Below are 72,089 nucleotides of genomic sequence, written 5' to 3'. Positions count from 1 at the left end.
AATTGAAGTGGAAGCTGATGATAGTGATCATGAAGCTTCGGATCAAGTTACTACAAACCTCGTAGGTCGACAAGGTCACGTAATACTCCGGAGTGGTATGGTAACCCAGTCTTGGAGGTCATGTTGTTGGACAACAATGAACCTACGAACTATGGAGAAGCAATGGTGGGCCCAGATTCCGACAAATGGCTCGAGACCATGAAATCCGAGAGAGGATCCATAAATGAAAACAAAGTGTATACTTTGGAAGAACTACTTGATGGTCGTAAGACTGTTAAGTATAGATGGATCTTTAAAAGGAAGACAGACGATGATGGTGAAAAGTCACCATTAAGAAAGCTCGACTTGTCGCAAAGATGTTTCCGACAAGTTCAAAGACATGACTATCATGAGACTTTCTCACTCGTGGCAATGCTAAAAGTCTGTTGGAATTATGTTAGCAGTTGTTGCATTATTTACGAAATCTTGCGGACGGGATGTCAAAACATTGTTTCATCAATGGCTTCCTTGAAGAAAGGTTGTATGTGATACAACCAGAAGGTTTTGTCGATCCTAAGGATACTAAAAAGTATGCAAGCTCCAGCGATCCTTCTATGGACTGGAGCAAGCATCTCAGAGTAGGAATATACGCTTTGATGATATGATCAAAGATTTTGGGTTTATACAAGGTTTGTGAGAGACTTGTATTTCCAAAGAAGTGAGTGGGAGCACTATAGAATTTTTGGTTAGAATATGTGATTGACATATTGTTGATCGGAAATAATGTAGAATTTCTAGAAAGCATAAAAGGTTGTTTGAAAGGAGTTTTTCAAAGGAAACCTGGATAGAGCTACTTGAACATTGAGCATAAAGATCTATAGAGATAGATCAAAATGCTTAATAGAACTTCCAATGAAATGCATGCCTTGACAAGTTTTTGAAGAAGCTCAAAATAGATCAGCAAAGATGGAGTTCTTAGATGTGTTGTATGGTGTGAATTTGAGTAAGACTCAAAGACCGACCACGGCAGAAGAAAGAGAAAGGACGAAGGACGTCCCCTATGCATTAGCCGTAGGCTCTATAGTATGCTATGTTGTGTACCGCACCTGATGTGTGCCTTGCCATGAAACTGTCAAGGGGTACAAAAGTGATCCAGGAATGGATTACTGGACAGCAGTCAAAAATTATCCTTAGTAACTAGTGGACTAAGGAATTTTCTCGATTATAGAGGTGATAAAAGAGTTCGTCGTAAAGGGTTATGTCGATGCAAGCTTTGACACTAATCCGGATGACGGATTCGTACAGTGGAGCATTCATTTGGAATAGTTCCAAATGGCGCGTGGTAGAAGCATCTATAGGATGACATAGAGATTTGTAAAGCACGCACGGATCTGAAAGGTTCAGACCCGTTGACTAAAAACCTCTCTCACAAGCAAGACATCTTCGAACCCCAGAACTATATGGGTGTTAGATTCATTACAATTACATAGTGATGTGAACTAGATTATTGACTCTAGTGAAAGTGGGAGACTATTGGAAATATGCCCTAGAGGCAATAATAAATTGGTTATTATTATATTTCCTTGTTCATGAAAATCGTTTATTATCCATGCTAGAATTGTATTGATTGGAAACTCAAATACATGTGTGGATACATAGAAAACATCACTTGACTAGCTCATTGATCAAAGATGGTCAAGGTTTCCTGGCCAAAAAGAAGTGTTGTCACTTGATAATTGGATCACATCATTAGGAGAATGATGTGATGGACAAGACCCAAACTATAAATTTAGCATAAGATCGTGTTAGTTTATTGCTATTGTTTTCTGCATGTCAAGTATACATTCCTATGACCATGAGATCATGTAACTCACTGACACCGGAGGAATGCCTTGTGTGTATCAAACATCGCAATGTTACTGGGTGACTATAAAGGTGCTCTACACGTATCTCTGAAGGTGTCCGTTGAGTTAGCATGGATCAAGACTGGGATTTGTCACTCCGTGTGACAGAGAGGTATCTCGGGGCCCACTTGGTAATACAACATCACAAACAAGCCTTGCAAGCAATGAGACTAAAGAGTTAGCCAGATGATCTGGTATTATGGAACGAGTAAAGAGACTTGCCGGTAACGAGATTGAAATAGATATGTCGATACCGACGATCAGATCTCGGACATGTAACATACCGAAGGACAAAGGGAATGATATACGGGATTGTGTGAATCCTTGACATAGAGATTCAACCGATAAGATATTCATAGAATATGTAGGATCCAATATGGACGTCCAGGTCCCGCTATTTGATATCGATCAGATAGTGTCTTGGTCATGTCTACATAGTTCTCGAACCCGTAGGGTCTGCACACTTAAGGTTCTGTGACGTTTTGCTATAGTTGAGTTATGGGTGTTGGTGACCGAAGGTTGTTCGGAGTCTTGGATGAGATCCTGGACTTCACAGGGAGCTCCGGAATGGTCCTGAGGTAAAGATTGATATATAGGAAGTCATGTTTTGGTCACCGGAAAAGTTTCGGGCTCATCCGCAGTGTACAGGGAGTGTCGGGAGGGTACCGGGGGACCACCGGGAGACAACCCAAGAGCCTTGTGGGCTGTGAGAAGAGGTGGAACAGCCCCTGGTGGGCTGGCCAAATCCTCTCTCAAAGGCCCATGCGGCTAAGAGAAGAGATAAAAGGTAAAAGACCTTTAAAAGGAAGGGAAGGTGGACTCTTCCTTGGTTCGGTCGACACCTTCTCCTTGGAGTAGGGGCCAATGCTGCCTCCTCTCCTCTCCCCCTATATATACTAGAGATTTTTGAGGATTTTGGACACAACAATCAGCCACGTGATTCCCTCTCTCTAGATTCGTTTCTCCTCTAGTCTAGTTTCAACGGTGCTTAGGCGAAGCCCTGCTGGACTAGCTCCACCACCATCGCCATCACGTCATCGCGCTACCAGAAAACTCATCTACCTCTCTGCCCCCTCTTGCTGGATCAAGAAGGCGGAGATCATCATCGAGCTGTACATGTGCTGAATGCGGAGGTGCCGTCCGTTCGGTGCTAGATCGGGACGGATCGTGGGACGGTGGTGATTTGGATCACGAAGACGTTCCACTACATCAATCGCGTTTCTTAACGCTTCCCGCTTAGCGATCTACAAGGGTATGTGGATCTGATCTCCCTCTCGTAGATGATCATCACCATGATAGGTATTTGTGTGTGTAGGAATATTTATGTTTCCCATGCAACGTTCCTGAACAAGAACTATGTGGCGCTTTGGCTCATCGTATGATGTATTCGCTTCCTTATCTTTTCTTCTTCTCGGTTTGGCAGACATGTCCTTCACATAGAAAACCTACGCCACATCATTCGCTACGACGAGTGGTTTGTCTGTGTACCCAAGATCGTTTAGATCCACTGTTGTCATTCCATACCATGGGTCTACCTGTACCCCGCCTCCCGACAGATTGACCCATTTGCACCGAAAAAAGGGACCTTAAAATCATGTCCATAGTCAAGTTCCCATATGTCCACTATGTAACCATAATATGTGTCCTTCCCCCTCTTGGTTGTTGCATCAAAGAGGACACCATTGTTTTGGTTGGTGCTCTTTTGATCTTGGGCGATCGTGTAAAATGTATTCCCATTTATCTCGTACCTTTTGTAAGTCAATACAGTCAAAGATGGTCCCCTGGCCAAAGAGTACAGCTCATCTTTAACAGAGTTGTCAACCATGAGATGTGTTTGCAACCAACTGCTGAAAGTCCTGATGTGTTCACATGTAATACAGTTGTCACACTCCTCCGGGTGTTTAGAGCGTAGAATATTCTTGTTTTCATTGACATACGGGGTCACCAAGGTAGAATTCTGTAGAACTATGTAGTGTGCTTGAGCCCAAGAATGCTCGTCCATACATATTATTGAATCTGCTCCTAGCGTGCCTTTTCCAGTCAGTCTCCCCTCATACCGTGATTGAGGAACACCAATCTTCTTAAGGTCAGGAATGAAGTCAACACAAAACCCATTGACCTCCTATGTTTGATGACGCATGGAGATGCTTCCTTCTGGCCTAGCACGGTCACAAACATATTTCTTTAAGACTCGCATGAACCTCACAAGGGGAACATATTGTGTACAAATACATGACCCAGAATGCTAATCTCGTTGACTAGATGAACTAGGACGTGCGTCATGATATTGAAGAAGGATGGTGGGAACACAAGCTCGAAACTGACAAGACATTGCACCAAATCACTCTTTAACCTTGGTATGATTTCTGGATCGATTACCTTGTGAGAGATTGCATTGAGGAATGAACATAGCTTCACAATGGCTAATCGAATATTTTCTTGTAGAAGCCCCCCTCAATGCAACCAGAAGCAGTTGCGTCATAATCATGTGGTAGTCATGAGACTTTAGGTTCTAGAACTTTTTGTCTGCCATATTTATTATTCCCTTTATATTGGATGAGAAGCCAGGTGGAACCTTCATACTGAGCAGGCATGCAAAGAAGATTTCCTTCCCTTCTTTGGTAAGAGCGTAGCTAGCACGACCTCCATACTGCTTTGAATGCATGCCATATTTTTCGTGCACACGTTGTTGGTCCTCTCGTGCCTCGGGTGTATCTTTTGTCTTCCCATACACGCCTAAGAAGCCTAGCAGGTTCATGCAAACATTCTTTGTCATGTGCATCACGTCAATTGTAGAGCGGGCCTCTAGTTCTTTCCAATAGGGTAGGCCCCAAAATATAGATTTCCTCTTCCACATGGGTGCTCGTCCCTGAGCGTCATTCGGAACAGATTGTCCGCTAGGACCCTTTCCAAAGATTACTTGTAAATCATTGACCATATAAAGTATGTGATCACCCGTACGGAGGGCGGGCTTCTTCCGGTGATCTGCCTCACCTTTGAAATGCTTGCCTTTCTTTTGACATTGATGGTTGGTCGGAAGAAATCGACGATGTCCCAGGTACACATTCTTCCTGCATTTGTCCAAATGTATACTTTCGGTGTCATCTAAACAGTGCATGCATGCATGGTATCCCTTGTTTGTCTGTCCTGAAAGGTTATTGAGAGCAGGCCAATAATTGATGGTTACAAACAGCAACGCATGTAGGTCAAATTCCTGCTGTTTGTGCTCATCCCACACACGTACACCTTTTCCATTCCACAGTTGTAAAAGTTCTTCAACTAATGGCCTTAGGTACACATCAATTTCGTTGCCAGATTGCTTAGGGCCTTGGATGAGCACTGGCATCAAAATGAACTTCCGCTTCATGCACAACCAAGGAGGAAGGTTATAGATACATAGAGTCACGGGCCAGGTGCTATTATTGTTTCTCTACTCCCCAAAAGGATTAATGCCATCTACATTTAACCAAATCATACGTTCCTTACAACACTAGCAAAGTTCCCCCACATCCTCTCGAGTTTTCTCCACTCCGACCCATCAGCGGGTGCTCTCAACTTCCCGTCTTTCTTACGGTCTTCCTTGTGCCATCGCATCAACTTGGCATGCTCTTTGTTTCTAAACAAACGTTTCAACCGTGGCATTATAGGAGCATACCACATCATCTTTGCAGGAACCCTCTTCCTGGGGCACTCGCCCTCAACATCACCAGGGTCATCTCGTCTGATCTTATACCGCAATGCACCGCATACTGGGCATGCGTTCAAATCCTCGTACTCACAGCGGTAGAGGATGTAGTCATTAGGGCTTGCTTGTATCTTCTGCACCTCCAATCCTAGAGGGCAGAGAACCTTCCTTTATTCGTATGTACTATCAGGCAATTCATTATCCTTTGGAAGCTTCGTCTTCATTATTTTCAGTAGCTTCCCAAATCCATTGTCAGATAAACCATTCTCTTCCTTCCATTGCAGCAATTCCAGTGTGGTACCGAGCTTTGTGTTGTCATCTTCGCAATTTGGGTACAACCTTTTTTGTGATCCTCTAACATGCCCTCGAACTTGAACTTCTCCCGTTCACTTTCACATTCTCTTTGTGTATCGACAATGACCAGGCGAAGATCATCATCGGGCACATCGTCTGGTGTCTCTTGATCTTCAGCTTCCCCCATTGCAGTATGACCATATTCAGGGAACATAGGATCCTGATAGTTGTCATCATCCTCTTCTTCTTCATTGTATTCCCTCATAACCCCTCTTTCTCCGTGCTTGGTCCAAACATAATAGTGGGGCATGAAACCCTTCTCAAGAAGGTGGACGTGAAGGGTTTCCGCGGAAGAGTAATCCTTTGTATTCGCACAGTTAACATATCGACAGTACATAAAACCATTCTGCTTGGTTGTCTCAGCCACACTGAGAAAATTATGCATGCCCATAATGTACTCCAAAGTGCGTCGGTCACCGTACATCCATTAGCGGTTCATCTGTACGTATTATGAAATTAAGTATATCAAAAACCATTGCAGAACATCATGAATAGAGAAATGACCAAATTGATACAAGTTCATCATCACATTAAAACCAAAGTACAGTAGTGATCAAATGTTATGACTGCAAAAATAAATACATAAAGTACATATATAGTTCTCATAAAACAACATACAACTATGTAAAACGTTTAAATGCAACAACAAATGTGATCAAAATCGCAACTAAGGTAACAATTGACCCAACAACATAATGATACCAAGCCTCTTTATCAATGGCATATTTTCTAACATTCCTAATCTTCAAGCGCAATGCATCCATCTTCAAGCGCATTGCAACCATCTTCAACCGCATTGCATCAATCTTGATCTTGTGATCATCAACGACATCGGCAACATGCAACTCCAATTTCATATTCTTCTCCTAAATTATTTTCAATTTTGTCTTCAAGTAATTATTTTCTTTTTCAACTGAATTTAACCTCTCGACAAGAGGGTCGATTGGAATTTCTGGTTCACATACCTCCTAGCTAAAACATCCATGTCACGTTTGTCGGCATAATTTTCATAAACACTAAGTGAAAAAATTAGTTATAAAATAAAATATACCACGTCTGAATCATAGGCCGGACGAGGGCCGACGTGAGCACATACCAAAACCATCGCACTATATAATAACAAATAATAATAAAAGTAAGAAAGTTATACAAGTATTTATCTAAATCATACAAGATTTTTTTTTCTTTTAAAAAGAAGATAAGAACAAGAGGCTCACCACGGTGGTGCCGGATACGAGATTGGCGGGGGCGATCGACGACGGTGAGGATGGGGACGGGACGACACCCTACACATGTGCAGACTCTACGAAGTTAATTTGATCTCAAATTGTGCATCTAAATCAAAAAGAACTCCCACATACACTCCTACACTAAAACCCACAAACCACTCTACTTTTAGAGCATTTGAAATGAGCTAAACAATCAGTGAGAGATGAAAGGATGAGGTAGCTAACCTTTTAGAGCACTTGTGTAGTTGGTGCATGTTGGGGATCGTAGTAAATTCAAAATTTTCCTACGTCGTACAAGGATCTATCTATGGAGAAACCAGCAACGAGAGAGGTTGTAGAGCATCTTCATACCTTTGAAGATCGCTAAGAGGAAGTGTTACTATGAACGCGGTTGATGGAGTCCTACTCACAGCGATTTAAATCGCGGTGGATTCCGATCTATGTGCCGAACTACGGCACCTCCGTGTTTAACACACGTGCAGCCCGGTGACGTCTCCCACACCTTGATCCAGCAAGAAGGAGGGAGAGGTTGAGGGAGAGATCTCCGGCAGCATGATGGCGTGGTGGCGGTGGAGCTACGTGGTTCTCCGACAAAGCTTCGCTAAGCTATGGGGAGGACGAGGAGAGAGAGGGATAGGGTTGCGCCGAGAGAGAGAGTTTTCGTGTCTCAAATCAGCCCCAACACCTTGGGTATTTATAGGAGGGAGGGAGATAGAGTGCGCATCCCTAGGGTTCCCTCCCTAGGGGTGGTGGCAGCCCTAGATGGCCACGGAGGGCGGCGGCCAGGGTGGAGAGGAGGGTTGCGCCCTAGGTGGGCCTTGGGCCCCTCCTGCGCCTAGGGTGTGCCCCCTTCACCTCTCCTTGCGCCTTGGACTGAGAGGGGAGGGTGCACCAGCCCACTTTGGGCTGGTCCCCTTCCACCTTTTGTCCCATGACGCCTTTGGGGCTGGTGGCCCCTCCCAGTGGACCCCCAGAACCCTTCCGGTGGTCCCGGTATGTTACCGGTGACGCGTGAAACATTTCCGGTGTCCAAAACCTCTCATCCTATATATCAATCTTTACCTCCGGACTATTACGGAGCTCCTCGTGACATCCAGGATCTCATCCGGGACCTCGAACAATGTTCGGTAACCACGTACACAATTTCCCTATAACCCTCGTGTCATCGAACCTTAAGTGTGTAGAACCTACGGGTTTGGGAAACATGCAGACATGACCGAGACATCTCTCCAGCCAATAACCAACAGCGGGGTTTGGATATCCATGTTGGTTCCCACATGTTCCACGATGATCTCATCGGATGAACCACGATGTCAAGGATTCAGTCAATCCCGCACGCAATTCCCTTTGTCTATCGGTATGATACTTGCCCGAGATTCGATCGTTGGTATCCCTATACCTTGTTCAATCTCGTTACCAGCAAGTCTCTTTACTCGTTCCGTAACACATCATCCCGTGCCTAACCCCTTAGTCACACTGATCTCAATATGATGATGGATTACCAAGTGGGCCCAGAGATACCTCTCTGTCACACGGAGTGACAAATCCTGGTCTCGATTCGTACAACTCAACAGACACTTTCGGAGATACCCGTAGTGCACCTTTATAATCACCCAATTACGTTGTGACGTTTGGTACACCCAAAGAACTCCTACGGTATCCGGGAGTTGCACAATCTCACGGTCTAAGGAAATGATACTTGACATTAGAAAAGCTTTAGCAGACGAACAACACGATCTAGTGCTATGCTTAGGATTGGGTCTTGTCCATCACATCATTCCCCAATGATGTGATCCCGTTATCAATGACATCCAAGGTCCATGATCAAGAAACCATGATCATCTATTGATCAACGAGCTAGCCAACTAGAGGCTCCCTAGGGACACATTGTGATCTGTATATTCACACATGTATTACGGTTTCTGGTTAATACAATTATAGCATGAATAATAGACAATTATCATGAACTAGAAATATAATAATAACAAATTTATTATTGCCTCTAGGGCATATTTCCAATAGTGCACCGCCAAACCTAGACAAATCTTGAGGAAAATGGAGCTTGGAGGTCGATCTTGGAGAGGAAAACGCTTAAGTGTGGCTCAGGCACTTCATCAAACACCTCATGTGCATGCATAGAATAGTGGCAAGAGCAGGGAATGCACACCTCTCATAGGGCCAAAAAGCAGAGGAGAGGGTGGAGGGGCGAGGGTATATATAGGCATCTCTTCGGTCCTGGTTGGTGGCCAAAACTGGGACAGAAGACTGACCATTATTCCCGGGTCCAGCCACCAACTGGGACTAACGATACTTCCTCAGGAGCGAGGACCATTGTTCCCGGTTCATGTATGGAACCGGGACGAAAGGGGTCAGACGGACCGGGACCTGGCCTGACCGGCGCCCTGCCCTCACGAACCGGGACTGATGCTCCCGTTAGTCCTGGTTCGTAACAGAACTGGGATTAAAGCCCTTTCATCGGCTGGACCAAAGCCCTGTTTTCTACTAGTGTGGGTTTGGTTCGGGTTCGCCGGCTGTTGTTTTGGTCCAAACAGGCGCTAAATGATGAGTTGGGGCGAGACTGGGCCAATTTTGCACCGCCGGCACTAAAAAAATCACCCGAGGGTGCTTGTTGCGGGGGCGAATGGAGATGCCTTACGACTACATCTTCATGAAAACCGACAACATATGGTTTCGCGGCCCGGACATGCATGTCGAGGGCTCCCCTGAGTCATGCCTCGTGCTCACAAGCGCCATCACCCATCGGGGTTTATCAAGTTGGTCACTTGTAATTTATATGTGCATCCGTGGATTGAGGGAACTTGTGTGTGTTCATGTACTAGCCGTTGTTGTGTCTAGAGATCTGTGTTGTTCTTGTTCCCTAGCATCGGGGGTTGCTTCTTTAAGTCGTTTATAGCTAGGAACAAATTGACGATCGTTCCATTCTTGCACTGTGGTGCGATGCGTGAGCATCCGCACCATATGTTCCTGGGCAAGCGTGGCCATGGTGAAGGGGTAGTCCATTGCAAGGGGTGCATGGCTTGCATGGATAGTACGTATTCCAAGTCCTGCCGCATGATGCATCCATCGTCGCTCTTGTGGAATAACTTTGTGAGAGTCAGAGACGCTTGACGTCGGAACAGCTAGACAATGATAGTGGCGAAAGTGTGTTCTCGTGTGAATTCATCACGTGCCAGACGACAAACTCGACGATGTCTCATGCTTCTTCTGTATGAGCATGACCGTCGCAACGACATTAGAGAAGTTGCATACACCTTTGTCGTGGTTCCATCCTCCCCCTCTATTATGCACCACCGCGTTGAACCGTCTAGAGAAAAAAGCATTAGTCATAGGAGCGGAGAGATTTCGGACTCTGAATGCGGGCCCTATGTCCATGTTGGCAAAACCAACTCTTGAAACCGCTTATAGCAAGGAGAGGGGTGATTTGTCTGGTTTTAGAAACATGAGGGGGGTTCAATACCTGGTTTTGTAGTTCAAGGGGTTAAGTAGCTGATTCCTGAAACTCCATGGGATTATGTAGACTTCTTTCGAATGTGTTCGGATTATGGACGCGCCAATTATGATCCCAAGTTAAGGTGACCTTGGATGAACAATAAAAATGGAAAATAAATTCAAAATTTTATGTCTTTTATGTGTCAAACACTCACAAATGCTTACAAAATTTTGTTTTTTTGCCTTGTTTCCACGAATGTCATGCACTGATGAAACCTTACTAACAAAACAACAACAACAACAAAGCCTTTAGTCCCAAACAAGTTGGGGTAGGTTAGAGGTGAAATCCATAAGATCTCGCGACCAACTCATGGTTCTCGCACATGGATAGCAACTTTCCACGCACCCATGTCCATGGCTAGTTCTTTGGTGATGCTCTAATCCTTTAGATCTCTCTTTACGGACTCTTCCCATATCAAGTTCGGTCTACCCTGGCCTCTCTTGACATTATGAGCATGCTTTAGCCGTCCGCTATGCACTGGGGCTTATGACGGCCTGCACTAAATATGCCCAAACCATCTCAGACGATGTTGGACAAGCTTCTCTTCAATTCGCACTACCCCAATTCTATCTCGTATATCATCATTCCTGATTCGGTCCTTCCTTGTGTGGCCACACATCCATCTCAACATGTGCATCTCTGCCACACCTAACTGTTGCACATGTCGTCTTTTAGTTGGCCCATAATCACCGCCATACAACATTGTGGGTCGAACCGCCGTCCTACAGAACTTGCCTTTTAGATTGTGTGGCACTCTCTTGTCACACAGAATGCCAAAATCTTGGTGCCACTTCATCCATCCGGTTTTAATTCAATGGTTCACATCTTCGTCGATATCCCTATCCTTCTGCAACAATGACCCCAAATACCGAAAGGTGTCCTTCTGAGGCACCACCTGCCCATCAAGGCTAACACCCCCTCGTCCTCATGCCTAGTAGTACTGAAAGCGCACCTCATGTACTTAGTCTTAGTTCTTTGACTAAGTCTAAAACCTTTCGATTCCAAGGTTTGCCTCCATAACTCCAACTTCTTGTTGACCCCATACGACTATCATCGACTAGCACCACATCGTCCGCAAAGATCATACACCATGGGCTATCTCCTTGTATATCCCTTGTGACCTTACAAATCACTAAGGCCAAAAGATAAGGGCTCAAAGCTGACCCTTGATGCAGTCCTATCTTAATCAGGAAGTCATCAGTGTCGCCATCACTTGTTCGAACACTTGTCACAACATTATCGTGCATGTCCTTGATGAGGGTAATGTACTTTTGCTAGGACTTTGTGTTTCTCCAAGGCCCGCCACATAACATTATGTGGTATCTTATCATAGGCCTTTGCCAAGTTAATGAACACCATATGCAAGTCATTCTTTTGCTCCCTATATCTCTCCATAAGTTGTCGTATCAAGAAAGTGGCTTCCATGGTCGACCTCCCAGACATGAAACGAAACTGATTTTGGGTCACGCTTATCATTCTTCTGAAGCGGTGCTCAATGACTCTCTTCCATAGCTTTATTGTATGGCTCATCAATTTAATTCCACGATAATTAGTACAACTCTGAACATCCCCTCTTTTCTTGAAGATTGGTACTAATATACTCCGTCTCCATTCTTCTGGCATCTTGTTTGCCCAAAAATGAGGTTGAAAATTTTGGTTAGCTATACTATCGCTATGTCCCCGAGGCCTCTCCACACCTCAATGGGATATAATCACGGCCCATCGCCTTGCCTCCTTTCATCCTCTTCAAAGCCTCCTTGACCTCCGACTCCTAGATTCGCCGCACAAAACGCCTGCTAGTATCATCAAATGAGTCGTCCAGATCAATTTGTAGAGCTCCCACTCTCCCCACTGAACAGCTTGTCAAAGTACTCCTGCCATCTATGCTTAATATCCTTGTTCTTCACCAGGAGTTGCTCTGCTCCATCCTTGATGATCTTGGTTTGATCAACATCCCTCGTCTTCCTCTCTCGGATCTTGGCCATCTAGATGCCCCTTTCGTCTTCCTTCGTGTCTAACCGTTGGTAGAGGTCCTCATACGCCCGACCCCTTGGTTCACTCACAACTCGCTTTGCGACATTCTTTGCCATCATGTAATTCTCTATGTTGTCTACACTCCTATCCAGATATAGGCGTGTGAAACAATCTTTCTTCTCCTTGATTGCCTTCTGGACATCATCGTTCCACCACCAGATATCTTTAGCTTCTCTTCTACTTCCCCTGGACACTCGAAACTCATGTGAGGCCACCTTACGAATGCAAGTGGCCATGTTCATCCACATGTTGTTTCCATCACCTCCTTCCTCCCAAGGGCCCTCCTTAATGACCCTCTCCTTGAACGACTGAGCTACCTCCCCCCATGAGCTTCCACCACTTCGTTCTAGCGACTTTGGCACCCTTATCCTATTGGACACGAATCCGAAAGCAGAAGTCAGCAACCACAAGCTTATGCTGAGGGACAACACTCTCTTCGGTTATCACCTTACAAGCTAGGCATGCACCACTAGTAGAAAATGGCCCATTTGTCCTAGTTCTAGAGGCCCATTAGCCCCGGTTCTGGAACTTGGACTAAAGGGTCGGGACTAAAGCCCAAAACCTTTAGTCCCGGTTCCTTTACCAACTGGGACAGAAGGGCCTCCACGTGGCCTCTGTGGGGAGCCCAGGCATGAGGGCCTATAGTCCCGGTTGGTAATACCAACCAGGACCAGGAGGTGTTTTTTTTTAATGGGGGGTGTATTGTGGGTTTTGGAGGGTTAATTTAGGGGTTTCATATTGTGTTAGCTAGCTGATAGAGAGAAGTGTCCTCTCTTTCTCCGTGATGTAGAAGTAACGACTTTAGCAAGTTATCCTCGGTCTCTTAGGTATTGTGGCGTACTGACCATTCATTTACGACATCTCGGCTAATGAACCCAACGTCGAAGATTCATCCACACATGAATCTAATCCGCTTTCCTTCCCCCAATGATATAATAACCAATCATGATCATAATAAAAAATCATCATGATAATCATGATCAACATCATCATCATATTAATATAAAAACTCTTGCATCACTATAGCTAATAATCATCATAGTCATTACCACCAACACTATTTAAGCATCATTTTCGTCAATGAGACATCATATAACAAAAGTTGGTCACTAGTCATAATCACAACTCCTCCTCCTCATCATCATCAACTATAACACATTGTAGCACATAATAACGCATTGTACCTAGGACCTACTCCTCTCTCATAGGACCTACTCCACCCTCTCTTAGGTAGAATATCATAAAACAAGATAGGCCATGACTCTCCATTATGGAGAATGCAGACCATCTTGTCTCCCATTCTTGGCCTACGCACAATGTTGCTTCCAAGTAGCTCTCTACGATTGACCATACATTTCTTCCAATCTTTGATTGTCATTTCATTGGTTTTAGAAATCTGGTATGGATAGGAGTGATGTAGATACCTAGGCTGACCTGGCCGTGTTGGTCGTATGCACATAACATCAACGCGACCTCTTGGAAACATCAGATGAGGCACACAATCTTGCGAGATTTTCTGTTGAAAAACATACTATTAACTTTGTAGCTAGCAATGTAGTTTAGTTTTACAAGAATTTATGCAAAAGATGCATGGATGTCGTAATAGTAGAAAATCTTACCATGCAATCTCCATGCATGTTACCGTAGTTCACCACGTGCACTAGTGGCACGTATTGACCATAATGTGGGGGAGTTTGTTGATAGGTATTGTAATTCTCAAGATCATTGATAAATACGACAAGATGATGTTTCTCCTTACAAGTTAATTCTGCTTCATCATTGTAGTAATAGGTTCTCTCTATCATCTTTCGTACATTTTTTGAAGAACGAAAATAAACTATCAATGGAAATAAGTTGTCAACTATTTTTAAATGAACAATATAAGTTACTTAATAAATATGGTTGAGAAACTCACATGATGGTAGAACTGGAGGCGTTTGCACATCGACCGAAATGTCGATATTACCTTCAATTTCATCTTCCGGACGAATATCAAAGGTGATAAGCATATTAGGCTCAAATGCATAAGCCTTGCATAGTTCTACCCAAGTTTTGCATTCAAAAAAAGGAGTAGGTGTGTGCATTGTACAACTTTACGGCAAAAGTATAACCATGCTCGATCCTCAAGTGAACTATCTTTACCTCCATAGTTTTTTCAATACTGAAACCAATCTTATCCAAGACATAAATTCCTGCATGGCAGGGGATACGCTAGTAGAATAGTAAAAAAAAATAAGTTGAAGCAAAAGAAATCATGCTTAATTACGAAAAAAGACTTATCGTTGTGACTTGCTGTATCCACTTCGAAGTCCTCATCCAGCATGATGCTGAAGCGCCTATCATCAACTAGGTGAGGCGTGTCGCACAGGCCGCGCTCGTCTTGGCAGTATTCACACATAACGAATTTCCTTTCGTCGTCAGACATTTCCTTCCTAAAACTGATTAACACACATATCACTATTACTCAATATGCAACGGGTTGACTTTAGGTCTATCGAGTCTTTCCTTCCTAAACTCTCATCTCATGTATATGGTGGGCACTCCCTCTGATATTTCGACCGTCGGTGATGGTCGCTACTCCTCCTTTCCCTAGTGCATTACAAATATCTAGCACAAGGAAAAGAAGGAGAAGCGACCCCCACGACAATAGTCGGGATTCTTCCTGTATCTAGCACACAAGGAAAAGAAGGAGAAGCGACCCCCACGACACCTAAAGTCAACCCGTTCCATACATCAAATAAATAACATATAACTCATCATCATCTTACTCAGACAAGGAGCAACGAGAAACTGAAACATAACCGATATTATCACTAATACATCTCGAATATTATCAAAAAATATCACTAACAAAAACCCAGTTGACGTCTCACGGTGCAGGCGGTGGCAACCCAAAGATAAGGAACCATCACCGGATCATAGCTCGGGTGATGTCCCTGGAGAACCTGCCAGGTATTGGAGAACCTGCCATCCAACGCAGCCATGCAGCGACACACGTGCTCGTCCTCCTCCCTGACACGGCGACGTACCACCTACGTGGGGTCCAGCTCCCTCGGCATCGTAATGGCCCACGCGACTTTCACCAAAGAAGCTCCGGGTCAACGATGAGACCCGGATTCCTCACCAAGGTGCGCCCCCTGGAAGGTAGCACCTACCAGTGCCAGCTCGACGGAGCCCATTCCCGGACATGGCGTCTATCAAGCAGGCTCTCGCTCACCACTCAACGACGAGGATGCAGGCCGGGCATCGTCGACGTCGAGACAAATTCCTCTGAGAAAATTTCCTTATTGTTTAATGTTTTACTTTCTAGTTAGCATGTATACACTAATCATCTCATTTGAATTTAGCTAGCGCCCACTACCTATTTTTCTCAACATGCAAGTATGACACCAAATATACAATAATAAAACACAATATATATATTTTGCAAATATTTCTGCAACAACATACGGGGCTTGAGCAAAAAATTTGCAAATATACAAGAATCATATACTAGCAAGAACCCTAGGCATGGGGATGTCTCACCAGAGGTTTGGGTCGGTGTCGGGGTCGAGGTCATCGACGAGCTCGGGGCGGGGGCAGCGACGACGACAGGCTCGAGGCGGGGGCGGTGACGGAGACGGGCTTGGGGGCGGCGACGACGATGGGCTCGGGGCGGGGGTGGCGACAGCGACGGGCTCGGGGTGGCGACGATGACGGGCTCGGGGGACAGGGACGATGACGGGCTCGGGGGCGACGATGACGACGGGCTCGGGGACGACGGTGACGACGAGGAGGAATGGATCGGCGATGGTGGCGCGGGGAAAATGGGAGAGGTTGTGGAAAATTCGATAACTCCCGCCTTATATGCGAAAACATGTTGTCCCAGTTGGATCCACAAACCGGGACTAAAGGTCAATTTTCAGCAGCCTAACGGGCGGGAAGAAGTGACCTTTAGTCCCGGGTTGTGCCGCAAACCGACACTAAAGGGAGTCTTTAGCCCCAGTTTGTTCCACCAACCAACACGAAAGGATGTCTTTGGTCCAGGGTGGTGCCACAAACCGACACAAATGACCTGTGCCTGCCACGGCCAAGGTGCTTAGTGAAGAACCACCGAAAACAAGATATATTCTTCACATGATTCGGTGAAACCCTAGTGCCGCCAACCCTATATAATCTCCTCCCCACGCACGCCGCCAGCTTTCCCCCGCCCACAGCCTCCAAACCCTCCCCAAACCCGAAACCCACCAGCGGCGGCACAGCGCGAGGAGAGGAGAAGGAAGACGGTGAAGTTCCTGAAGCCGGGCAAGGCGGTGATCCTGCTGCAGGGCAGGTACGCCGGGAAGAAGGCAGTGATCGTGCGCGTGTTCGAGGAGGGCACTCGCGACCGCCCCTACGGGCACTGCCTGGTCGCCGGCCTTGCCAAATACCCGAAGAAGGTGATCCGCAAGGACTTGGGCAAGAAGACGGCCAAGAAGTCCCGCGTCAAGGTCTTCCTCAAGCTCGTCAACTTCACCCACCTCATGCCCACCCGCTACACCCTCGACGTCGACCTCAAGGAGGTGGTCTCAGGCGCCCCCGACTCCCTCACCACCAAGGACAAGAAGCTCACCGCCGCCAAGTCCGCCAAGGCCAAGCTCGAGGAGAGGTTCAAGACCGGCAAGAACATGTGGTCCTTCACGAAGCTCCGCATGATTCGACATGATTCAAGAAATGCTAACAAGATCTATTCTTCACATGATTCGACATGATTCCACATGATTCCACATGTTTCGACATGATTCAAGAAATTCCAACAAGATCTATTCTTCACATGATTCAACATGATTCAAGAAATGCCAACAAGATCTATTCTTCACATGATTCAAGAAATGCCAACAAGATCTAATCTTCACATGATCCGACATGATTCAAGAAATGCCAACAAGATCTATTCTTCACATGATTCCACATGATTCAAGAAATTCCAACAAGATCTATTCTTCACATGATTCAACATGATTCCATATGATTCGACATGATTCAAGAAATTCCAACAAGATCTATTCTTCACATGATTCGACATGATTCAAGAAATGCCAACAAGATCTATTATTCACATGATTCGACATGATTCTACATGATTCGGCATGATTCAAGAAATTCCAACAAGATCTATTCTTCACATGATTCGACACATGAAACATAACATCTCATATAGATCCACACTAAAACAGAGTCTTCATGGGCAGTACCAAAACATGACATCTTAAGCACTTATCTGACCTCCACACTTTTGTGTGTTCAAAATGAACCATTCAAGGCCACATCAACAAATTTTAACACTTTCTGACTTCATTTGGTATTTTTCATGCTTTTACTGATTTTTTGGAGCTAAATGGCCCAGAAATTGAAAAGCACTAGAAATGAACTCTTAATAGGTTGAAAGTTGGCATGGTATCATCATTTCACCCACATAGCATGTGCTAAAAAGTTGAGAGGGTTGCCGCAAAAACTGGATGCACTTCGTGTACAAATCAGACAATCTCTTTCGACGTATGAGGGTTTCATACGAAAACTCATCTGTTACAAAAGGTATTTCATTTTTTCGAACTTATTTGAAATCCAGACTTTTTGTGTGTTCAAAATGAACCATTCAAGGCCACATCATCAATTCTCAACACTTTCTGACTTCATTTGGTATTTTTCATGCTTTTACTGATTTTTTGGAGCTAAATGACCTAGAAATTGAAAAGCACTACAAATGAACTCTTAATAGGTTGAAATTTGGCATGGTATCATCATTTCACCCACATAGCATGTGCTAAAAAGTTGAGAGGGTTGCCACAAAAACTGGATGCACTTCGTGTGCAAATCGGACAACCTCTTTCGAAGTATGAGGGTTTCATACAAAAATTCATCTGTTACAAAAGGCATTTCATTTTTTCAAACTTATTTGATCTCCAGAATTTTTGTGTGTTCAAAATGAACCATTCAAGGCCACATCATCAACTCTCAACACTTTGTGACTTCATTTGGTATTTTTCATGCTTTTACTCAATTTTTGGAGCTAAATGACCCAGAAATTGAAAAGCACTACAAATGAACTCTTAATAGGTTGAAAGTTGGCATGGTATCATCATTTCACCCACATAGCATGTGCTGAAAAGTTGAGATGGTTGCCGCAAAAATTGGTTGCACTTCGTGTACAAACCGGACAATCTCTTTTGAAGTATGAGGGTTTCATACGAAAACTCATTTGTTACAAAGGCATTTCATTTTTTCGAACTTATTTGAACTCCAGAATTTTTGTGTGTTCAAAAGGAACCATTCAAGGCCACATCATCAATTTTCAACACTTCTGACTTCATTTGGTATTTTTCATGCTTTTACTGATTTTTTGGAGCTAAATGACCCAGAAATTGAAAAGCACTACAAATTAACTCTTAGTAGGTTGAAAGTTGGCATGGTATCATCATTTCACCCACATAGCATGTGCTAAAAAGTTGATAAAACTGGATGCACTTCGTGTACAAACCGGGCAATCTCTTTCGAAGTATGAGGGTTTCGTACGAAAACTCATTTGTTACAAAAGGCATTTCATTTTTTCAAACTTATTTCATTTTTTCCACATGGGTGCGTGTATTAAAAACCATTACAACATATCATGAATAGAGAAATGACCAAATTAATAGAAATTCATCATCACATTAAAGCCAAAGTACTGTAGTGACCAAAATAAATACATAACGCTTTTACATAGTTCTCATTATTTAACAACATATAGCTCTCTAGAGCCTCTAATTACAACATACATTGAAACTACTAAATTTAAATGAAACAACAAATGCGATCATAACCGCAACTAAGGTACAAATTGATCCAACGGCATAATGATATCAGGCCTCAGTATGAATGGCATATTTTCTAATGTTTCTAATCTTCAAGCGCATTGCATTCATGTTGATCTTGTGATCGTCACGCACATCAGCAACATCCAACTCCAATATCATCTTCTCCTCTTCAACTCTTTGTAATTTTTCTTTCAAGTTACTGTTTTCTTTTTCAACCAAATTTAACTTCTCGGCAAGAATTTGTATGTCGGTTCGAATTTCTGGTTCACATACCTCCTAGATAAAAAATATATGTCACGTTGGTCGGCACAATTTTCATAAACACTAAATAAAACAAGTAGTTATAAAAGATAATATATACCACATCTGAATCATAGACAGGACGAGGGCCGACGGAGGCGGATACCAAAACCATTGCACTATATAATAACAAACAATAATAGAAGTAAGAAAACTACACAAGTATATATCTAAATCGTACAAGTAAGAACTTTTTTATTTTAGAAAGAAGATAAGAAGAAGAGACTAACAACGGTGGTGCCGACGCCGAGATGGGAGCGTGCGATCGACGATGGTGAGGACGGGGACGGGACACGGACGGACCGCCAAAGCTACACAAAACTAGAGGAAAATTGAGCTTGGACAAGGAGCTTCGAGAGGAGAAAGCTTAAGTGTGGCTTGGGCATTTCATCGAACACCTCATGTGCATAGGAGGTGAGCTAGAGCACCACAAAACTCTCCCACGGCCGGCCAAAAAAACACAGCAGTGCACTGCTCTGCTCGCGGTCGGGTGGTATATATAGGCCAAGCATTAGTCCCGGTTTGTGGACGAAACCGGGAGTGAAGGACAACATGTGGTCCCGGTTCCAGCCAAAAACCAGGACCAATTGTTGTGGGCCAACAGCGAGGCACATTCGTCCCGGTTCGTGTCTGGAACCGGGACCAAAGGGTCCAGATGAACCGAGACCAATGGCCCACGAGGCCCGCCCGGCGCACTGGCCTCACGAACCGGGACCGATGCCCCCATGGGTCCCGGTTCGTAAGTGAACCGGGACTAATGGGATTTCATCAAGTGGACCAAAGCCCTCTTTTCTACTAGTGCATGCATGTCTTCTCTTCTCGCGAGGATCAAATCAATCTGCCTAGTGTGTTGCCCACTACTATAAGTCACTCGATGTGATTCTCTCTTCTTAAAGAGGGTGTTAGCTACAATCATGTCATAGGCTAGCGCAAAGCTTAAAACGCCTTCTCATTCTTGATTCCTGGTGCCATAGCCAAATCCTCCATGCACCCCTTCAAAACTTGTGTTAGATGTGCCCACGTGGCCATTAGGGTCTCCTACTATTAAGAGCCTCTCGCCAAACGGTACACTCCTAACCATGTCCTTTAAGCCTTCCCAAAACTCTTTCTCAGTGTTCTCATTGTGGCCTACTTGCGGGGCATACCCGCTGATAACACTGAGAACTAAGTCCCCAACTGCTGCTTGTCGAGGATAATCCAGTCCCCACATCTCTTGACGTCTACCACTTCATACTTGAGGCTCTTGCTGATCAAGATGCCTACTCCATTTCTGTTTGCAACGTCCCCGTGTACCATAGCTTGAAGCCGGTACCCTCCACCTCCTTCGCCTTCTATCCTGTCCATTTGGCCTCTTGGACGCGAAGGATATCAACGCCTCTCCTCAATGCTGTATCAACTACCTCCCGAAGCTTACCTGTGGGAGACCCTATGTTCCAGCTACCTAATCAAAACCTCCTAGGCTTAGCTAGCTTCCTTACCCTTCGCACTCGTAGAATCAAATGCGAAGACCCTCGCTCATTTTCCACTACACCCGGACGCCGATGTAGCGCGTCACTAAGGATGCGACAACCCTATCCTTGCTCACTTGCCACCGTATCCAGATCACAATACGACGCGCCACCTCGGGGTGACGGACTAGCCCCCGTGCCCATTTTCCACCATACTCGGGTTTCGATGTGGTGTGTCGCTGAGAGGGTTACATCCCAACGAAAATCTTTTGGGCTTCTTCTTCATAAGAATGGATGAGTTTTGACATTGGCTCGTCAAGCCTATCACAACCCTCCTTTACCCAGGCGTAGGACCGGTTATGTTGAGACAACATAGGCGGAGTTAGTGATGAAACTTTACCAGCAATGAAAACATTTATCAATGTCATAAAAATTCAGAATTTTTTGAATTTATACTCCGTATTTATATTTTAGTGGTCACCTGAGCTTACGTGAGCTCGTACAAGCTCGAGTACTACTACTCCTAGATAGCAGTAGACGGCGACGCTAGCTCAGCTAAGGTCGCGTCCACGCTCCACCCATCAGAGTCTGCATCAAATACCAGAGGCAGTCACATGAACTTCCCCCGGCTACCATGCGGCCACGTACATGGGTCGATCGCTGCAACCTTAAAACCTCCTGCTCTCTAGAGTACCATCGCTCTCAAAGGTGACTGGTACGGGCATGTGCTCCGTGTCAAGCCCCTACTGGCTTTCGGCGTTTTAATAGTATACCCTTATCTCTTGCAGCAGCCCGGCCGGCCACACCCACGCTCCCGATCCCCCAATTTCGGGACCAAGACCGGCGCTGCGCTGCGCTGAGCCGGTCGCGCCAGCCAGCCAGCCAGCCTAGCTGTAGTTAGTGGGAGTGGGAGTGGAGTGGGGCGCCGCGGCCAGCGATGCCGGCCTCGCTGCAGCCAGAGCGAGCACGAGGCCGAGGCCGGCGCGAGGGGAGGAACCCTAGAGTGTCCCTGCTGGTGCTCTGGCCCACCTCCACCTCGATCGACCCCCTTGGCCTATAAATCTGCACGGCCGGTACACAGCACTGACCTCCTCTCCTCCTCGATCGATCGATCTTTCGGTCTTTCCAAGCCTAAACTAACGCCCGTTTCTTTCGCATGGGCCCGTCGTCTTGGCCGTGGTGGTTGCGCCGTGCCGGAGGGGTGATGGTATGCGGTGGGGGCGTTGGGAGTGAAGCGCGGCGAGCGGGGTGGCGCCGGCCGGCCGGGCGCGCGCGCGGTGACAGAAGAGAGTGAGCACACGGCCGGGCGGGACGGCACCCGCCGGATGGTGCCGTCGCGGCCGCGTGCTCACTGCTCTATCTGTCACCAGCTGCTTCTTCGGGTTTCCGTCGACCCCCGGCCGGCCCGCCTCCGCCGTTCGTGCCCAGCCCTCTCGCTCTCGCTGCATGCCCAGCGCGCGGACCACACGGCTTCCAGCTGTACCATTTCTTTCACATCTTACAGGCGAATGAATGAGCGATAGTACTGTTTAATTTCATCCCATTATCGATCCATCTAGTTTGATATCTTGAAAATGTCATCCATATGCGTGTGATTTTGAGTCATTTTCTGTTTGATTCGAGTAGGTAGGTAGCGCATGTACTAGCTGATGGTTTTCCCTCCCATGCCTCGTACGACGCCGTTCGTTCATCTTTCCCGAGGAGCCTGCCCTATTCCACCTTTTCTGCTCCCCTTTCTTGGGAAGGAGATGCATATTCATTGCGCCATTGATGGATCTCGGAGCACGAGCATCGATCACGACGCAGGAATCTACTCCTCCTCCAAGGTAGCAGTACAGTAGTAAATTTTAACCAGATCTGTTCACTGCTCGCACCCCCTCCGCTTACATCCATCTTCCTCTTGCTCTTCCAGGACAGGTACAGTTAACAAACAGTTCAACGAAGCACCAGCGCCCAGAGTTCACATGCAAACTGCTTCAGTCAGACAGGAGCTCTAGCATGGGTTTAATTTGATCTGACGGTGGATGCATGGATAGCACACCACGGCCACACAGATCTGCTGCTGCTGCCATTTTCCACTACCATCAGGTCAGTACTTATCTTGTGCTGTCTGCTGTCCTTTCTGTTCTTCAGAATTACTATTGCACATCGCTAGCTGGGTGGTATTCAAAGTATGAGTAATGATGCAACGATACGTTGTCCCCTAGCTGTGGCTCCACAAATGTAGGATACACTGTTGTGTTACTGTTCCATTGATGGCGCTCGTACATGCACGCTATCGTCACAATCCCTCGCCCCACCTTGCATGTTTGACCCGAGCTTGGGCCGGCATGGCTCCTGTGCACTGGGAGAAATTTCAACAGACTGTTCCTGGTGGATCATATAATCTTGCAGAGGGAGAGTTGCAGCTGCAAAAGAATGTTTTTTTTTGTTGAGCAAAAGTTTTCGGTTTATAAGATTTAATAAGATTAAATAGCTAGGCGAGTTGGCTGCTTCTAGCAATTGATCTGCTTGCAAATTAAGTTATTATGTTATTGTTTCATCTGTTGGTAAACGTTATAGGTGTGGAGAAGTTTCCTGTGCAAATCTATGTATAGCACACACAAGCTCACCACGTACCAGCTGGTTTTTCATACTCCTATATAGCTCATTTCTAGGTTGAAATGCCGAAGCCCCCATTTCGAAATATAAGACTCATTAGACAAGGTTTTCACGAATAATTATCTCATTAATATGCAATTATTGGTGTGATACTCATTTCGAAAATTATGATCATAAGTAAATGCTAATTTTGAAAACGGATCCACAGTGACATTAGATTCATGTCAAATAAACCAAGTATATATTAACATAGCATTTGTGTGTGTGTGTGCGCGTGTGTGGGCGCGCGCACGCGTGTGTGTCAGAGCCTCCTCATAATGAAACAACAATATGATTTATATTTTGAAATTGATAATGTAATCAGCCAGCTGTTCATCGTTTTCCTTTCGAAATGAAGAGATAGATTTGGTATGATGAGTATCTAAGTTTGAGCTTACTAAGTTGCAATATTTCATGCTTTATGTTTATGTGGCTAGAAAGTGGCGTGGGTCTTTAGACTGCTGCCCTACATCATGCCTAGTTAACAAATGATGAAAGTTTTCAAAAAACATGCTCCGCGCCAGTATTATAGTTATCATTTTGCAGTAAATATGTAACTGCACTTGGTATATATATCCATCTGCCCCTGGAAATTTTTGGAAGTAGCCAGATCACACCTTACATATGCAAAATCTGAGATCCTCTGCAGGTTCTTGTCCTCCATTAGTCTTTTGTTATCATCAAATTATCATTGGCCCATGAATCTTGCATGCATGCATGGGAGGGGTACTGGTCTATATATAACTTTTTCCATGGCATTCGTCTCGGACCCTGGTTATTTGTTACTTCATGTCAATACGAATCACTTTGCTGCATCTCTAGTGAAGTAATCCACCACTGTCAACTGTATTGTATTAAGTTATAGTGCCCTATCTTAATTATAAAATTCAACCTTGCAAAAACACTAGCGTCATAAGATAAATTTCCACAGTGATTTTGATCCCCCACCGTATTGCTCATCATCAATTAGTATATGATAATCCGAGGAGATATCTTTTACACCAAAGCGTGTTATAAACTCTGGTTAGATGAATACATGAGCTTAGCTGGGGCAATTGAGGGTTAAATATTGAATAAGTAAACTAGGGGAATTACATATATTCGACTTAAAAGGTGACTGGAAGCTCAAACCAATTACAACACTACATCCTCGTGCATTGCCACTAGGTTGCATTGGTGTCTCTGCATGGTTAACAATTACTACCAGTCTGCAGTTGTTTTACCCATGTATGGAGTCTATTTATGCTAAATCCATTTTGCAGTATGGCTTCAATAAATATGCTTCCACTTAACTACTATGTGTATCCACGTTCCAAATTTGATATAAATGAGAGCATTTGAAAAGCCACCACTCTTCATTTTTAACATTATTGTTGTGCGTGCAGTTTTAACAAATTACTGTTCTAAGCTATACATATAATATCCAGCTTTAGAGCCTCTTATTGTCGCATTGTGTTAACCTGTGTTTTTATTTGAATTTTCACCGGGGAGGAGGGGAAAGCCCCTCAAGCACCTGAATATATTCAATCGAATTTGCCTAGAAGCCTCATGGCTCCATACAAGATAGGTTTAAGTGAACAAGAGTACATGGAGAAAAACAAGAGAAGAGACATAATCGAAAATACAAACGCACACACAAACACACACACACACACATATAGCCGAACCTCCGGAACACCTGCCGAGGAAAGGGCACAGAAGAAGGCCTTTCGATGATCCGACCGCCATCACAAAACTCATTAGCACAACCAGCAAGGAGGAGGACCTCAACATACATCTTCATCTGACCAAGCAAGAAGAAGAGCTTGAACGTTGGCCATCTAGTCGCCACCCAACAACACCCCGCGAGGTAGAGGTGTCATATGGGAACGAGGTGATCCATTGAGTAGGATAACGCCCCCGCTAACTAGTAAAAGAATTAATACTGCTAGCTTTTATACATTTTCTCAGAAGATTTGAGTGGCACATGATGTATATTGTAGGCTAGGTGCATGCACGAATAAGCTATGTGTTGGATACACCCATACATGTGATCACAGAAAGGAATCAAGGGCATTGCATTGTTAGCAATCTACAATTTGAAGTAAATCCACAGGAGACAATAAACTGTATGTTGAGTAACACTACAATTAAATATTGGCTCCTACGCATGTTGATAAAATTGAAGTATTCAAGTACAATAACGGCTAGCTGCACATAGTGTTAGACAAAATAGTATAATTCATATGTCAAGTAGTTATCAAACTTCATAATTTAATCAACATGAATGTGTGTGTATATATAGGTGGTAAAAATGGAAAATGGAAATTCAAGTAGTGCATGATATTTCTTTCTTTACACTTTTTTTGCGTCTTCATACATATGTGCATAGCCTTAATCACCTCTATGTGGACACATTGACATGTTCTAGCCAAATAGGGGATCTTGGCATCTACTTTTGTTTGAATGAAATGGTTGCATCTATTGTACATGATTAGTCTTGTGATCAGAAATAAACCTTTTGTGTGGAGATAATATTGTCTTCCTGACAATTGGCAGAATTTTTAGGGAAAGTGACATTGAATCTATAAATTTCTCTTTTCTACATATTTTTTTGATCTGGTAAAAATAAAATTTACTACTATATGAGCCATATGTATTGTAGAAGCAATGGTTTATCCAAACTTCAAAAATAATAATCTATTTTTTATCCGTTTGTGAGAAAGTTTGAAAAGAGCCAAGAGACTTGAATTTTGGACTTCAGCACTAAGAATTTTATGAATTGTACACATGAATATGGAGAGTAATATTTATACACACCCACCATAAAGTTTGATTAAATATATTGGGCGGCTGATGGAATTAGTGTTTTTCATATTATTATTTTGAAAGGTCGAGATTTTCATATTGGTATAGAAATGGGGTAAATTGTTCTTTCTTTCTTCATTGTTGATCTTTATGTCCAAATTATTGGCTCAAATTTTTGTAAATGAATAGTAGAACAACTACGACTGCACATGAAAGGGTATATTTCCATGGCCAGGTGAGGACTAGATGCATGCTTGTAAATTTCAAAATAAGATTATTATTTTTTGATAGCTTCGAAATAAGATTAATTAATATCAAACAAGAATTTGTTGGATATAACAGGAAAATCAATTAATAAGAATTGAACGTGACACTACTATATATAAAAAGTAGTTGCAAGTCTTCTCATTACAAAACAAATGTTTGTGTGCAACACCACGACTCGTAAGGCCTTGTTTGGTACTAGTGTTTTTGAAGAGATTGGTGGGGATAATCCCCCAAGGGATTGGGTGAAACCCCAACCTTCACCCAATCCCTTCAAATCCCCATTTATCCCCAATACACTAGTTAGGGGTAGTGTATTGGGTATTGAGAAAAATGCACTATAATTTGGGGATTTGAGGGGAAATGTATGGATGAAGTATGTTAAATACACTAAAATCAAATGGTGTTATGGGATGTGTGTGGATTGAGGGGTTTGACCGGAATAATTCCCACAAATTCCCTAAAATACACTAGTACAAGGCCTAAGAGGGGTCCACATTCCAACGTCAGCTCGATCGGTTTCCATGCATTTTCTTGCCAATTCTGAGGGTAGATGGTGCTCCCGCACAACCGCAAAAAAAAAAAAAAAAAAAAAAAACTCTGCATAGAAATTGCAAGTCTTCTCATTACAAAACAAATGTTCTGTACTAAGACATGTAATAAATTTTCTTATTAACCGGCACAAAGTTTCAAGATATTTTTTTTGAGAATAAAGTTTCAAGACTTGATGGTATATATTAAAGAAGCAGGGTTGAGCTAAGACATATGATTAAACTTATCTGATGTATTGTTAGTGGTAGATTACCTTCCTAGAGTGTAGTAAATTACCTTTAAAAAGACCGCTGCCTATGTGTGGGAGATTGGGATATAGTTTTTCATAGAACCCTGGTATACACACAGCACTACACACACGATTTCTGTATGACACTGAAGATCAAACCATCCGACGGCAGCAGCACCACTCCACCGTTTGATACGAGTGTCAGCTGCTGCATTTCGTGTGTGTAGTTTCGTGTGCGCATCAGTTTCGTTTTTCGTATGTTATAGCACACGAATTCTTATTTGAAGACGACGAACTATGTATGTGTGCATAGCGTCCGATGCCATAGGCCGAGTGATCAATGATCAAAGCGAAGACAACATTTTTGGAGCTGCGGCTGATCCTTGATCAGTGTCATGCGTGTACATTTAGGCTCCAATGGAGAAAGCAAGTCAAATGCACTCATTCTCAACGCATACTTACCCCGCAAAAAAACATACTTGGCTGTTATTCACTACTACATACTCCCTTTGTAAACTAATACTCCCTTTGTTGCTAAATACTGTATATCTTTTTAAATATTTTATTACAGATTACATACGGAGCAAATAAGTAAACCTGCGTTCTAAAATATGTATATACATCCGTATGTAGTTTAAAGTAAAATTTTAGAAAGACTTATATTTAGGAAAAGAGAAAGTATAAGACTTTTTAAATCACCTAATCGCTTACAAACAATTAAACCCCTTCATGACGGTTTAACGCCCATTAGTGATTAAATGTCGGGAAGAGTCACACTCACACTGATGGGTTGAGGTCAACGGAGAGTTGTTAGCATTGGCTGGTAGGGGTTTCTACCCTTCAATGGTGATTGTATCATATTTTTTTCTCAGGAATATGACATGGAAAGGCGTATCATTTTCATAGAAGAAAGGCAAAGAAGCCGGTTACAACCTCACCCCTTACAGCGTACAACGCTAGATCGGCTCTAGCTGGCCAAGCAAAAAAGCACTACTCCTCGCTATCCCCTACGAGCACTGGCGGTTGAGCGCCCATGATCGATAAACGGTCATCTCAGATTAGTCTGGCTCTAACCCGGCTGAGGTTTGGGCGGTAGTGCTCGCCTCGCCGGTAGAAAAGGTTCCGGGGCCTCACGGCTTCAAGGGGCAGTTCTACAGATCATGCTGGGATATAATTAAGGAGGAAGTGATGTATGTCTTTCGCCGATTTCATAGTTTATCCGGAGCCAATTTTGCAAAAGATCAACTCAGCTTTCGTCGCACTGCTACCAAAGAAAGATGGTGCCGAATCAGTGGGGGGGGGGGTCTTAGGCCCATCAGTTTGATCAACTCTATGGCAAAACTTATCACCAAGGTGTTGTCCATGCGTTTGGCTGAGATGATAGGTTTGATCATTTCGCCGGCCCAAAGTGCATTCCTCAAATCGAGATGCCTGCAAGAGAATTATCTGTATGTTCGGAACTCGGTTCGCTCACTCCACCGGAGAAGGAAGCCAACACTTCTAAGCAAGCTTGCTATTGCCTGAGCTTTTGACTCGGTATCTTGGGAATTCATTTTGGAACTGGTGCAACACTTGGGTTTTAGCTCTCGCTGGAGAGATTGGATAACTCTGCTGCTGAGATCGACCTCCTCCTCCTTTCTGTTGAATGGCTGAAAGTGCATGTAGTTCCCATGTGTGGTTTTGGTAATTGATGACAATCCTAATGTACAAGATGTGATCTATGTGGAGTTCATTGAGGATCTCAAACATTCTCATGCTTTGGCCTATGGTTTGAATCATGATGGATCAAGAACTTGAGAGAATAACTAAAGAGAAGAATCCTACATATGTCTTGAAAATAGGATCATGATGAGCTCATATGTTGTATCATGAAGACAAGAAAGCTCTAGCCAATATGAGATTCATGGAGAAACTTGATATGGTCATGGTGAATTGAGATATTGGTAAATCATTTCTTAAAGCAATGAAGCCTAACAAGAAATCAATAGGGCCTTCAAGACATCAAGATTAATCATGGATCAAAGATAAATGTTGACCAAGATGAAGATCAAAGAGTGAACTCAAAGTTGGTCATCACACAAGCGCAAATGATGTACCACATGGGATCTTGTGGTATGGTAAGTAATTGTCAATTGCACTTTGTGTACTAACCCATACTATGTGATGCCTATGTCTATGATGGTTAGGTAATTCTCATGGGCTTGCATCAAGAGAGAGATTCCAAGTGTCCATGAGAGGATGACATCAAGTGTTCATGATCATGTTTGACAAGGGCAAGTTCAAGATAACCATTCCTAAGGATTACATGCTTGAAGCTTGTGGATGTTCACATGATGGACAAGTGAAGATGAATACAAAGCAAGGCTTTCCACATTGTGTATGGGAGAGCTACTTGAAGACTTCATCAATGTCTTGCCTTCAGCTTGAGCTAAGAAGAAACAATAACATCAAGCTCAAGTGAAAGGCTTGACTCAAAGGTATTAGTTCCTTTGACGTTAGTGGTGTGGAGTGATGATCAGCGAATAAACATATACACTCAAGAATGGATTATCGGTAGCTATCTAGTGTAGCTCTTTTGTGATTCTTGAGTTTTAAGGATCCCGCACTATTAAGAGGGGATCACTTGGTCTCGCAAGAAACTTGATCAAAATTCTAGGCAATTCCCCTTTCTCTATCTTCCTCTTGTTGGTCTGCTCTTGTCCGGTCGTCCGGTGGTTCTCGGACGTCCGAACACCGATGATGGACGTCCTCCGGAAATCCGGAGCCAGCCAACAGATTCAAAACCTCGGACTTCCGGCTCCTCCGGTCGTCCGAGGACCGGACGTCCGGGTATGATAGGAAATCCGTTGCCACTCAACAGATTCAAATTGTCGGACTTCCGACCATTTCCAGATGACTGTGCCCGAGATGACCGATGCCTTTCGAAGATCTGGATGTTGTTCACCCTTTCACCAGATGTTGTGCTGACCTAATACCTTCTATATCTCCGGACAACCGACGTCCTCCGGACTCCGTATGTTGATCACCTCTCCACCAAATACTGTGATAACCTAATATCTTCTACATCTTCGGACGACAGACCACTGTCGGACGTTCGACCCCTCGTGGTTGTCCGGACGTCCGGCAAGTGCACAACAAAAGTGGCTACAACGACCACTTTTCTACCACCACTATATATAGTCTTCTCCCACCTCGAGTGGGAGTTGTCTAACACAGTTGAAACATTCCATGAACATCTTTCTCTCTCACTCCCATTTGCTTACACCAAATCTTAGATCCCAAGAGCATCAGTGAGTTCCTTTGATTGTTGGTCCAATCAAAAGATAGATCGTCTCCCTCTCCTCCTCTCAACCAAAGCTATTTGTGATTTGAGCAAGTTTTGAGCAGTTCCCGTGATCTTGTTACTCTTGGAGGCTGGAGGCTCCTAGGTGGTAGGAGTTCTTTGGAGAGGAATCAAACATGTGTGATTTTCCCCCAGAAAGTTTATGAGGGTTTGGAGGCAACCTCAAAGACCTACCACTAGTGGTTGAGAAACACCTTCATGGTGTTGTCTCAAGGAGAATAGGGTGAGCCTTCGTGGCATTGGTGTGCCTTCGTGGTAACATACACCTCTTTAACGGTGACTAGCTTCCCTCCAAGGAAGTGAACATCGGGATGCATCCTCGTCTCCGTGACTTCGGTTATCCCTAACCCTAACTCCTTACTTGTGGTTTACTTTGGTTACTTGAGCGTAGATTCACTACATATTGTTGTCCTTATTATATTGTGTTGGCTATTTCCATGTAAAGATTAATTATTTAGGCCTACACTTTATATCCCGCAATTCATACTTGCTACTATTGATATATCTTGTGTTCAGTGTGATTTGCTAACTTGTGGCGTACACTTACATATCTTGTGATATTGCTCAAGTAAGTTTGTGTAACTTACTTGTGCTTGTGAGTAATATTGTTGTGTTCATCTTAGTAGAACAAGTTGTTGGGGCACGTAGTTGTGCCTATTTAGGATTTGTGCTTGAAAAGTATCCTCTTAGTTTATTTTCTCATTAGTATAAAACCAAATCCGTAGAAGTTTTTAAAATGCCTATTCACCCCCCTCTAGGCGACATCGTGGTCCTTTCAATTGGTATCAGAGCAAGGTCTCTCCTTATTAGGCTTCACCGTCTAGAGAGTATCGATGTCGACTAATAGATTAGTGCACAATGACACTTTTTTATCTTGATGGCACAAATTATCACTTGTGGAGAATTTGTATGATTTATCACCTTCGGGCCATGGCCCAAATGCTTTACGAATTGTTCTTGTAGGGATTTCTTTTGCAAAGGATGATCCATCTCCATCTATAGATGACATGTATCTTGATTGTGTTGCCTCCCTTGTCATTCATCAAACTATAAGCCCTGAAGTGTTTAAGTCAATCTCTACTTGCAAGTCGGCTCATGAAGTTTGGACCAAACTCGAAGACATATATGGTGGGTCCAATCTTGATGAAGACAATATTATGTTGAAGGAGGTGTTGCACGGGCTCTCCACATTGTTCTATCATGAAGAGCCCTCCATTGCTTCCACCTTCGATTGCTTGCACACTTCAACATCTTCCACTCCACCAACATGTGGCGTGCCACAAGCTAATGACATGGTGAGTGAAGAAATATCTTGTGATGATGGTGTTAAACTCATTATTAATGAACTTGCTTGTGTTGATCCGAGTGTTGTATCATCTATGGACATGGGCATATCTAGCACCACATATACTGGAAAATGTTGTGTTCGTAGTCCATGCATATCACCTAAGGATTCCTTGACAAATGTTTGTGATGATATGCTTGCTCTCCCGTGTTTCCATGATCAAAATGCTTTGGTTTCCTCTAGTTGTCCTACGACTAACCATTTAGAGGAAATCAAGAAAAATGAGGCACTCTTGATTGATAAAGAACCTTATTCTCCAAAAGAATCATCACCAACTCCCTTTGTTCACATGTGCCTCATGGCAAGAGGTAATGATAAGGTATCATCTTCTCTTAGTGATAGCGATGATATTTGTAATGAGGATGATGATGATGGCTTGACTGAAAATCTCTATGAGATTGGTAAAATTCTTCATAGAGCTAAAAAATAACGCTTACAAAGGTTTCAAGATGTTCTTGCTTACTTTGAAAAACGTAATGATTTATTTAATTACGAGCAAGCTAAAAGTGAACAACTTGAACATGAACTTGATAAAGCTCATCAAACATGTAGAGACTTAAGATCTTCAAAAGGAGAGATTGAAATTGCTCATGGTAAACTTAAAGAGGATTTTGAGCTCCTTCTCCTTGAATGCAATAATGTCAAGGGAGAGCTCATCAAAATCTATAAGATTTATGAGGAGCTTCAATCTACTCATGAGAAGTCTCTAATTGCTACTCACTCCTCTCATATTGTTGATAATACTTGTGCATCTAACTCTACCTCATTTGAAGCATCAACCTTGAAGGAGAATGTTGAGTTATGTGCTCAACTTGATTTGCTAACCAGCAATTATGGGAAATTGGAAGAAAGTCATGAAAACCTCTCAAGCACTCATGAGGATCTTCTAATCTCTCATAATGAGCTAAAGTTAGCACTTGAGACTATGGCCATCAAGATAAAATCTTGTGAGTCTCATGTGAACATTAGCACATCTACTATAAATGTTTTATTGCCATGTGCTAATCCTTTCAATTCATCCATCTCTCATATTATTACCAATCATGATGAATTTGTCGCATTGTCTTGTTGGTCTAACCATGAAGTTTCTACTTCCACTAGTCCTCTTGTTTCTAGTTTTGAAACTAACCATGTAGAAGAAATTAATGAGCTTAAGGCCCAAGTCACTAGTTTGAAGAAAGACTTGGAAAAGTGTGATGATGGACATAGTTATCACTACAATAAGAAAAAGTCCAAGAACAAGAAAAGGGGACAAGACCAAGCCACGAACAAGTACAACATTTCTTGCTTTAAGTGCAAAAAGGTTGGGCATCACGTGAGATCTTGTCCATTGAAGATAAGGGTTTATAAAGATATGCTACATGGGAAGAGGCCTCAAGCTCAATCTCGAGCTCAACCTCATGTTTTAGAACGACCACTATGCATGATGAAACATGGTATTTCTTCCCAAGTTGAGAAAGTAAAGAAGAAGAAGAGAAAGGGGAGTACATGTTGCTATATGTGTCGAAAGAAGGGGCACATAGCTTCAACATTCCCCACTGGTAACATCTATAAGCCTCCAATTATCAATGACCATTATTCACTTAGGAAGGATATTTTTGGCAATGTGTTTGACAACTATGTTAGTGCTCAAAGTGGTTCGGAAGTGAATAAGATTATTTGGGTTGCCAAGCCTATTGTTACTAACTTCTTAGGACCCAACTTGGTTGGGGACCATCAATCTCAGACTTCATAGGTCTATGGAGGGCATTGAAGACTTGGCTAGTTCATGAAGAAAAATTATTTTCAGCATTTATTATGGTTCATGCCAAGTCAAGAATATTACCATCATATTTGTCATTACAATGCCTCTCCTAGCACTAACTTGTATATATTGTCTACATTGAAAGTTACTAGCCCCTCCCATGTTTAGGTTTGGTACCTAGCATGTGTTTTGATATGTTGTGCCTCCTAGTATGCTTGATTTGTGTTGTCTAGCATGTGTAGGTTGTCATGTATGTCATATAGTTGTGTGTGTAGTCTTGATCCTTACTTGTATATTGGTTGCACCATTATTTGGCTCTTTTGAGATATTAATGGATCATCACATTATGGGGAAGTGTTATGCTCTACGCACATCACTAACCTAAAATGTGTATATATTGGACACCTCCTAGTATTTATAGTGCAAGATTATACAGTTACTTTGTGGTATGTTAAGTTCATTTGAAGTTCCAGTTCTCATCCATTGATCATCTTTAGTTGGATTTCGATTGCCCCTTGTGGAAAATACATGGATCATCACATTATGGGGGAGTGATATGCTTTGTGCATATCACAATTCTTGGTAATATAAACATTTGATGAATACCACTCATAATCTATTATTGAGATTATTTTATATCTTTGTGGCTTGCCAGGCTCAACACGTCTCTATTTGCATAATAGTTATTTTAGGGTTTAATTCCTTAGATGTGTGTGAGCATGACATTCTATTGCAGGTTTATTCATGGTTTAGCTTCTAGATCATACTTAAAAGAAGGGTATATATGATGCAAGCCTTTCCAATTGTTTCTTTACATGATGATCTAGCTAATTGGCGTGTTAATAATATGGTATATAAGCATTGTGCTTATTGCTAAACTCTCATATCATGTTTGTGTGAGTATAAATGACCTTGTGCTTATTTGGAACCTATCTCCGAATGATAATTCTAAATACAATTGTGTTCTCTTACACATGGTATTCCTTGTATGGTAGAGTTTCATGGTCATTATTATATCGGCTTTGCTTCTAGTAGCATTTTATAACTAGTCGAGAAATTCATTTGTCTCCCGGTAATTTCCCATGCTTTTGTTTGAGTTCATATTACTAGTTTTATGGTATTGTGGGAGTTATTATCTTATTACCTGTACTATATTATATCTACTTAGGTGAGATATGCATGTAAGAATATGTTCAACGCATATCTTATATGCTCATGTGTTTTGCTTGGTTCATCTGTTGAACTTGGTGTGCTATCATATGTTGATTTGTCACTTTCATTTATTTTGGACAACATGAATGATTGGTGAGGTTATTGGAAGTATTAACAATTATGTGTTCATTTGTCCAATTTGTATCTTTGTGGATTTTGGTAGGCTTGTGTAGGCATATTTACTATGTGTAAATTCTCATGCCTTGTTTACTTCATTTTTGATCCAATATATATATGATAAATCCGTCATATCCTTTAAAGCTAAGATGTGCATGAAATTGAAATTCATATCTACATGCACATAATTGAGTGGTTTTTGCCCTATATATTGTAGTTAGACTAACTACTTCGGACCCAATAAATTTGGGTACCATATTGTACTTAAAAGTGATCTAGGTACATTGGAGAATCATTGTTATCCTGGCTTATTCATAAAGAAGGTGGTGTCACCACGAGGGAATTAGACCCAATAGTATATCACTCAGTCCTTACTACTCCATACCAATGCTTTCTCGGTAACAAGTATTTACTTCATGCATGTATATAAGTAGAGACAGCCTTGTGTAGGTTGCATCATTGCATGTAATAGTACTTATTCTATTTATGGTTTCCTGCATGTTCTTGAAAACACTCTATTGCAGTGGTTAGACAATTGAGTAGAATCATCGAATGGGGATCTACAAAATCATATCCATGGTTCATTTATCCCAAGACATGCCAAATAAGCAATTCATTGCATATCAATTCCTAAGTTGTTCTCTCATGTGCAATTTTTATGAAAATTCGAAAAAACTATAATTGCTCGTAGTATTTGGCATCTTCTTAGGAATTAATGGTTATACAAATGAGATCAATTTGTGCCATGTGCCTTGCTCTTATGTTAGGATAACATGTGTATGATTATGGTTTCACTTGTGCATATCATGTTCTTATCAATTGTGACTATTTTATGTATGCAAGTTTCGTTGTGGATACATAGACTACTATTGTCCACTTAGAAATTGGTTCACATAAGTAAGTTCCCATCTTTCTGATATCACTTAATCCTTGCGGGTCACTTCGGTCCTTCCTTATTGATTCATTGGTGGTATCGGTAGGAGGTTGTGAAGTGAGTGCTTGTATGTTTTGCATATAATCTTATACACACATGCGTTTGGATGTATTTTGGACCCATACTTATCATAATGATCGATTTGGATATTCACATTATATCTTGTCCAAAATATGTTGTTTGTATTTTTGAATGTTTCACTCACATGTCGAATGCTTATTTTCATATAACATCTATTGCAATCACTAGATCCCGAGCTCCTCAAATTTCATGTCATTAAATATGTGCATTTCATTTCACTAACATCTTGTAATACGCATACTATAAGGAGGAACTCATTGTCTTCGAGATTAGTCCCATTTTGGCATTTGTTGCCAATGGGGGAGAAGCTTAGAGGATTTAAGATAATCTAAAAGTGCCTATGGCTTATTATTTATTGCATGAATGAATATATATATATATAGAGAAAACTCCACCTATTTTATGACAACCAATATATGCAAGCAAATTCATATTTCGTTCACACATGCATATATTGTGGGGGAGCTTGCTCTATATATTATGTAGTATTTTGATGTTAGTACACCGAGTGTGATAAACTCAAGTATCTTTGTGAAACTTGACGCTATCAAAACCATCCCAAGTATTCAATATATCCTTGGGTAAATTGCATACTTGTGCTAAAATTCATTATATAAATCCTCTTGTTGAGATTGTCATCAACTCCCAAAATGGGGGAGATTGAAAGTGCATGTAGTCCCCATGTGTTCTGTTGGTAATTGATGACAATCCTAATGGACTAATGTTTGCATTGAGTTATACATTTGAAGGAATGTTCTATTTGCAATACATGAATAATATTGGATGAGTTGAAGTATGTTTGTTCCATGAATATGCAAGAAGGAGCTTGAATGAATTCTAAATGAATGTCATATACATATTGTTATGCATGCATCAAGGACGAGCTCAATGATTGAATCAAATATGATACGATCAAGATGAATTCCATGTGATGAACAAGATGTGATCTATGTGGAGCTCAGTGAGATCTCAAACATTCTCATGCTTTGGCCTATGGTTTGAATCATGATGGATCAAGATCTTGAGAGAATAATTAAAGAGAAGAATCATACATATGTCTTCAAAATAGGATCATGATGAGCTCATATGTTGTATCATGAAGACAAGAAAGTTATAGCCAATATGAGATTCATGGAGAAACTTGATATGGTCATGATGAATTGAGATATTAGTAATCATTTCTTAAAGAAATGACGCCTAACAAGAAATCAATAGGGCCTTCAAGACATCAAGATTAATCATGGATCAAAGATAAATGTTGACCGATATGAAGATCAAAGAGTGAACTCAAAGTTGGTCATCACAGAGGCGCAAATGATGTACCACATGGGATCTTGTGGTATGGTAAGTAATTGTCAATTGCACTTTGTGTACTAACCCATACTATGTGCTGCCTATGTCTACGATGGTTAGGTAATTCTCATGGGCTCGCATCAAGAGAGAGATTCCAAGTGTCCATGAGAGGATGACATCAAGTGTTCATGATCATGTTTGACAAGGGCAAGTTCAAGTTAACCATTCCTAAGGATAACATGCTTGAAGCTTGTGGATGTTCACATGATGGACAAGTGAAGATGAATACAAAGCAAGGCTTTCCACATTGTGTATGGGAGAGCTACTTGAAGATTTCATCAATGTCTTCCCTTCAGCTTGAGCCAAGAAGAATAAATAACATCAAGCTCAAGTGAAAGGCTTGACTCAAAGGTATTAGTTCCTTTGACGTTAGTGGTGTGGAGTAATGATCGGCGACTAAACATATACACTCAAGAATGGATTATCGGTAGCTATGTAGTGTAGCTCTTTTATGATTCTTGAGTTTTAGGGATCCCGCACTATTAAGAGGGGATCACTGGGTCTCGCAAGAAACTTGCTCAAAAATCTAGGCAATTCATTTTTCTCTATCTTCCTGTTGTTGGCCTGCTCTTGTCCGGTCATCCGGTGGTTCTCGGACATCCGAACGTAGGATGACGGACGTCCTGTGGAAATCCGGAGCCAGCCAACATATTCAAACCCTCGGACTTCCGTCTCATCCGGTCGTCCGAGGACCGGACGTCCGGGTATGATAGGAAATCCGTTGCCACTCAACAGATTCAAATTGTCGGACTTCCGACCATTTGCGGACGACCGATGCCTTTCGGACATACGGATGTTGTTCACCCTTTCACCAGATGTTGTGCTCACCTAATACATTCTGTATCTTCGGACGGACAACGTCCTCCGGACTCCGTATGCTGATCACCTCTCCACCAAATACTGTGATAACCTGCTATCTTCTGCATCTTCGGACGACCGACCATTGTCGGACTCCGACCCCTCGTGGCTGTCCGGACGACCGTAAACTGTCGGACGTTCGACAAGTGCACATCGTAAGTGGCTCCAACGGACAGTTTTCTACCACCACTATATATAGTCTTCTCCTACCTCGAGTGGGAGTTGTCTAACACAACTAAAACATTCCATCAACATCTTTCTCTCTCACTCCCATTTGCTTACACCAAACCTTAGATCCCAAAAGCATATGTGAGTTCCTTTGAGTGTTCGTCCAATCAAAAGATAGATCATCTCCCTCTCCTCCTCTCAACCAAAGCTATTTGTGATTTGAGCAAGTTTTGAGCAGTTCCCGTGATCTTATTACTCTTGGAGGTTGGAGACTCCTAAGCGGTAGGAGTTCTTCCGAGAGGAATCAAACCTGTGTGATTTCCCCCGGAAAGTTTGTGAGGGTTTGGAGGCCACCTCAAAGGCCTACCACTAGTGGTTGAGAAACGCCTTCGTGGTGTTGTATCAAGGAGAATAGGGTGAGCCTTCGTGGCGTTGGTGTGCCTTCGTGGTAACATCCACCTCTCTAACGGTGACTAGCTTCCCTCAAAGGAAGTGAACATCGGGATACATCCTCGTCTCCGTGAATTCAGTTATCCCTAACCCTAACTCCTTACTTATGGTTTACTTTGGTTACTTGAGCATACATTCACTACATATTGTTGTCCTTATTATATTGTGTTGGCTATTTCTGTGTACAGATTAATTATTTAGGCTTACACTTTATATCCTGTAATTCATACTTGCTACTATTGATATATCTTGTGTTCAGTGTGATTTGCTAACTTGGGTCATACACTTACATATCTTGTATTGTTCAAGTAAGTTTATGTAACTTACTTGTGCTTGTGAGTAATCTTGTTGTGTTCATCTTAGTAGAACAAGTTGTTGGTGCACGTAGTTGAGCCTAGTATATTTAGGATTTGTACTTGAAAAGTATCCTCTTAGTTTATTTCCTCATTAGGATAAAGCCAAATCCGTAGAAATTTTTAAAACGCCTATTCACCCCCCCCCCCTCTAAGCGGCATCGTTGTCCTTCCAGTGGCGAGCCTGGAGCGCCTCTGATTCATCAACGTGGTCCCCGCCAGGGGGGGCCCTATCTCCACTACTGTTTATCCTGGCTGTCGATGTCCTACACTGCCTCTTAGCCAAAGCTGCTGAGGATGGCATTCTTGCGCCACTGCCAGGATGAGAACTCAAGCTGCGCACCGGCTTGTATGCTGATGATGCCGTGATTTTCACTAATCCTACTTGGGAAGAAGTCGATAAACTGTTGGACATCATTTCCCGATTCAGAGATGCCTATGGTTTGCACCTCAACATCAACAAATGTACTGTCACACCCATCAGATGCGATGACATCTACATTTAGGACGTGGTGCAAAACTTCGGTTGGCAGTTAACTAAATTCCCCATCAAGTACTTGGGATTGCCAATAAGCCTTGGGAGAGCAAGACTTGTGCGCTTTCAGTTCATCTTGGATGGAATCGGAGCTCGCCTTGTTGGTTGGAAAGGCCGGCTAATGACAATCGCAGGAAGAAGAGTGCTAGTGAGATGCGTACTTTCAGCCATCCCAACTTTTGCCATTCAAGTGTTGTGGCCTCCCAAGCGATTGCTCAAAGAAATCGACAAGGTGCGCCAAAAGTTCCTTTGGGCACAAGAGGAGGACTTCACTAGTGGTAATTGCAAGGTTGCTTGGAAGAACATATGTACGCCGATAGACAATGGAGGTCTAGGGGTACACGACCTGCAGAACATCTCCAGCGCTTTGCGCCTCAGATGGATGTGGCTAGCTTGGCAAAGTGAAGATCGCCCATGGAAGGGATCAGAGCTACCATGTGATGAAATGGACAGAGCCCTCTTCGATAGTGCAACCACGGTCATCCTAGGGAATGGCAAACCGGCCTCCTTCTGGCAGTCACCATGGCTCACCTCACCGAGCCTTGCAACTCTATTCCCAGACCTATTCAAGCACTCGAGAGGAAAGAACAGATGCGTGGCAGATGCGCTCACAAATGACACATGGATTCAAGACCTAAGGCATCATGCAAATAATGATTTAGCACAAAATTTTCTCATTCTATGGAGAGATCTACGGGAAGCAAACGTGATGCTGCAACACCAGACATAAGACAAGATAATTTGGCGCATGCATAGCTCCGGAATCTATAATGCAAAATCTGCTTATAGTGCTCCGTTCACTAATCTACCAAAGACACGCGACAAACAATTGATATGGAAAACATGGGCTCCTGGAAAGATCAAAGTATTCTTCTAGTTATTGTTACGAGATCGTCTCTGGTGCAATGACAGATTACAACGTAGAGATTGGGCACATGGATATTTCCACCCCATGTGTACGAGAAACCTGGAGACATCAGTTCATCTCTTCTAGGAGTGTCCGGTGTCAAAGGAAATCTCACAACGCATTTCAGCATGGCCGGGTTGCGGAAAGCTTACACTTCTCAACTCAACTATCGACTACACCACCCCGTGTGCTCAACGGGTGCGCAACCTCCTTTAGCAGGCAAGACCCAACCTTAGGGACAAGCTCAAGACAATGATCTTCCTGGTTACATGGCACATCTAGACAGAACGCAACAATCGCACCTTTAGGCATACAACAAACGAGATCACCAATGTGATTGCAACTGTTAGGACAGATATGAACTGCTGGAAGCTAGCTGGGGTGAAATGCCTTGAGGCACCACTAGGAGACCCGGGCTAGTTGTAGAAGTGTTTCGATTCGGGGTGTGCATGCCCAACTCCTGTAACCCACCCTCATCAATTGATCATGAACACATTTGCCGCCTTCTCCCTGCTTAATATGTGAATGCCGGTGGTACACCGGTTCTTTTGGAAAAACATTGCTCACTTTCTTGTCTTATGGCTTCTGTGATGGCACACATGGAAGGTCTGGCTCCATCGAATACGATGTTGTTGTGACGAGTCCATGTGCACCAGAATACAAGAATCATCCGTGTTGTTGTACCGGGACAAGGTTGGTCCACCATTTAATGATCTCCGCCGTCGCACCGGGCACGCATGAAGTGAGGCGCCACCATCCCAGAATCTTGAACCATGATGCACGAGTGACCGCAAAGTTTAGAAGAAGGTGTTGTAGGGCCTCGAGCTCTTGATCACAGAGTGGGCAGTGTGGAGGGTGTTGCAAGCGATCAGCACTCCAACATCGGTTATTTGCCACCAACCATGAGAAGAATTTGGTGTAAGGAGGTGTCCGATATTGCCAAATCTACTCCATCGTCGGGGTGGCGAATAGGGCCTCTTTGAATCAAACTAATTCTATAGAATTTCTGGAGGATTAAAATTATTAGGACTTTTTTCTACGTTGATCCTTTGATTCATAGGATTGGATCCCATAGATTTTTTTTCCTAGAGAATCTTCTGTACTATGTTTGATAGAAAATATAGCATCCACTCCAACCTATTTGTACAATTACTTTTTTTCTGTGACATCAAATACTCATTGCTAATCCTATAAGATTCAAGTGGGCATGCCACTCCAACCCTATACTTTTCCAATTCCTATGTTTTCAAAATCCAATGAATCATATAGGCCCTAATCCCACCTCGAATGCACCATAGATAGAGCATGAAGAGTACACACATGTCGGTTCCTAGTTTCACCGAAAAGTTGGTGCCCGTCTGAAGATATGTGCTTAAAACAGTGCCCCAAATATGTAGGAACTTGTCAATTTCTGCGGGAGAGAGATTGGTGCTCATGTCTCTCAACCAAGCTCCTTGCACTGCTTCTTGCATAATATGATTGAACGGCCTGGGTATTGATCTAGGCAGGAAGGTGGGGGAAGCAATCAGTGAATCTGCATGGACGAGTCCATCTATCTATCTAGAAGCGGGAGGTAGCCCCAAATCGAACCACACCTGGATTAGCCGAGTCGAACGAGGCCCGCGTCTCCCATGGGACTTGTATGTCAAATTCTGCCAATGAATTTGAAGGATCCGTATTTGCAAGCCACAACCACCTTACTCACAGAGCCATGTTTGGTCGTCGCTGGTTTGGAAGACCAAGACCTCCAGTCCGTTTCGGCGAGCAGACCTTGTCCAACGTGATTAATCAAGGGCCTCCACTAATTTGTTTCTTTCCTTTCCATAGAAATGGACGAAGAAAATTCGTGAAATCCTTAATAATCTTAGGCCTTCTTTGGTTCATAGGATAGGATTATCACAGAAATAGGAAATTTGTAGGAAATGAGATGACATGTATCTCAAATCCTATGAGTAGGATTAGGAAAAAATATGTCATTTGGTTAACACTCCAATTACACTACAAGGGTTTTTTTCATTGAGTCTAGACTCATGTTTATTTTCATTTAAAATGTGGATGATAGGAACCAATCCTATGTAGGAATATGACTTAATTCCTATGAACCAAATATTCCTACAATAACCCTATCATATAGAATTCATGTGAAATTCCTCCAAACAAAAGGAGACCTTAGATGGGACGTCCAGCGCCATCATGACATGGATTCACATGGTCATAGGAGCTATTTTAACAAGCACGATCCAACCATCCTTATGCATCAAAGATGGCATATGCAACAGTTAGGCGTGGCGGAGAGCGAGAGGTGCGCATGTTGAGATGGATGTGTGGCCACACAAGGAAGGACCGGGTCCGGAATGATGATAGGATAGAGTTAGGGGTAGCACCGATTGAAGGGAAGCTTGTCCAACATCGTGTGGGATGGTTTGGGCATATTCAACGCAGGCCTCCAAAAGCTCGAGTGCGTAACGGATGACTAAAGTGTGTTTATGTCAGAAGAGGTCGGGGTAGACCCAACTTGATATGGATGAAGTCCGTTAAGAGACATCTGAAGGACTTGAGTATCACCAAAGAACTAGCCATGGAACAAAAAGATTTGATTGCAAGATCTAAAGATATACCTTCAAGCGCTAACCTCCCCAGAAACGGCGCCAGAAAAGAGCTTGATGTCTACTACGCAACCTTCTCCTTGTAGACGTTGTTGGGCCTCCAAGCGCAGTGGTTTGTAGGACAGTAGCAATTTTCCCTCAAGTGGGTGACCTAAGGTTTATCAATCCGTGGGAGGCATAGGATGAAGATGGTCTCTCTCAAGCAACCCTGCAACCAAATAACAAAGTGTCTCTTGTGTCCCCAACACACCCAATACAATGGTAAATTGTATAGGTGCACTAGTTCGGCGAAGAGATGGTGAAACAAGTGCAATATGGATGGTAGATATAGGTTTTTGTAATCTGAAATTACAAAAACAGCAAGGTAACAAATGGTAAAAGTGAGCACGAACGGTATTGCAATGCGTGGAAACAAGGCCTAGGGTTCATACTTTCACTAGTGAAGTTCTCTCAACAATGATAACATAATTGGATCATATAACTAGCCCTCAACATGCAACAAAGAGTCACTCCAAAGTCACTAATAGCGGGGAACAAACGAAGAGATTAATGTCGGGTACGAAACCACCACAAAGTTATTCTTTCTGATCGATCTATTCAAGAGTCCGTAGTAAAATAGCACGAAGCTATTCTTTCCGTTCGATCCATCATAGAGTTCGTACTAGAATAACACCTTAAGATACATATCAACCAAGACCCTAATGTCACCTAGATACTCCATTGTCACCTCAAGTATCCGTGGGCATGATTATACGATATGCATCACACAATCTCAGAATCATCTATTCAACCAACACATAGAACTTCAAAGAGTGCCCCAAAGTTTTTACCAGAGAGTCAAAACGTGTGCCAAACCATGTGCATAGGTTCCTAATGTCACGAACCTGCAAGTTGATCACCAAAACATACATCGAGTACTCACATGAATCCACATGTGCCAACCCATATGCATAGGTTCCCAATTGTCACAAACCCGCAACTTGATCACAGCAGATAGACACGTGCAAGACATACATCAAGTGTTCTCAAAGACTCAATCCGATAAGATAACTCCAAAGGGGAAACTCAATTCATTACAAGAGGGAGAGGGGGAAGAACATCATAAGATCCAACTATAGTAGCAAAGCCCATGGTACATCGAGATCAAGACATCTCAAGAACACGAGAGAGAGAGAGATCAAACACATAGCTACTGGTACATACCCTCAGCCCCGAGGGAGAACTACTCCCTCCTCGTCATGGAGATCGCCGGGATGATGAAGATGGCCACCGGAGATGGATTCCCCCTCCGGCAGGGTGCCGGAACGGGCTCCAAATTGGTTTTCGGTGGCTACAAAGGCTTGCGGCGGCGAAACTCCCAATCTAGGTTTCTTTTGGGGGGTTTCTGAATTTATAGGAATTTATGGCGGTGGAATTACGTCGGTTGGGCCCACGAGGAGGTCACAAGCCTGCCCTGCGCCACCTAGGGGGGTGGTGGCGGCGTCAGGGCTTGTGACTCCCTCGTGGCTCTTCTGGCCTTCTTCCAAAGCTTCGGGGGTCTCTTTTGGTCCAAAACAATCATCGTAAAGTTTCATTCCATTTGGACTTCGTCTGAAAATGGGCCAAAAACATGGAAAAACAGAAACTGGCACTTGGCACTAAGTTAATAGGTTAGTCCCAAAAAAGATATAAAATAGCATATTCATGCATATAAAACATCCAAAGTTGACAAGATAATAGCATGGAACCATCAAAAATTATAGATACGTTGGATACGTATCAGGGTGCACAACATATTCTCCGTCACGCTCGATAACACTCTGGCCGGACACACTTTTCTGGGTCATGCCCGGCCTCGGAATATCGACACATCGCAGCCCCACCTAAGCTCAGCAGAGAGGCCAGCCCGCCGGTCAAACTCCTAAGCACAAAGGGTTCATGGGCCCAACTGCCCTCCGCACTCCTGCACGATGCGTGGGTGGCCGATGTCAGTCCTAGCACCCCTTAATACAAGAGTGATGCATCTTGGAACCACTCAGGCGCGCGCCGCTCCATCCCTGATGTCTGAAGAGCTTCGGCTGATACCGCAACGTCGAGTACCCATAATTCTTCCCACACACACGGTTAGTGCAAAATAAGGCCTTCCGACCAACCCAGATCAAATACCCAAATCCATTATAATTTTAATTATGTCATCGACACAACCACGCGGGAATCCACCCGCCTAACATCTATTCATCAAAGATCCCAGTAACATGGTCAAATAACTGTGTGGTTGTAACATCAGGGGGGTCTGAGGCATCACCCTCGTTGGATCCCGAACGATGTAACCGTCAAGGTGGACCTAGAGGAATCACCCTCGAGGGTCCCACACTTGAGGGGTTGCATGACAGAGACATCGTCAGGAGTGGTGAAGGAGGAATCACCCTCGATAACCACGACCGACTAGCTACACTATAGATGTATCATCCTGAGTACTTCGGGAGCTGTCACCCTCGGTACCCGATAGTAGCTCTGTAGCGCCGCACAACTAAGGCGGTGTGATGTCAGCTGTGCTTCCCTGGCAACGGCGACAGGAATAGTCGTGTCGACGGCACTAGGAATCCGTCTGCTACGGCTATGGAGCCTTGCGTTCGTGTTCCCTCGAAGCGGAAAGGGTGATGTAGCACAGCGGTGGTAAGTATTTCCCTCAGTTTGAGAACCAAGGTATCAATCCAGTGGAGGAGTATCACAAGATCCTGCACAAACACAAAAGCTTGCTCCCAACGCTATGAAGGGGTTGTCAATCCCTTATAGATTGTTCGCCAAGTGAGAACTGAAAGCAACAAAGTAATAAAGCAAAGTAAAAGCGGAGGTGTAAACGATGGATGTGACTAGACCTGGGGGCCGTAATAATTACTAGTGGCTTCTCTCATGAAAGCAAGTAGACGGTGGGTGAACAAATTACTGTCGAGCAATTGATAGAACCACGCAAATTCGTGACGATATCTATGGCAATGATTATATCTATAGGCATCACGTCCAAAACAAGTAGACCGATACTTTCTGCATCTACTACAATTACTCCACACGTCGACCGCTATCCAGCATGCATCTAGTGTATTAAGTCCAAAAGAACAGAGTAACGCCTTAAGCAAGATGACATGATGTAGATGGACAATCTCATATCAACGACAGAGCCCATCATGTTACCCTTGATGGCAACTACTTAATGTGTGCCTTGCTGCCCCTACTGTCACTGGGAAAGGTCACCACATGGTAGAACCCAAAACCAAGCACTTCTCCCATTGCAAGAATCATAGATCTAGTTGGCCAAACAAAACCCAAGACTCGGAGAGACTTACAAGGATATCAAATCATGCATATAAGAAATCAACAAAGACTCAAATATATATCATAGATAATCTGATCACAAATCCATATTTCATCGGATCTCGACAAACACACCGCCAAAGAAGATTACATTGGATAGATCTCCATGAACATCAGAGAGAACTTTGTATTGAAGATCCAAGAGAGAGAAGAAGCCATCTAGCTACTAACTACGGAGCCGTAGGTCTGAAGTGAACTACACACGAGTCATTGAAGGGGCGATGATGATGACGAAGAAGCCCTCCAACTCCAAAGTCCCCTCTGTCAGGGCGCCGGGAAGGGTCTCTAGATGAGATCTCGCGGAAACGGAAGCTTGCGGCGGCGGAAAAGTGTTTTCGTGGATGCCCTGATTTTTTGTGGTATTTTAGGGAATATATAGGCCAAAGATCTAGGTCAGGGGCGGCGAGGGAGGCCACAAGCCCTGCCACCGCCGCCTCCCCCTGGTGGCGGAGTGGGAGCTTGTGGGCTCCCAGGAGCCCTCCTGGCTTGGCCCACAGGCCCCCTGATCTTCTTTCGTTCGGGACAAAATCATTTCGGGGATTTTATTCCGTTTGGACTCCGTTCCAAAATCAGATATGAAAAGAGCCAAAAACACAAAAAAAACAGGAACTCGCACTTGGCACTGAATTAATAAGTTAGTCCCAAAAAAGATATAAAAGGTACATAAAACATCCAAAGATGACAAGATAACAACGTGAAACCATCAAAAATTATAGATACGTTTGAGACGTATCCAGCATCCCCAAGCTTAACTCCTGCTCGTCCTCGAGTAGGAAAGTGATAAAGAATGAATTTTTGATGCTTTCATGCTACCTAGCATAGATGTCCTTTGTAACTCCTCTTATGTGACGTGAATGTTCAGATCCATTACATTCAAAACAATAGTTTTCTATTGACGTGGAAACAATAATAATTTGAGCAAACTAGCAAGGTAATCATGAACTTTCAAAATAACAAGGCCAAAAGAAAGTTATCCCTACAAAAGCATATAGTCTGGCTATGCTCTATCATCGTTGCACAACAAATTTAAATCATGCACAACCCCGGTATTGGCCAAGTAATTGTTTCACACCTTTACTTTCTCAAACCTTTTCAACTCTCACGCAATACATGAGCATGAGCCATGGTTATAACACTATAGATGGTGTGGAGTGTGGTGGAGGTTGCAAGACAAAAAAGGAGAAGATAGTCAATGAGCTGTGGAGATGCTCAACAATAGATATCAATGTGAATGAGTAGGGATTGCCATACAAATGATGCACTAGAGCTACGAGTATGTGAAAGCTCTTAAAGAAAACTAGTGGGTGTGCATCCAACTTGCTTGCTCACGAAGACCTCAGGCAATTTTGAGGAAGCCTATCATTGGAATATACAAGCCAAGTTATATAATGAAAATTTCCCACTAGCTATATGGTGGTGACAAAACGAGAGACTCTCAATCATGAAGATCATGGTGCTTAATATGCACAAGTGTAAAAAAAGTGGTAGCATTGTCCCTTCTCTCTTTTTCTCTCATTTTTTTGGTGGGCTCTTTGGCCTCTTTTTTTAGTGGGCTTCTTTGGCCTCTTTTATTTCCTCACATGGGACAATGCTCCATTAATGATGATCATCACACTTTCAACTCAAAACTTAGAGCAAGTATGACTCTATATGGAATGCCTTCGGTAGTGTACCGTGACAATGATCTAGCATGGCATAGACATCAATGGAAACATCATGCTAGCTATCTTACGATCATGCAATGGCAATGTAGACGTGGTGGCACATGTCATGGTGGTAGTTGCATGGCAATATATCTCGGAATGACTTTGAAAAAGCCATAGTAGGTAGGTATGGTGGCTGTTTTGAGGGAGGCTAATGGTGGGTTTTGTGCACCGGCGAAATTTGCACGGCACTAAGAAGATAGTGATGGTGGAAGGTGAAAGTGCATCTAAACCATGGACTCGACATTAGTCATGAAGAACTCATATACTTGAGTTTTATTAGTAATCGAAACATAGCATTCAACGCATACTCCTAGGGGAAGGGTTGGTAGGTATAAACCATCGCGCGATCCCGACCGCCACGCAAAGGATGACAATCAATAGACTAATCATGCTCAAATTTCATCACATAGCGGTTCAGCATACGTGCATGCTACGGGAATCACTAACTTCAACACAAGTATTTCTAGATCCACAACACATTACTAGCATGCCTTCAATATTACCATAACCACAACTCGGAACTAATTGAGATGAATCAAACTTCTCCAACTATTCAATGCATATGAAGGTGGAAGTTTTCGTATCCCTTTGGATAACTACACCTTTTGAGACTACTTTCAAAGCATAGGTCAACTACCAAGCCACGCACCGCTGTGCTCTAAAAGATATAAGTGAAGCACATAGATCAAAAGTATCTAGCTCAAAAGATATAAGTGAAGCACATGTGAGCTGAATTGTCTACCAAAAGATATAAGTGAAGCTCGACAAAATCACGGTAAGTGCATGTCTCTCTCTCTAGGTGTGCAGCAAGGATGATTGTCACACAACAAAAATAAAAGACTCCTATGATACAAGATGCTCCAAGCAAAAACACATAACATGTGGTGAATAAAAATATAGCCCCAAGTAACGTTACCGATGGATTGAAGACGAGAGAGGGGATGCCTTTCCGGGGCATCCCCAAGCTTAGGCTTTTACGACATCCTTGAATATCTTGGGTTGCCTTGGGCATCCCCAAGCTGGATCTCTTGCCACTATTTATCTTTTTGTCCATAAGAACTTCACCCAAAACTTGAAAACTTCACAACACGAAACTTAAACAGAAACTCGTGATAACATTAGTATGAGAAAGCAAACCACCACTTCCTTAGGTACTGTAGAAAACTTAAATTCTACTTGTGCTGATGTTGGGTTACTGTATTTTCAATCTTCCATGTCTAATAACCCCCGGTACTATCCATAGTTTCATCAAAATAAGCAACCAACACAACAAAAACAGAATCTGTTAACAGCAGACCAGTCTGTAGCAATCTGTATATTTTGTATACTTCTGGTACTTCAAAAATTCTGAAAAATTACGACAGTCTGAATAATTTGCGTAGCAATCAGAAGCAAAAAGAATCAACTCAACAGCTCTTACAAAAAACAATGAAAATTCTTTTCGTGAGCAGAAAGTTTCTGTCTTTTCCAGCATGACCAAACGATCATCCCCAACACTAATCATAACGGTTTTGCTTGGCACAAACACAAAAAGAAACACAAAAAACACAATCATAACAGAATTGTGAAAGTGTGGAAAACACAAAACAGAAAGAAAAAGGATAGATTCGTTGGGTTGCCTCCCAACAAGCGCTATTGTTTAACGCCCTTAGCTAGGCATTCAATGATGCTCTCACAAAAGACAAGAATTGAAGCACAACGAGAGCATCCTAAAGCATGTGAAAATCAGATTTAAGTATAACATACTTCCTATGCATAGGCATTTTATAGGAAAACAAGTTGTCAAGACAACCAATAGCTTCCATATGCAAGGAAGAAGAAAGAGACAAGAGCAATCTCAACATCACGAGAGGTGATTTGGTAACATGAAAGTTTCTACCAGAATATTTTCCTCTCTCATGTCAATTACATGTGGGATCATATTCAAATTCAACAATATAGCTATCCCATAGGATATTATTTTCATGATCTACATGCATGCAAAGTTGACGCTCTTCAAAAATAGTGGGATTATCATCAAATAAAGTCATGACTTCTCCAATCCCACTTTCAGTATTGTTGCAAATATCATATTCATCATGAGGTTTGAACAAATTTTCAAGATCATAAGAGAGATCATCACCCCAATCATGATTATTGCAATAAGTAGTGGACATAGCAAAACTAGCATCCCCAAGCTTAGGGTTTTGCATGTTTTTAGCATGATTGTCACTAATAGAATTTATAGTGAAACCATTGCAATCATGCTTTTCATCCAAGGAGCCCTCGTGAATCACTTCATGAATTTCTTCATCACGATTTTCAGATTCACGCATCTCAAGCAAAACTCCATAGAGAAAGTCAAGTGCACTCAACTCACTAGCAATTCGTTCCACATAAGTGGGTCTCTTAATGAGATTAGCTAGTGGATGAGGATCCATATCACTAGATTTTCAGCAAGCGAAGATGCAAGCATATTTAAGGCACATGGCACACAAGCGAATAGAAAGCAAGCGAGAGAAAAGGGCGAACGAAAAAGGCAAAAGGCAAAAGAAAACGACAAAGGAGAAAGGCAAATGTGAAGTGGGGGAGAGGAAAATGAGAGGCGACTGTTAAAAAAGTAAATGCAGGAGATGAGTTTGTGAGACCTACGTGGATAGATCTTGATCTCTCCTTCCCGGCAACGGCGCTAGAAATACTTCTGATGTCAGCTGTGCTTCCCCGGCAACGGCGACAGGAATAGTCGTGTCGACGGCACCAGGAATGTTTCTGCTACGGCTATGGAGCCTTGCGTTCGTGTCCCCTCGAAGCGGAAAGGGTGATGTAGCACAGCGGTGGTAAGTATTTCCATCAGTTTGAGAACCAAGGTATCAATCCAGTGGAGGAGTATCACAAGATCCTGCACAAACACAAAAGCTTGCTCCCAACGCTATGAAGGGGTTGTCAATCCCTTATAGATTATTCGCCAAGTGAGAATTGAAAGCAACAAAGTAACAAAGCAAGTAAAAGTGGAGGTGTAAACGATGGATGTGAATAGACCGGGGGGCCATAGTGTTTACTAGTGGCTTCTCTCATGAAAGCAAGTAGATGGTGGGTGAACAAATTAGTGTCGAGCAACTGATAGAACCACGCAAAATCGTGACAATATCTATAGCAATGATTATTTCTATAGGCATCACGTCCAAAACAAGTAGACCGGTACTTTTTGCATCTACTACTATTACTCCACACGTCGACCGCTATCCAGCATGAATCTAGTGTATTAAGTCCAAAAGAACAGAGTAACGCCTTAAGCAAGATGACATGATGTAGATGGACAATCTCATATCAACGACAGAGCCCATCTTGTTACCCTTGATGGCAACTACTTAATGTGTGCCTTGCTGCCCCTACTGTCACTGGGAAAGGTCACCACATGGTAGAACCCAAAACCAAGCACTTCTCCCATTGCAAAAATCATAGATCTAGTTGGCCAAACAAAACCCAAGACTCTGAGAGACTTACAAGGATATCAAATCATGCATATAAGAAATCAGCAGAGACTCAAATATATATCATAGTTAATCTGATCACAAATCCACAATTCATCGGATCTCGACAAACACACCACCAAAGAAGATTACATCGGATAGATCTCCATGAAGATCATGGAGAACTTTGTATTGAAGATCCAAGAGAGAGAAGAAGCCATCTAGCTACGAACTACGGACCGTAGGTCTGAAGTGAACTACTCACGAGTCATTGGAGGGGCGATGATGATGATGAAGAAGCCCTACAATTCCAAAGTCCCCTCCGGCAGGGCGCCGGGAAGGGTCTCTAGATGAGATCTCGCGGAAACGGAAGCTTGGGGCAGTGGAAAAGTATTTTCGAGACTCCCCTGATTTTTTGCTGTGTTTTAGGGAATATATAGGCCAAAGATCTAGGTCAGGGGCGGCCAGGGAGGCCACAAGCCCTGCCGCCGCCGCCTCCCCCTCGTGGCGGAGTGGAAGCTTGTGGGCTCCCAGGAGCCCTCATGGCTTGGCCCACAGGCCCGCTGATCTTCTTCCGTTCGGGAAAAAATCATTTCAGGGATTTTATTCCGTTTGGTCCCCGTTTCAAAATCAGATCTGAAAAGTGCCAAAAACACAGAAAAAACAGGAACTGGAACTTGGCACTGAATTAATAAGTTAGTCCCAGAAAAGATATAAAAGGTACATAAAACATCCGAAGATGACAAGATAACAGCATGAAACCATCAAAAATTATAGATGCGTTTGAGACGTATCAGGGTGTAAGTGTTGTGTCGGGTCTGGCTCGTCGATCAGGGATCGAGACTTAACATTAAAGCGGGGCAGCTGGACTAAGGGGTCACAGGGATGACTGCTCCACCTATACTAAACAGTTTTACAGATACAGTACTGAAAGTACCAGTTCATCAAAAATTAGCTATGCATCAGATATAGGAGCTAACTACAAAAGTAGAAAAATTCTAATGCAAGCACGAGGGAGAAAGAATAGGCGATATAGGAATGATCAAGGGGGATTTGCTTGCCTTGTTGCTCTGTGGCAAAGGGTTGGTCGACATAGACGTAGTCGTACCTGGCGGCAGCGTCAGCGTCGGGGTCTACCGGAGAGAAGAGGGGGAAGAAACAACAAATAACAGCAACAGGTGCAATAGTAAGCATGACATGGCAATATGCAGGCCAGACATGAGCTAACGCAGTAACATCCGTCATAGACGGGTCGGGAAAATATCACATGATATTTCCCGGTTCTCTACCTACTACCAGTCAGACTGAAAACAATGGAAAAGTACCACGTTTGTTATGCTAGGGACGCGTGACAAACGAATGGACCGTGTATCCGGGTTCGTCTCATTATGTTGATCAACTTTCATGTTGAAAATATTTTGATCTGACTTACGGTTTATTTTATATTAATTTTTAAAGTTTTATTAATATTTAGGAATTTAAATAAATTTAATTAATTCAATTAAATGCTATCATGACATCAGCATGATGTCATGCTGATGTCAGAAGTTGACTGGTCAACTGACCAATGGGTCCTACGTGTCATTGACACAATTTATTAATTAAGGTTAAATATTAATTAATCAGATTAAATTAGTGAGGGACCCACGTGTCATATTCTAATAGAATAATTCTTTATCTATATTAACAGATTACTAATTTATCTATTTAATTAATTAACTAAATAATTAAATAATATATCTAATTAACTATTTATCTATTTTATTTTATTAATAAAAACATATATTTTTATCTTTATTTTTATGTTTTTAGGAGGGACCCCACGTGTCATTTGGTGGGAGTAGTGGGGCCCTACTGTCATTGGGACAGCGAGCACGCACAGACACACTACACGCACACTCAAAACGTACACACAAATATGCTCATACATACATACATACATGTTTTTCATACATACATACATTTTTCTTTTTCTTTTTCTTTTACATTACTCAACTAACACGGGCTAACCCACCCCTCTACTGTCTAACAGGAGGTAACGAGGGGCGACGTAGTGAGGTCGCCGGAGACCGTGGTGCGGGGCGCCGGCACGGTACCGGAACGGGGGAAGAAGCAAAGGGGGGTTACTCACCGATCCCGTAGAGGTTCAAAGCGGACTCGAGGGAGGGCAACGGCCGACGGGGTGCTGCAGTCCGGCGAGGTGGATCCGGCGGGGGGCGTCCCGACGGCGGCGGATCCAGTGCAGGACCGATCCGACGACGGTGGTACACGGGGAGGCCGAAAAGGGGCGACACCAGGGGCGGCGTAGACGGCGGTGGCGATGGCCGGTGTGAGGCGCCCAAGGAGGAGGGCGCTCGTTGGTGGGGGAGACCGAGGAAGGCCTCGGTGAGGAGGTGGGCAGGGGCCCTAGCGACGGTGGCCTGCAGGGGCGGCCGGTGGCGCTGGATATGGGTGAAGGTGCGACACGAGGCACCGGCAGCGTCGCGGCGCAGGGAGGCGCTGGATCGGCGCCGACGCAGGGAGGCGTGGCGGGAGGGAGCCGGTCTGGTGGCGGAGCGCAGCGGCTGTCGGCGGTGAGGCGAGCGCGGGGCACAGAGATCTGGGGGGGAGAGGCGGCGGCGTGCGAGGGAGTGGAGGGAGGCGGTGGGAATGGGGTATGGGGAGAGGTCGACGGATGGGTGAGGGTGACGTGCGAGGCAGAGGGAACCAGGGGGTTCCCTTGTGGGGAGAGGTGGGAGCGACGGGGTGGTATAGGAGCGAGGTGGGTTGGTGGGGGCGATCTAGTGAGGAGCGAGAGGAGTGCGCTCGCGAGGGAGAGGGAAATGAGGCGACGGGCCAGGGCGCTCGGTCCCTCGTGGGTTCGCGTGGCGGCGCGATATGGGACTCGGAGGGAGCGGTTAGGGTTCCCCTCGGGGTCTTATACCCCTAGGTGGATGGGCCGGTGGGGGTGGGCCATTAGGCCGAGTTGGCCGGGGCCTTTGGTTGTTTCCTTTTTTATTATTATTATTTACTGTTTTTTATTTTTATTTTACAGTTTTTCTTTATTTAGAGGCTCTAGATTATTTTTTAAAATACCCGATCTAATGTTATAAAATCTTAGCTAATACTTGTAACCCATCCAACATTTTTATTTTCAGATTTGTAAAACTTTTAAATTCTATTTTTCAAACAATCAAATTTGCAACGGAATTGAGCGGGGTTTGAACCGACGCGAGTTTAACAAAAGAATCATGGTGATGTGGCATCATTTGCATAGGTTTACTGTAGTTTAATCACAGAAGTTACTGTAGCAACATTTGAGGATGTTACAACTCTCCCCTACTAACAAGAATTCTCGTCCCGAGAATTTGGATGTAGAAGGAAAGAGATCGGGGTATTCATCTCGAAGATGATCCTCGCGTTCCCAAGTGGCTTCATCTTCAGAATGATTTGACCACTGCACTTTAAGGAACTTGGTGACTTTGCGACGAGTCTGACGTTCAAACCTGGTCGAGAATGCGAACTAGATGTTCATTATAAGAAAGGTCTTTTTGCATCTCAAGCATATCATGATCCACTGCTCGAATAGGATCCTTGAAGCAGCGGCGGAGCTGAGACACAGGGAAGACATCGGGAACCTGAGAAAGGTTCGTCGGCAGTTCCAATTGATAAGCTACTTTTCCACGCCTTTCGAGAACAGTGAAAGGACCAATATAGCGAGGAGCTAACTTGCCCTTGATCCCAAAACGGTGTGCACCTCTCATTGGTATGACACAAAGATAAGCCTTTTCGCCAGGTGGATAGACCATGATCGACACAACCACGCGGGAATCCACCCGCCTAACATCTATTCATCAAAGATCCCAGTAGCATGGTCAAATAACTGTGTGGTTGTAACATCAGGGGGGTCTGAAACATCACCCTCGTTGGATCCCGAACGATGTAACCGTCAAGGAGGACCTAGAGGAATCACCCTCGAGGGTCCCACACTTGAGGGGTTGCACGACAGAGACATTGTCGGGAGTGGTGAAGGAGGAATCACCCTCGATAACCACGACCGACTAACTACACTATAGATGTATCATCCTGAGTACTTCGGGAGCTGTCACCCTCGGTACCCGATAGTAGCTCTGTAGCGCCGCACAACTAAGGCGGTGTGATGTCAGTTGTGCTTCCCTGGCAACGGCGACAGGAATAGTCGTGTCGAAGGCACTAGGAATCCTTCTGCTACGGCTATGGAGCCTTGCATTGGTGTTCCCTCGAAGCGAAAAGGGTGATGTAGCACAGCGGTGGTAAGTATTTCCCTCAGTTTGAGAACCAAGGTATCAATCCAGTGGAGGAGTATCTCAAGATCCTGCAAAAACACAAAAGCTTTCTCCCAACGCTATGAAGGGTTGTCAATCCCTTATAGATTGTTCGCCAAGTGAGAACTGAAAGCAACAAAGTAACAAAGCAAAGTAAAAGTGGAGGTGTACACGATGGATGTGACTAGACCTGGGGGCCGTAATAATTACTAGTGGCTTCTCTCATGAAAGCAAGTAGACGGTGGGTGAAAAAATTACTGTCGAGCAATTGATAGAACCACGCAAAGTCATGACGATATCTATGGCAATGATTATATCTATAGGCATCACGTCCAAAACAAGTAGACCGATACTTTCTGCATCTACTACTATTACTCCACACGTCGACCGCTATCCAGCATGCATCTAGTGTATTAAGTCCAAAAGAACATAGTAACGCCTTAAGCAAGATGACATGATGTAGATGGACAATCTCATATCAACGACAGAGCCCATCTTGTTACCCTTGATGGCAACTACTTAATGTGTGCCTTGTTGCCCCTACTGTCACTGCGAAAGGTCACCACATGGTAGAACCCAAAACCAAGCACTTCTCCCATTTCAAGAATCATAGATCTAGTTGGCCAAACAAAACCCAAGACTCAGAGAGACTTACAAGGATATCAAATCATGCATATAAGAAATCAGCAAAGACTCAAATATATATCATAGATAATCTGATCACAAATCCACAATTCATCGGATCTCGATAAACACACCGCCAAAGAAGATTACATTGGATAGATCTCCATGAAGATCATAGAGAACTTTGTATTGAAGATCTAAGAGAGAGAAGAAGCCATCTAGCTACTAACTACGGAGCCGTAGGTCTGAAGTGAACTACTCACGAGTCATTGAAGGGGCGATGATGATGACAAAGAAGCCCTCCAACTCCAAAGTCCCCTCCGTCAGGGCGCCGGGAAGGGTCTCTAGATGAGATATCGCGGAAATGGAAGCTTGCGGCGGCGGAAAAGTGTTTTCGTGGATGCCCTGGTTTTTTGTTGTATTTTAGGGAATATATAGGCCAAAGATCTAGGTCAGGGGCGGCGAGGGAGGCCACAATCCCTGCCACCGCCGCCTCCCCCTGGTGGCGGAGTGGGAGCTTGTGGGCTCCCAGGAGCCCTCCTGGCTTGGCCCACAGGCCTCCTGATCTTCTTCCGTTCGGGACAAAATCATTTCGGGGATTTTATTCCGTTTGGACTCCGTTCCAAAGTCAGATCTGAAAAGAGCCAAAAACACAGAAAAAACAGGAACTGGCACTTGGCACTGAATTAATAAGTTAGTCCCAAAAAAGATATAAAAGGTACATAAAACATCCAAACATGACAGGATAACAGCGTGAAACCATCAAAAATTATAGATACGTTTGAGACGTATCAAGCATCCCCAAGCTTAACTCCTGCTCGTCCTCGAGTAGGGAAGTGATAAAGAATGAATTTTTGATGCTTTCATGCTACCTAGCATAGATGTCCTTTGTAACTCCTCTTATGTGACGTGAATGTTCTGATCCATTAGATTCAAAACAATAGTTTTCTATTGACGTGGAAACAATAATAATTTGAGCAAACTAGCAAGGTAATCATGAACTTTCAAAATAACAAGGCCAAAAGAAAGTTATCCCTACAAAAGCATATAGTCTGGCTATGCTCTATCATCGTTGCACAACGATTTAAATCATGCACAACCCCGGTATTGGCCAAGTAATTGTTTCACACCTTTACTTTCTCAAACCTTTTCAACTCTCACGCAATACATGAGCGTGAGCCATGGTTATAGCACTATAGATGGTGTGGAGTGTGGTGGAGGTTGCAAGACAAAAAAGGAGAAGATAGTCAATGAGCTGTGGAGATGCTCATCAATAGATATCAATGTGAATGAGTAGGGATTGCCATACAAATGATGCACTAGAGCTACGAGTATGTGAAAGCTCTTAAAGAAAACTAGTGGGTGTGCATCCAACTTGCTTGCTCACGAAGACCTCAGGCAATTTTGAGGAAGCCTATCATTGGAATATACAAGCCAAGTTATATAATGAAAATTTCCCACTAGCTATATGGTGGTGACAAAACGAGAGACTCTCAATCATGAAGATCATGGTGCTTAATATGCACAAGTGTGGAAAAACTGGTAGCATTGTCCCTTCTCTCTTTTTCTCTCATTTTTTGGTGGGCTCTTTGGCCTGTTTTTTTTAGTGGGCTTCTTTGGCCTCTTTTATTTCCTCACATGGGACAATGCTCCATTAATGATGATCATCACACTTTCAACTCAAAACTTAGAGCAAGTATGACTCTATATGGAATGCCTTCGGTAGTGTACCGTGACAATGATCTAGCATGGCATAGACATCAATGGAAACATCATGCTAGCTATCTTACGATCATGCAATGGCAATGTAGACGTGGTGGCACATGTCATGGTGGTAGTTGCATGACAATATATCTCGGAATGACTTTGAAAAATCCATAGTAGGTAGGTATGGTGGCTGTTTTGCGGGAGGCTAATGGTGGGTTTTGTGCACCGGCAAAATTTGCACGGCACTAAGAAGATAGTGATGGTGGAAGGTGAAAGTGCATCGAAACCATGGACTCGACATTAGTCATGAAGAACTCATATACTTGTTGCAAAAGTTTTATTATTAATCGAAACATAGCATTCAACGCATACTCCTAGGGGAAGGGTTGGTAGGTATAAACCATCACGCGATCCCGACCGCCACGCAAAGGATGACAATCAATAGACTAATCATGCTCAGGTTTCATCACATAGCGGTTCACCATACGTGCATGCTACGGGAATCACTAACTTCAACACAAGTATTTCTAGATCCACAACACCTTACTAGCATGACTTCAATATTACCATAACCACAACTCAAAACTAATTGAGATGAATCAAACTTCTCCAACTATTCAATGCACATGAAGGTGGAAGTTTTCGTATCCCTTTGAATAACTACCCCTTTTGAGACTACTTTCAAAGCATAGATCAACTACCAAGCCACGCACCGCTGTGCTCTAAAATATATAAGTGAAGCACATAGAGCAAAAGTATCTAGCTCAAAAGATATAAGTGAAGCACATGTGAGCTGAATTGTCTACCAAAAGATATAAGTGAAGCTCGACAAAATCACGGTGAGTGCATGTCTCTCTCTAGGTGTGCAGCAAGGATGATTGTCACACAATAAAAATAAAAGATTCCTACGATACAAGATGCTCCAAGCAAAAACACATAACATGTGGTGAATAAAAATATAGCCCCAAGTAACGTTACCGATGGATTGAAGACGAGAGAGGGGATGCCTTCCCGGGGCGTCCACAAGCTTAGGCTTTTACGGCATCCTTGAATCTCTTGGGGTGCCTTGGGCATCCCCAAGCTGGAGCTCTTGCCACTCTTTATCTTTTTGTCCATAAGAACTTCACCCAAAACTTGAAAACTTCACAACACGAAACTTAAACAGAAACTCGTGATAACATTAGTATGAGAAAGCAAACCACCACTTCCTTAGGTACTGTAGAAAACTTAAATTCTACTTGTGCTGATGTTGGGTTACTATATTTTCAAACTTCCATGTCTAATACCCGCGATACTATCCATAGTTTCATCAAAATAAGCAACCAACACAACAAAAACAGAATATGTTAACAGCAGACCAGCCTGTAGCAATCTGTATATTTTGTATACTTCTGGTACTTCAAAAATTCTGAACAGTTACGACAGTCTGAATAATTTGCGTAGAAATCAGCAGCAAAAAGAATCAACTCAAAAGCTCTTACAGAAAAACAATGAAAATTCTTTTCGTGAGCAGAAAGTTTCTGTCTTTTCCAGCATGACCAAACAATCATCCCCAACACTAATCATAACGGTTTTGCTTGGCACAAACACAAAAATAAACACAAAAAAAAACAATCATAACAGAATTATGAAAGTTTGGAAAACGCAAAACTGAAAGAAAAAGGATAGATTCGTTGGGTTGCCTCCCAACAAGCGCTATTGTTTAACGCCCTTAGCTAGGCATTCAGTGATGCTCTCACAAAAGACAAGAATTGAAGCACAACGAGAGCATCCTAAAGCATGTGAAAATCACATTTAAGTATAACATACTTCCTATGCATAGGCATTTTATAGGAAAACAAGTTGTCAAGACAACCAATAGCTTCCATATGCAAGGAAGAAGAAAGAGACAAGAGCAATCTCAACATCACGAGAGGTGATTTGGTAAAATGAAAGTTTCTACCAAAATATTTTCCTCTCTCATAGCAATTACATGTGGGATCATATTCAAATTCAACAATATATATATCCTATAGGATATTCTTTTCATGATCTACATGCATGCAAAGTTGACGCTCTTCAAAAATAGTGGGATTATCATCAAATAAAGTCATGACTTCTCCAATCCCACTTTCAGTATTGTTGCAAATATCATATTCATCATGAGGTTTGAACAAATTTTCAAGATCATAAGAGTGATCATCACCCCAATCATGATTATTGCAACAAGTAGTGGACATAGCAAAACTAGCATCCCCAAGCTTAGGGTTTTGCATGTTTTTAGCATGATTGTCACTAATAGAATTTATAGTGAAACCATTGCAATCATGCTTTTCATCCAAGGAGCCCTCGTGAATCACTTCATGAATTTCTTCATCACGATTTTCAGATTCACGCATCTCAAGCAAAACTCCATAGAGAAAGTCAAGTGCACTCAACTCACTAGCAATTCGTTCCACATAAGTGGGTCTCTTAAAGATATTAGCTAGTGGATGAGGATCCATATCACTAGATTTTCAGCAAGCGAAGATGCAAGCATATTTAAGGCACATGGCACACAAGCGAATAGAAAGCAAGCGAGAGAAAAGGGCGAACGAAAAAGGCAAAAGGCAAAAGAAAACGACAAAGGAGAAAGGCAAATGTGAAGTGGGGGAGAGGAAAACGAGAGGCTACTGTTAAAAAAGTAAATGCAGGAGATGAGTTTGTGAGACCTACTTGGATAGATCTATCTCTCCTCCCCGGCAACGGCGCTAGAAATACTTCTGATGTCAGCTGTGCTTCCCCGGCAACGGCGACAGGAATAGTCATGTCGACGGCACCAGGAATCCTTCTGCTACGGCAGCCTTGCGTTCGTGTTCCCTCGAAGCGGAAAGGGTGATGTAGCACATCGGTGGTAAGTATTTCCCTCAGTTTGAGAACCGAGGTATCAATCCAGTGGAGGAGTATCACAAGATCCTTCACAAACACAAAAGCTTGCTCCCAACGCTATGAAGGGGTTGTCAATCCCTTATAGATTGTTCGCCAAGTGAGAACTGAAAGCAACAAAGTAACAAAGCAAGTAAAAGCGGAGGTGTAAACGATGGATGTGAATAGACCCGGGGGCCGTAGTGTTTACTAGTGGCTTCTCTCATGAAAGCAAGTAGATGGTGGGTGAACAAATTAGCGTCGAGCAATTGATAGAACCACGCAAAATCGTGACGATATCTATAGCAATGATTATTTCTATAGGCATCACGTCCAAAACAAGTAGACCGATACTTTCTGCATCTACTACTATTACTCCACACGTCGACCGCTATCCAGCATGCATCTAGTGTATTAAGTTCAAAAGAACAGAGTAACGCCTTAAGCAAGATGACATGATGTAGATGGACAATCTCATATCAACGACAGAGCCCATCTTGTTACCCTTGATGGTAACTACTTAATGTGTGCCTTGCTGCCCCTACTGTCACTGGGAAAGGTCACCACATGGTAGAACCCAAAACCAAGCACTTCTCCCATTGCAAAAATCATAGATCTAGTTGGCCAAACAAAACCCAAGACTCGGAGAGACTTACAAGGATATCAAATCATGCATATAAGAAATCAACAAAGACTCAAATATATATCACAATTAATCTGATCATAAATCCACAATTCATCTGATCTCGACAAACACACCGCAAAGAAGATTACATCGGATAGATCTCCATGAAGATCATGGAGAACTTTGTATTGAAGATCCAAGAGAGAGAAGAAGCCATATAGCTACTAACTACGGACCCGTAGGTCTGAAGTGAACTACTCATGAGTCTTTGGAGGGGCGATGATGATGATGAAGAAGCCCTCCAACTCCAAAGTCCCCTCCGGCAGGGCTCCGGGAAGGGTCTCTAGATGAGATCTCGCGGAAACAGAAGCTTGCGGCGGCGAAAAAGTATTTTCGAGACTCCCCTGATTTTTTGCTGTGTTTTAGGGAATATATAGGCCAAAGATCTAGGTCAGGGGGCGGCCAGGGAGGCCACAAGCCCTGCCACTGCCGCCTCCCCCCTGGTGGCGGAGTGGGAGCTTGTGGGCTGCCAGGAGCCCTCCTGGCTTGGCCCACAGGCCCCCTGATCTTCTTCCGTTCGGGAAAAAAATCATTTCAGGGATTTTATTCCGTTTGGTCCCCGTTTCAAAATCAGATCTGAAAAGAACCAAAAACACACAAAAAACAGGAACTGGAACTTGGCACTGAATTAATAAGTTAGTCCCAAAAAATATATAAAAGGTACATAAAACATCCGAAGATGACAAGATAACAGCGTGAAACCATCAAAAATTATAGATGCGTTTGAGACGTATCAGGGTGTAAGTGTTGGGTCGGGTCTGGCTCATCGATCACGGATCGAGACTTAACATTAAAGCGGGGCAGCTGGACTAAGGGGTCACAGGGATGACTGCTCCACCTATACTAAACAGTTTTACAGATACAGTACTGAAAGTACCAGTTCATCAAAAATTAGGCTATGCATCAGATATAGGAGCTAACTACAAAAGTAGCAAAATTCTAAGGCAAGCATGAGGGAGAAAGAATAGGCGATATAGGAATGATCAAGGGGGGTTTTCTTGCCTTGTTGCTCTGTGGCAAAGGGCTGGTCGACATAGACGTAGTCGTACCTGGCGGCAGCGTCAGCGTTGGGGTCTACCGGAGAGAAGAGGGGGAAGAAACAATAAATAACAGCAACAGGTGCAATAGTAAGCATGACATGGCAATATGCAGGCCAGACATGAGCTAACGCAGTAACATCCGTCATAGACGGGTCGGGAAAATATCACATGATATTTCCCGGTTCTCTACCTACTACGAGTCAGACTGAAAACAATGGAAAAGTACCACGTTTGATATGCTTGGGACGCGTGACAAACGAATGGACCGTGTATCCCGGTTCGTCTCATTGTGTTGATCAACTTTCATGTTGAAACTATTTTAATCTGACTTACGGTTCATTTTATATTAATTTTTAAAGTTTTATTAATATTTAGGAATTAAAACAAATTTAATTAATTCAATTAAATGCTATCATGACATCAGCATGATGTCATGCTGATCTCAGAAGTTGACTGGTCAACTGACGAGTGGGTCCTATGTGTCATTGACACAATTTATTAATTAAAGTTAAATATTAATTAATCAGATTAAATTAGTGAGGGACCCACGTGTCATATTCTAATAGAATAATTCTTTATCTATATTAACAAATTACTAATTTATCTATTTAATTAATTAACTAACTAATTAAATAATATATCTAATTAACTATTTATCTATTTATTTTATTAATAAAACATATATTTTTATTTTATTTTTATTTTGATTTTTATGTTTTTAGGAGGGACCCCACGTGCCATTTGGTGGGAGTAGTGGGGCCCTACTGTCATTGGGACAGCGAGCACGCACAGACACACTACACGCACACTCAAAGCGTACACACAAATATGCTCATACATACATACATACATGTTTTTCATACATACATTTTTCTTTTTCTTTTTCTTTTACATTACTCAACTAACACGGGCTAACCCACCCCTCTACTGTCTAACAGGAGGTAACGAGGGGCGACGTAGTGAGGTCGCCGGAGACCGTGGTGCGGGGCGCCGGAATGGAACCGGAACGGGGGAAGAAGCAAAGGGGGGTTACTCACCGATCCCGTAGAGGTTCAAAGCGGGCTCGAGGGGGGCAACGGCCGACGGGGTGCTGCAGTCCGGCGAGGTGGATCCGGGGGGGGCGTCCCGACGGCGGCGGATCCAGTGTAGGACCGATCCGACGACGGTGGTGCACGGGGAGGCCGAAAAGGGGCGACACCGGGGGCGGCGTAGACGGCGGTGGCGATGGCCGGTGTGAGGCGCCCAAGGAGGAGGGCGCTCGTCGGTAGGGGAGACCGAGGAAGGCCTCGGTGAGGAGGTGGGCAGGGGAACTAGCGACGGTGGCCTGCAGGGGCGGCCGGTGGCGCTGGATATGGGTGAAGGTGCGACGCGGGGCACCGGCAGCGTCGCGGCGCAGGGAGGCGCTGGATCGGCGCCGACGCAGGGAGGCGCGGCGGGAGGGAGCCGGTCTGGTGGCGGGGCGCAGCGGCTGCCGGCGGTGAGGCGAGCGGGGGGCACAGAGATCTGGGGGGGAGAGGCGGCGGCGCGCGAGGGAGTGGAGGGAGGCGGTGGCAATGGTGTATGGGGAGAGGTCGACGGATGGGTGAGGGTGACGTGCGAGGCAGAGGGAACCAGGGGGTTCCCTCGTGGGGAGAGGTGGGAGCGACGGGGTGGTATAGGAGCGAGGTGGGTTGGTGGGGCGATCTAGTGAGGAGCGAGAGGAGTGCGCTCGCGAGGGAAAGGGAAACGAGGCGACGGGCCAGGGCGCTCGGTCCCTCGTGGGTTCGCGTGGCGGCGCGATATGGGACTCGGAGGGAGCGGTTAGGGTTCCCCTCGGGGTCTTATACCCCTAGGTGGATGGGCCGGTGGGGGTGGGCCATTAGGCCGAGTTGGCCGGGGCCTTTGGTTGTTTCCTTTATTATTATTATTATTTAAGGTTTTCTACTTTTACTTTACAGTTTTTCTTTATTTAGAGGCTCTAGATTATTTTTTTAAATACCTGATCTAATGTTATAAAATCTTAGCTAATACTTGTAACCCATCCAATATTTTTATTTTCAGATTCGTAAAACTTTTAAATTCTATTTTTCAAACAATCAAATTTGCTACTGAATTGAGCGGGGTTTGAACCGACGCGAGTTTAACAAAAGAATCATGGTGATGTGGCATCATTTGCATAGGTTTACTGTAGTTTAATAAGAGAGGTTACTGTAGCAACATTTGAGGATGTTACAACTCTCCCCTACTAACAAGAATTCTCGTCCCGAGAATTTGGATGTAGAAGGAAAGAGATCGGGGTATTCATCTCGAAGATGATCCTCGCGTTCCCAAGTGGCTTCATCTTCAGAATGATTTGACCACTGCACTTTAAGGAACTTGGTGACTTTGCGACGAGTCTGACGTTCAACCTGGTCGAGAATGCGGACTGGATGTTCATTATAAGAAAGGTCTTTTTGCAGCTCAAGCATATCATGATCCACTGCTCGAATAGGATCCTTGAAGCAGCGGCGGAGCTGAGACACATGGAAGACATCGGGAACGTGAGAAAGGTTCGCCGACAGTTCCAATTGATAAGCTACTTTTCCACGCCTTTCGAGAACAGTGAAAGGACCAATATAGCGAGGAGCTAACTTTCCCTTGATCCCAAAATGGTGTGCACCTCTCATTGGTATGACATGAAGATAAGCCTTTTCGCCAGGTTGATAGACCATATCTTGATGATGACGGTCATACTGACTCTTCTGATGAGACTGAGAAGCCTTCAGATTCTCATGAATAATGCGGACTTGATCTTCGACATGTTGGATAATATCCGGACCGAAGAGTGATCGTTCCATTGGACGGTGGCTCGGGAATTTCATACGAAGCCAAGTGCAAAGGATACTTTGGAGTCAAAAGATGTACATGAGAGTCAGGTTTCAATCCTGTGGAACTTTGGGTTATGGGTCCACCACGTGGGCCAAGAATAGGTAGAGCGGCGACATCTTATACGGTCTTGGTAGCAAGACATGTCAGAGGAACCTGTCAGTTATGTTGGCAACAACGTCGGTACCAAGGGCGGGGGACGAATATAACCATTTTCCTGCTCGCTGAAATGAGGCGGACCAATAGGTAAAGTTCTCGTCCACCAGCGGCTACCGGAATGTTATCAACAATAGTAACAGGGTCTTATTGACAGAGTTCAACCAAAGTTGTTACCTAAGCAGGGAATTAACACTGCTTAGATAAGTTATGCCACAAGAAAGGTCAAAAGACCAATGGAAAGGGAAAATGTGTTCACACACACAAGTATTAAAGTATACCATTTCCGAGGAAAAATAGGGTATAGTATACGTGATAGGTCATCAAATACATAACCATTTAGATAAAAAGGAAGAAGAATCATGATGTTTACCCATACCATACGGGTTGGATAATCGATCAAGATCAATTTAGCATTGCGCTTCCTATGTTCCTCTTGAAATTTGAAGTACCACATCTGTGCTTCGAGGTAGCATCGACATGGTCAGCAGATAAAGGTCGGACTTTGGGTATACAAAAAAAGGATTCATCAAGAACAACTTATAAAATAAGTCATATAGTTTCCGCATGAAAGATGGTGAATCTTACATATGGAAGAATTTATAACAATAGGTCCTTCGGCCCGGTGTTCTAGACAAGACATCACCGTACCGGTTTACCTAAAGACCAAAGTTACAATTATTGGGAAATGTTCCAACCATCATATCTGCCCGAGATTCATATCTGATTGGTGTTGGGACACCTGAGACTCAAGATGTGTGGGAAGAAAAATGAAGATGCAAGATTCTCAGGATATGAACTACACAAGCAATCCTTGAATCATGAGTTCGACTATAATACATATGAACACAATGTCAAGACATTCGTGCCCTCATAGAATTCTTACATCAAAATGAAACTGAGTCCTCAGTTGGAAACCATCATCGAGGATAACAAGGTTCCATGTGTAAATCTGGATTAGCTCTTATGAAGGGACTTCTTTTCCCTTGATCAAATCAGTCAGTGTCTTGGGTGTTAAGAGTAAGTTATATGAAGTGAAGATATCAAATCTTCAAAACTTATAACACTTCGCACATGCGTGAATCATTTGTATTTCTCGAGAGGAAGCGAAACAAAACTTTCACATATTCATGGCGGCAAGAGTGCACGTAAACTTTGGGAAAACACTTCTTCTATCCAACATATTCTTCATGAGCTAGGCACAAGGATAATGCTTTCAAGAGCTTCGCCGTGGAACATGGAGAAGTTGAGGGTGTGGCTGATGGGCTCGACAACAATCCCATAAGATTTTGACAGGGATGAATTTCTAAAAATCTATAATATCAAGGAGTCAACATTTGTCAAGTCAAATGGTATAATGCCGTATGTTCAAGGGAACAACAACAATTAATCATCGGTCAAAGGGTGCACTCGGAAATACTGAATGAGTAGCACGACCAATGCTAAAAATAGTGAGTCAACAGCCAACACACCAAGAGTGAAACAATTAGTTGTTATCCTCAAGGCAATAGGGTTGCCACAAGTTTTGGGATCACACATCAAGGTTCACTTGTTGGTATTCCGCTTTGAAACAAAACAGGACCAAGAAATGAATGGTGATGGCGAGAAGTATTACTATATCAAGAATTCTTAAGATGTGTGCAATCTTCACGACATTCTTGACATAAAAGATAGTAATACTCCAAGATAGAAGATAACATAAGCTGAATAACAAGGAACTTAAGGGACAACACAAAATATGATCAAGTTTGTGTTGGAGGGAAGGCAATAAGGTTTGTCGATGATAACACAAATCATCGAGGGGCAAGGATGGTATTTCTCATCATGCATCCGATCGATGCCCTGGAAGAGCTTAGAATGCTGATGATGATCACGACACAATTGTCGAGAACTTTCGTGAAGATTTAATCGTTCAGCGACGACATCAAGAAGGGAATGATGCAGCGAAAGTTTGTCGGAATCATAGCTAACACCGCTAGCTTAGAATTGAGATTGCCTTTTAGGACAACCAACATGATGTGGAAAGCTCGATGCAAGCTTAATGCACAGTTGGAATTGTGTCCCAGGGATGAAGGGTATAGATAGCATGGTCAAGCTTTAGCATGGCGATGATGATGCAACTTAACAGCTTGGAATGACATGATCGAATACAAACTCATAAACAAGGAAGATTACTAAAAGTTGTTGAATCGCAATGCGTACTCGATTCAGTTATCGATGTACTCACGTGTCCAACAACTCAAACACGAGGAAACTGGAATTAATGAAAATATCATAGTTGATGAGGAGCTCACAAGAAGTTATATAGCTCCGTGATATCCTCGAGCTACAAGGGACAATACTCAGAGGTAAATCAACATTAAGGCTTGGACCGATGTATTGATCTGAAGAATACAAGTACTTTAACTCGTGTGAGAATGAAATCAAGGTAGGACAACATGGTCGGAACCACGATTGTAAAGTACCAAACCACAGGTACCAGATCAAATCATAGAATTAATGATTATTGATACAAGAAGTTTCTATGATAGGATCAACGTCGTTTCCATGGGCATGAACACAAGTTCAAGGTCGAATCCCACTTCATAAATGCATCACCTGCCATTTACTCCTCGCCTTTGATCAGGTTGTAGCCTTGAAAGAATATTCGGCAAAAAACCAGAAGAGCAAGACTCGTGAAAACTCTTTGGTTCATAATGATTTAGGAAGGCATAGGTTCAACCCATCGGGGCATCTTAGGAACATATACCATAAACTTCAAGAGTAATCAATACATGCTTGACAACTGAGCATGGCCGACAAAAGCATAGGATAAAATTTACCAGAGGGAGAAGACATAATTTACCAATGGCATCATGGGTCGGGGGAACAATATCACGAGAATTTATGAATGTAAAGGTTGCCATCGGATAATAACCCAGAAGTGGGTCTGGCGGTCCACAAAAGGAACTGATGTGAGTATCGGTACTCAATGAGAGGAAGATAGAATCCAAGGCATCGAATTATAGAACATCTGAAAATTATTGATACCTATTTTACCAAAGGAATTAGGATCCCCAGGTTGGTGTATCATAATCAGATGTTCCGATAAAAAACAAGTAAGTTGAATGAACTTAGATGGACAATCAATCAAAGTTGATTTGTCGAGAACCAACTCTGTCTGGAAGGACGTCTGAGACAGAAAGATAATTTATGAGTATCAACAGATGATTATGCGCATTCACACAAAGGTAGAATCAATAAGATCGCAGGAAATTCACAAAGGAATTTAATGAATGCGGCTAGACATATGGAATTATCCATAATGCAAGCAGGTGAGAAAGGTCAAGAGCAATAGGCTACTGGGAACTTCGGAAGATCGAATAGTAATTCAAAGAACTTACGAAACCCATGATAACTGACGATGGACGAACCCCCGATAAGATAATTCGTTGCATCTCGTAAAACAAGAGCAATTGGAGAAGAAAGTATGAACGACATTTGTATGTAGTCATCCATAGTGGTTGACGGAGGAAGGGAAATCGCAAAGCAATGAGCAGCAGCTTCCAAGAGAACATCAGAGTATCTTCGGAGTCTTCTGAGGAATCAAGCCATCGTCTGTTATTGCGGGGCTTTCCGGGAGGAAGTATTTACGAGAACTTAATGTTAGAGTTAGCAAAATCTTTAACCCGAAAGAGAAGAGAGAGTAGAACCCAGAGTATAGAAAAGGAGTAAAAGATACTAATACCATCCAATTGAGATGTGGGCCCGTAAGCCACAGCATCAAAGTTAGTAAGTTTTTCAAACACTAGACTCAACTTCGGCCAAGGAGTTGGAAAGGGGGCTACCTACAGGCAGTCGGCTCTGATACCAACTTGTGACGCCCTCGATTTAATCGTATGCTAATCATACACGCAAATGCGTACGATCAAACTCAAGGACTCACGGGAAGATATCACAACACAACTCTAGACACAAATAAAACATACAAGCTTCATATTACAAGCGAGGGGCCTCGAGGGCTAGAATACAGAAGCTCGATAAACACACAAATCAGCGGAAGCAACAATATCTGAGTACAAACATTAAACATGGGGTGCCTTAGAGGAGGCTAGCACAAAAAAAACACAATCGTACGAGGCGAGGCCTCCTGCCTGGGAACCTCCTAAACTACTACTGGTCTTCAACGGCCTCCACAAAGAAGTCACCATCGGGGTGGCAGACGTCGGCAGGAAACTCCATCTCCTGGGCTCCATCATCTGGTCGCAGCAACGGATCAAGGGGACAAAGGGGGAGCAAAGAAATGGTGAGTACTCATCCAAAGTACTCGCAAGACTTATATCAGAACTATGCTAAGTATGCAACAGTGTCAAAGAAGGGGTTATATGTGGAGTGACTGCAGTAATGCAAGAATAGAGAGGGAAGGCCTAGTCCTATCAAAGACTAGCATCTTCAGGGGTCTTGCAGCAATAAACGAGAGGAGAACATGTAACACAAATAATAGTCATATTGATGCAACAATATTAATATGAGGTCACGCCCAGAGATCCTCCCTCGACTCCCTATGAGGAAGCAATCCCAGGGCAACAAATCCAGTTAAGTAACAATTGTAGTAGTATAAGATCAGGGCACAACTCCAAGTCGTCCTATAAACGTGGACACGGCTATTCGAATAGATAAGTTCATCCCTACAGGGATGCACAACATATTCCCCGTCACGCTCGATAACACTCTGGCCGGATACACTTTTCTGGGTCATGCTCGGCCTCGGAATATCGACACGTCGTAGCCCCACCTAAGCTCAGCAGAGAGGCCAGCCCGCTGGTCTAACTCCTAAGCACAAAGGGTTCATGGGCCCACTTGCCCTCGGCGCTCGTACACGATGCGTGGGCGGCCGATGTCAGTCCTAGCACCCCTTAATACAAGAGCGATGCATCTCGGGACCACTCGGGCGCACGCAGCTCCATCGCTAACGTCTGAAGAGCTTCGGCTGATACCGCGACGTCGAGTACCCATAATTCTTCCCATGCACACGGTTAGTGCGAAATAAGGCCTTCCGACCAACCCAGATCAAATACCCAAATCCATTATCATTTTAATTATGTCATCGACACAACCACGCGGGAATTCACCCACCTACATCTATTCATCAAAGATCCCAGTAACATGGTCAAATAACTGTGTGGTTGTAACATCGGGGGGATCCGAGGCATCACCCTCATTGGATCCCAAACGATGTAACCGTCAAGGTGGACCTAGAGGAATCACCCTCGAGGGTCCCACACTTGAGGGGTTGCACGACAGAGACATCATTGGGAGTGGTGAAGGAGGAATCACCCTCGATAACCACGATCGACTAGCTACACTAGAGATGTATCATCCTGAGTACTTCGCGAGGTGTCGTCCTCTATACCCGATAGTAGCTCTGTAGCGCCGCACAACTAAGGGGGGTGTAAGTGTTGTGTCGGGTCTGGCTCGTCGATCAGGGATCGAGACTTAACATTATAGCGGGGCAACTGGATTAAGGGGTCAGAGGGATCACTGCTCCACCTATACTAAACAGTTTTAAAGATATAGTACTGAAAGTAGCAGTTCATCAAAAATTAGGTTATACATCAGATATAGGAGCTAACTACAACAGTAGCAAA

At 43.4% G+C, this 72,089-nt stretch overlaps 1 protein-coding gene and 1 long non-coding RNA gene across 2 annotated transcripts; both read left to right on the top strand.

Annotated features, from left to right (window-relative positions):
- Positions 1-16,388: 16,388 nt before the first annotated feature.
- On the top strand, positions 16,389-21,741 carry LOC123428617 (60S ribosomal protein L27-3-like). The gene is made up of 3 exons (XM_045112831.1): positions 16,389-16,511; positions 16,833-17,364; positions 21,731-21,741. The coding sequence occupies exons 1-3, from the start codon at positions 16,389-16,391 to the stop codon at positions 21,739-21,741; spliced, it is 666 nt and encodes a 221-aa protein (XP_044968766.1).
- Positions 21,742-21,954: 213 nt separating this feature from the next.
- On the top strand, positions 21,955-26,017 carry LOC123427151. Its single transcript, XR_006622368.1, has 2 exons — positions 21,955-23,082; positions 23,169-26,017. It is a non-coding gene; the product is annotated as an uncharacterized LOC123427151 (long non-coding RNA).
- Positions 26,018-72,089: the final 46,072 nt, after the last annotated feature.

This window comes from Hordeum vulgare, chromosome 2H, assembly GCF_904849725.1.
Source record: "Hordeum vulgare subsp. vulgare chromosome 2H, MorexV3_pseudomolecules_assembly, whole genome shotgun sequence".
Taxonomy (NCBI): domain Eukaryota; kingdom Viridiplantae; phylum Streptophyta; class Magnoliopsida; order Poales; family Poaceae; genus Hordeum; species Hordeum vulgare.
Note: the sequence above shows the minus strand (reverse complement) of the source record. Positions and strands in the feature narration are given on the sequence as shown.

Coding starts and splice junctions, on each gene's coding strand:
- LOC123428617 (XM_045112831.1), top strand. CDS start 16,389: ATGACGGGCTCGGGGGACAGGGACGATGACGGGCTCGGGGGCGACGAT. Junction 16,512..16,832: donor GCGCGGGGAAAATGGGAGAG/GTTGTGGAAAAT, acceptor GTGAAACCCTAG/TGCCGCCAACCCTATATAAT.